Source organism: Cygnus olor (assembly GCF_009769625.2).
Source record: "Cygnus olor isolate bCygOlo1 chromosome W unlocalized genomic scaffold, bCygOlo1.pri.v2 SUPER_W2, whole genome shotgun sequence".
Classification (NCBI taxonomy): domain Eukaryota; kingdom Metazoa; phylum Chordata; class Aves; order Anseriformes; family Anatidae; genus Cygnus; species Cygnus olor.
In genome coordinates, this window is record NW_024429073.1 from 464,146 (window position 1) to 536,234 (window position 72,089).

General features: G+C 42.3%; 1 protein-coding gene across 2 annotated transcripts; it reads left to right on the forward strand.

Moving 5' to 3' along the window:
* Positions 1-9,179: 9,179 nt before the first annotated feature.
* LOC121062919 (secretory carrier-associated membrane protein 1-like) lies at positions 9,180-59,613 on the forward strand. 2 transcript variants are annotated; one of them, XM_040543221.1, is made up of 9 exons: positions 9,481-9,568; positions 26,866-27,033; positions 28,051-28,149; positions 28,414-28,525; positions 33,562-33,690; positions 43,502-43,661; positions 46,731-46,832; positions 48,029-48,146; positions 55,892-59,613. In XM_040543221.1, the coding sequence occupies exons 3-9, from the start codon at positions 28,105-28,107 to the stop codon at positions 56,054-56,056; spliced, it is 831 nt and encodes a 276-aa protein (XP_040399155.1). In that variant the 5' UTR covers positions 9,481-9,568; positions 26,866-27,033; positions 28,051-28,104; the 3' UTR covers positions 56,057-59,613. The 2 variants fall into 2 exon arrangements, with proteins under 2 accessions (XP_040399154.1, XP_040399155.1); XM_040543220.1 differs by lacking the exon at positions 26,866-27,033 and having other exon boundaries at positions 9,180-9,568.
* The last annotated feature ends 12,476 nt before the right edge of the window (positions 59,614-72,089 follow it).

The window sequence follows — 72,089 nt, forward strand, 5'->3', positions numbered from 1 at the left end:
CTGTGGAGAGGGGACCATGCAGGAGCAGGTGACCTGGCAGGAGCTGCTAGCCCATGGGGGACCCAGGTTGGAGCAGTTTGCTCCTGAGGGATGGACCCCGTGGTACGGACCCATATCTGGAGCAGTTCTTGAAAAGCTGCTGCCTGTGGGAAGCCCACGCAGGATCAGTTCAGGAAGGACTGCATCCCGTGGGAGGGACCCCACACTGGAGCAGGGGAAGAGAGTGACCGTGAAGGAGCAGCGGAGATGAAGCGCTATAGACTGACCGCAACCCCCATTCCCCCGTTCCCCTGCGCCGCTCGGGGGGAGGAGGTGGAAGAGGGTGCATGGGGGGAAGGTGTTTTTAGTTTCTTTCCTTTGTTTCTCACATCTCTAGCTTGTTAGTAATAGGCAATAAATCTTACTATCTCCCTACTCTGAGCCTGTTTTGCCCGTGAATATAATTGTTGAGTGATCTCCCCATCCTTATCTCAACCCCTGAGCCCTTTGCATCATATTTTTTCCCCCTTTCCCTTTGAGGAGGGGGAGTGAGAGAGCGGTCATGGTGGAGGTCAGTTGCCCACCTCAGTAAAACCACCACGGTCCTTTTTGGCCACAGGCCGGAATGGAAGAAGGAGGAGAGATTGTTGGCTATTATAAATTCAGAATAGGGGAGTCAGTGGTTCTCAGAAAGCTAGCCCCACTGAAGCCCTTGATAAATATAGTGGTGAGACCTAATGAAGAATAAGTTGAATTTTTAGTAGATACTGGGGCAGCTGGCCTTCGCTGGGGCTGGCCTTCGCTTCGGGCTGGCTTCTTCACTGGCCCGTAGAGTAACAGGGCTTAAATTAACTAATGAAACCCTAAAGGTGACAGGGGTAGAAGGGAATGGGGTAACAGTGCCACTTTTTTGGGGACACCAATCTGAGACTAGGGGATAAAATGATCCCTGGACAATTGTTGTGTGAACCCGAGGCAGGGACTAACATGTTGGGGAGGGATTTGATGATGAAATTGGGTATTCAAATACTAAGTTTTCAGACTGGAATAACAGTGTCAGTGAAGTTATTGACAGAAGATGATGAAAAAGAGAGAAACTTCGTAGTGTGGGTCAAGGAAGGAAATGGAGGAAGGATTAATATCACTACCCTGAAGATAGATATGCAGGAAGGATATGAGCCAATAAGGCAGAAGCAATACCCCATGTCACCTGAGGGACAAATTGGTCTTAAATCAGTGATAAAAGGGCTGATTAAAGATGGATTATTGGAGCCATGCATGTCTCCCTTTAATACTCCTATCCCACCAGTAAGGAAGGCTGATGGTTCTTACTGACCATAAAGGATCTAAGAAAGGTTAATGAGATAGTGTGGAAGCGGCATCCTGTGGTTCCAAATCCATACACTCTGATGAGCAAGAACCCACATGAGCATAATTGGTTTAGTGTGATAGATTTAAAAGATGCCTTTTGGGCCTGTCCATTGGACCCTGCAAGCAGACATGTTTGCCTTCGAGTGGAAAGACCCTGAAACAGGGTGGAAGCAGCAATACACATGGACAGTTTTACCTCAGGGGTTTACAGTCACTGAATTTATTTGGGCAAGTTCTAGAGCAGATTTTGGGGCAATTCCAAACTCCAGAGGGGGTGTTACTGTTATAATATGTGGATGATCTTTTATTGTCAGGGCAGGAGAAAACAGTTGTGAAGGAAGGCACTAACAAGCTATTCAACTTTCTGGGAAACAAGGCTTGAGAGTATTGAAAACTAAATTACAAAATGTGGAAAGAGAAATCAAGTATTTAGGGCGTCTAGTGTCTGAGGGAAAATGAAGAATGAATCCAGAGAGGATTCAGGGAATTGTTGAGCTACCCCTACCCAAACCTAAGAGTAGAATGTGTTTTTGCAGTGGAAAATTCCACTAACCTTGTATATTCAAAAGTGATTGTGCAGGCATAACAGTGGCATAATAGTGGGGAGTATGTTAAGCAGATAAGGGGAAGGTCCCGCTGTCCCAAAATAAGGAGGATAGCTAAGAAAAACAAGATGAGCAGTACGAAATCAGTCAAAACAAAAAATCATGGGCCCTCTTCACAATCCCCTCAATCATGGGGAGATGAGAAGGAAAAGCAGAGAGCGAAATTAATGGTCTTCACAGTGGACCAGGTAGTGAGGCAGAGGGATGGAAACAGAGGAAGAAAACTTTCAGGGGAAGTCGGGCCCAGGATGGAAGGGAGAGGAAGAGAGACAAAGGAATTGGTCAACATGATGTCAACATGATGTCAGATGGTACGGAATACCCCTTTGGCCAGTTTGGGTCAGCTGTCCTGGGTCTGTCCCCTCCCAGCTCCTGCTGAACCCCCAGCCTGCCTGCTGGCAGGACAGTGTGAGAAGCTGAAAAGTCCTTGGCTTGGTGTAAGCACTGCTCTGCAACAATTAAAACATCAGTGTGTTATCAACATTATTCTCATCCTAAATCCCAAACACAGCACCATACCAGCTACTAGGAGGAAAATTAACTCTATCCTAGCTGAAACCAGGACATCTTCCCAGGCCACATGTCCCTGCTTCCACTGCCTGTGCATTTCCGTCTTGCACCTCAGTTTGACCAGCATTTCCTTGTTCGTTCATCCCGGTTGTCTGCCCTCCCTGCCTGCTTTTTTATGCAGGGGGATGGAGAGTTCTTGTGCTCTAAGGAAAATATCCTTTAAGTGTTTCCAGCTCTGCTCAGCTCCTTTGTCCCTAAGGACAGTGCTCCAGGGGATCTCATCTACTAGGTGTTTAAATAGCTTGAAGTTAAAAGCTATTTATTATTAAAATTAAAAGCTATTTAGTTATTAAAGATATTAAATAGCTTTAATATCTGAGAGGAATGTTTCAACTGCCTGGAATATACACCCCCAAATTAACAGTACTTAAGTAGTTTCTGTGGCTTTTTTTTTTTTTTTGGGGGGGGGGGCACTTTAGGTTTTAAATTAATCGTTAGAAATCTTTCATTAGTGTACTTATGAGTATGCTCTCCCTACAAATGCTGCTAGCATGTGAAGTATTTCTAACCAGAATGTACAGTATTCAGAAGACAAACAAAAGATAGGTACTGTTACTTGAAACACAATTGAATGATTTTTTCCTTAAAGTAGCATTTCCTATTGATGACTTGCCATACATGGAAACTGGACTGCTGTACCTACATACACAGTCCTGAACATGCTTTGCTGGCTGAACTTTGCTTCCAGAAAACTGGAAAAAAATGCAGAAACTTTAGTGTTTATTCTAGAGTATTGGTATCCTTGATGGGCATTCAGTGATTGTGAAATAATCCTGCCTATGACTTATGAAGATGCACACCTGTTATTAATGATTGTGGGAAATGCCTTCCTGCTATGTGCGAGTCATGTTTCTGTAGTCCATTTTTTAATGCATGATTATGTGTAAACCAAGGGTTTTGTCATATGATGAATTTATTTTCTGCTGTGCTTCTGGATTACTCTTTATAACTTGTTTCTTGTTGACTTCAAATATTTTTGATGAATCTAAGTCTGAGATTGATAAATCTCGAATCTCTGAGATACTTTGTTGACATTGATTCTGAATTTGGAAGATTAAGACAAATTTTAGGATCTTAATAGTAGATGACATGGGAATTAAGAGGATATTTAGGAATATGTAAGACTGGATTTTATTTAAGACTGGGTCTTATTTAAGTCTATATATAAAGAATCTCAGTTCTGTCTGCTTTCTGGTGGCTAAAAAAGCACTATAGAAGTAAGAGAAATACCTGTATTCCATCTTCTTTCCTTGTGTGTTTTTTTTTCCCTCTTCTATCGCTTCTTTTCATCTTTGAGAACTATCTTTTTCTCTTAAAACAGCTGTATAACTGGAAGTAAACCGACTATAAACTTCTGATCTTTTAAAGAAGGGCATCCCTTGCCAGATTTAATTCCAAATGGTTCTTAGCCTTCCTTGTTGCATCCCTGCATACTCTGACAGTGTTCTTATATTCCTCTCAAATGTCCTATCCCTTTTTCCACATTCCATATACCTCCTTCTTCTGTTTGAGTTTTGCCAAAAGCTCCTTGCTCATCCATGCAGGTCTCCTGCCCACCTTTACTTGATGTTTTACACATAGGGATACATCGATCTTGAGCTTGGAGGAACTGATGCTTGAATAGCAACCATCTCTCTTGAACCCCCCTTCCTTCTAGGGCACTAACCCATGGGATTCCTCCAAGTAGGTCCCTGAAGAGGCCAAAGTTTGCTCTTCTGAAATCCAGGGTTGCGATCCTACTTTATTGCCCTGCTTCCTCCATGCAGGATCTTGAACTTCACCATCTACTTCACAGTCACTGCAGCCAAGGCTGCCGCCAACCTTTATGTCTCCAACCAGTCCTTTTTTGTTTGTTAGTTACAAGGTCCAGCAGCACACCTCTCCTCGTTGGCTCATCCATCACCTGTGTCAAAAAGTTGTCATCAATGCTTTGCAGGAACCTCCTGGACTGTTTGTGCCTAGCTGTGTTGTCTTTCCAGCAGATGTCAGGGTGGTTGAAGCTCCCAATGAGAACCAGGGCCTGTGATAGTGAGGCTACTTCCAGCTGTCTATAGGTCTCGGCGACTTCCTCTTCCTGATCAGGTGACCTGTAGTAAACACCCACAACAGTTAGCCTGCCCCTTTATCCTTACCCATAAGCCCTTGACTCGCTTGTCATCCACCCCGAGGCAGAGCTCCATACATTCCAGTTGCTTTCTCACATAAAGAGCAACTCCACCACCTCACCTTCCTAGCCCATCTTTCCTAAAAAGCACGTAGTCATCCATGACAGCATTCCAGTCATACGAGCTATCCCACCATGGTTCTGTAATTGCAATGAGATCAAAGCCTTGCAAACGCACACAGATCTCTAATTCTTCTTGGTTATTCCCCATGCTATGTGCACTGGTGTACAGGCACTTCAGAGAGGTATTCAAGCATACCAATATCCCAGGAGGGGTGCAAGAAGACTCCCCCCCATAGTCACGTCTTGTAGATACTTCCTTGACTGCATGCACTTGCTAGAGGTATCGCCACTTGAGCCTTGTTTTGCTGCCTGGGTGGTCTCTGTAACTCTCTCCTTCCCACACCTTTCCTAGTTTAAAGCCCTTTTTACCAGCTTGGCTAGCCTGCGACTGAAGGTGCTCTTCCCCCTCCTCTGATAGATGGACACCATCAGCCCCCAGAAGACCAGGTCTCTCAAAGCAAGTCCCATGGTCTAAGTAGCCAAACCCCTGGCTGTGGCACCAGCCCTGTAACCTCCTTGTGCACCCCAATCCTCCTTGCTAGCAGGGCAGCACAAAAAGCAGAGAAGTCCTTGAGTCTGTGTAAGCACTGCTGTGCAACAACTAAAAACATCAGTGTGTTATCACCACTATTTTCATCAAAAATCCAGAGCACAGCATTATGTGAGCCTCTATGAAGGAAATTAACTCTATCCCAGCCAAAAACATGACAGGGATGCGGGAGTTGAATGCATCCTCCACAAGTTTGCTGATGATACTAAACTGGGAGGTGATGTTGACTCCCTGGAGGGACAAGAGACTTTGCAGAGGGATCTAGATAGACTGGAGCATTGGACAATCAGCAATAGCATGAAATTCAACAAAGGAAAACGATGGGTTCTGCACTTGGGACAGAGCAATGCTGGACACAGATACAGACTGGGAGACGAGCAGCCATGCGGAAATGGATCTTGGGGTCGACAGTAAGCTTAACATGAGTCAGTAGTGTGCCCTGGCAGCCAAGAGAGCAAACCCCATTTTGGGATGCATTAAATACAGCATAGCCAGCCAGCCAATCAAAAGAGGTGATTCTCCCACTATATTTAGTGCTGGTGCAGCCTCACCTTGAATATTGTGTACAGCTCTGGTCTCCACAATATAAAAGGATGTTAAGGTCATTGAAAGTGTCCAGAGGAGGACAACAAAGCTGATAAAAGGGCTGGAAGGCACGTCCTATGAGGAGAGTCTAAGGACACTTGGGTTGTCTAGTCTGGAGAAGAGAAGGCTGAGGCAACTTCATTACTCTCTACAACTTCCTGAGGAGGGGAAGTGGAGAGGGAGGTGCTAATCTCCTCTCCCTGGTAACCAATGATAGGACATGCAGGAATGGCACAAAGCTGCACCAGGGAGATTCAGACTAGATATAAGGAAAAATTTCTTTACTGTTGTCCTGGTTTCAGCTAGGACAGAGTTAATTTTCCTCCTAGTAGCTGGCAGGGTGCTATGTTTTGGATTAGGATGAGAAGATCGCTGATAACATGCTGATGTTTTAATTGTTGTAGAGCAGTGCTTACACCAAGCCAAGGACTTTTCAGCTTCTCGCTCTGTCCTGCTAGCGAGCAGGCTAGGGATGCAGCAGGAGCTGGGAGGGGACAGAGCCAGGACAGCTGACCCAAAGTGGCCAAAGGGGTATTCCATACCATCTGAGGTCATGCTGAACAATATATAGGGGTGGCTAGCCGGGGTGGGGGGGGCCGGCTGCTCGGGGATAGGCTGGGCATCGGTCAACGGGTGGTGAGCAATTGCATTGCGCATCACTTGTTTCGTACACATTATTAGTAGTAGTACTATTATCATTATTATTATTATTTTCTTTTCTTTTCTGTCCTAATAAACTGTCTCTATCTCAACCCACAGGCTTCATTTTCTCGTTTCTCTCCCCCATCCCAGAGAGGGAGGGGGGAGGGTGAGCGAACGGCTGTGTGGTGCTTAGCTGCGGGCCGGGTTAGACCACAACAACTGTGAGGGCAGTCAAACACTGGAATAGAGGCATTGGAATAACACCCTCAATAATACACTTTAACTTATGGTTAGCCCTGAAGAGGTCAGGCAGTTGGACTTGATGCTCTTTGTAGGTCCCTTCCAACTGAACTATTCTATTCTGAGCTGTATCTTGTACCAGAATTAGAAATATTTTATTGTAAGTTCTTCTTACATTTTTTTTCAAAGTTTTTCTTCTTATTATTTTAAGTAATTCTTATTTAACACTAAAAAATTAAATTCTAGGTTTTGGAAAGAAAGGTGTAGAGAGGACTTGAGGGGGGCATCCTTGGCTAATCAGTTATCTTTTCTAATTCTGAAACTCTTTTGGAAGATGAGGAAAATCATTGAAATGTCTATTATATAACCCTTAGCATCAAATGATGACCATTTACACCATCCATGTTGTTTATGTAGAGTATAAACTAAGCAATTAGCTAGAAGCAAATATTCTCATTTTCTATTAGCTGGCAGTCCTATTAGCTGACAGTCAGTTGGTATCTCCCAAAGTTAACACTTTCAGTAGCAAATGATGCACTGTCAAAGTTCTATCATTTGATTGTAAAATGCTTATTATCATTTCCAAAAATGTGCTAATGCAGTTTCATTATTGCCTTGAAAGTCATATGAGATGATATATTATTCTCCTTTAACTGTGCACAAATTATGATCAGAGAAAGGTTGCTATGTCCATGATTTGAAGCGCTAGTAGACACGCAGGAAAAGATGCTCCTTTCAGTCAAACATTCACTCATTCTTCATGCATGCATGCATTCATTCACGTTCGGTTGAAAGAAGAGGAAATATACAGTTGTCGATGCCCACAGCTTTTGAACTATCAACATGTATCATTGAGCTATAATATATTGAGCCACGGGTGAATATTAGAAAGCAACATAATTTAATTTTCTGTCACCATAGGCGAGCTATATGAATGACTAATACTGTAATGTACTTTTGTTGATTGTACAACAGCTGCCTTTGTGTTTTTGAAGTATGAAGTATTTTATACTTCATAGTATTTTATGAAGTATTTTATACTTCATAGCAACAAAAAAGTCAAAAGTGCTTTGTTCTTTAGAAACTATGCTTCTATAATTTGTTCCATTTGCATTTGCATTTCATCTTATATGTGACAGTCTTTCACAAATAATTGAGAAACTTCCATATAAATTGCATTAACTGCCTTATGGCATTTATTGCTTTCTTTACCGATCCGTGCAAAATCAATTCTCTTACATGTGTACGATTTTGCTTGACTTGTTGATAGAACACTACTATCATAATAACTGCCAACATCAGGATCAGTAATGCTATATGTAGAGCCATTAAAATACATGTTAACGCTCTGAGACAGTCTTTAATAAACCCTAGATATTGTGTCCCATAGTTAGCTTATTATTATTACACAGGAAAAAAATCATATTTGAATACCAAAAAGTTGAAAGAAATTTCTGTTAAATTGGCCTTTTAGTTAAACTACAGACTAACCTGTCTCAAACTTCTCTTTTTGGATTTAAATAACTTCTTTAGAAAGCATGTAAAGATTGATTCACTGTTTTTAAGTGCTGCATCAATGTAGACTGTTATTGTTTGATATCAAGTATACAGGATTTCAGGTTTTAATAATAGCTCTGAACCAAAAATTCAGTGCTTCAAACAGTTGTTCCCGTTTACTTGCATCATTCTGACTGGGTTCCTTGGTCTTCAAACTGCAGCGTCAGTATTTCTGATGAAGTATTTGAAAAGTCTTTCAACAGTTCCCTGAAACTCTCATCCAGTATGTCCCGAGTACAAAGCCAGATTGACTCTTCCTCCAGTTCTACCGTTATCATTTTGAACCCCCCCCTCTGCTAATCTTCACAATTTCTTAAACCACATCAGCATCACAGCTTATCATTGCACAGAAAAATTTATAAGCTACTTGATGAGTTTGGTTGAACGTTTCCAAGCAGCTCTTTTAATGCATCGACCAAAGGAAGGAGGATTTTGTGACTGTGTTTCAAAGCTGTACCCTATGTACAGCCCTTGTTGAACCCCTATGTAAGACACCTCCTCCCTTGGGGTACCATCCACACGGTACTGAGTAACCCTAAAAGATGGTTACCAAATAGGAGCTCTCCTGGCCGAGCCGGCAGCGACCGTGTCTGGCCAGGGGAGTGGACGCGAAGCCCGGGACTGGAGGAGCTTTGCGGGAAGGCAAGTGTCTGCAGCGCTCGACGGTCCCAGCCCAAGGCTCGGACAAGAGCGGGCGGCTCAGAGCTGCCGAGCGAGTGCTGTTCTTTGAGATGAGACCTGTTCTTTGAGATGAGACAGCCTGCGCCCGCCGTGACCGTCAATAACGTACGCACGCCCTTCCCCACCTGCCGCACTGAGCCTACTGGTTCCTAACAGTTAGCCCCCTCCTCCACCTCCCGCTCGCTCGCTGAGCCCACTCTCCTCGCTCTCTACCACGGGAATGGGCTCTTCTAACCCTACCACCACCTACCCGCCCCAGGAACAGGTGCTCCCTTTCCCTTCCGGGGATGTCTTATCCTCACTGTCACTTCCGGGGCAGCCATTTTGGGAGGCTGACGCTTACTTACTGGCGGTTTTGGGGGGGGGGGGGGGGGGGGGGGGGCTTGGGCTCGAGCTGTAGCAGCTGGTAATAGTAGTAAGAGGTAGCCTGCGAGTTGGTGAGTGGAAGGGGGTGCGGTGCTGTAGGTGAAGAACCATCCCCACTCGATGATCGCAGCCCTCGCCATGTCAGATTTCGATAACAATCCCTTTGCTGACCCGGACCTCAACAACCCCTTCAAGGTGAGGTTGGGAGTGGGGAGGGGGTGGTGGCTAGAGGGTGTAGCCAGCGGAGGGATGGGATGTAAGCCTTTTTCGGTGCCGTGGCTCTGTGCGTCCTGGAGGAGGGGGCTTGGTCCTAGTGGCGTCGCTTCAGGGGGGGCTTTTCCCTGCTGTAAAAGGTGGGAAAGGGCCAGCGCTGTGGGTTAGGGATGGCCTTAGGGAGGCTGTCTCGCTGAGGGACAGGCTGTAAGATGCTGAGCGGCAGCTCCAGAGGGGCCTACGTTTTGTAGTGTTTGGGACATGATGGTTATAGGGGACCTTATAGGACGGGCAGCCTTCTTAGGAGCTGTAGAAATGGACGTAATTATTTCACAAGTTCAGGCTTCTGTGTTTTGTTTTCTCTTCTGCTACTAAAATAATACAAATCTGTGTTTCAAGGGCATTCTTATTATAAAAAAAAAATAGTGGTAACTTAGCGTATATATACATGTATATAATATTGCAGTATTTTTTTCTTCTGTTTGGCTGACCCAAATAGTTCAGTGAATTTACCCCACCCTTTTTTCTTTCTCATCTCCTCTCAATCCTGTCCAGCCATTGAGGCCCAGCCTGGTTTCCAGGAACCTGGGGTCTCTGCCCAGGTTAGGGAACGCTGCTGCCAGTTTCTCCTTTTCAGGTCCAACCAACAGCAAAGGTGAGCATGTATCCCAGAGACAGGATACTGGCATGACTGGTCACCCAGGCTGCCCCAGCTAAGGGCTGCCTTTAACAGCACTTAAGCACATGGCTCGCCTAAAATAGACACAGGTAGAAGTTAACTAGTGAAGACACGTGCAGCATTTTCTACTTTCACAAGTGCACACGTTTGTGGATCCTTCAAATACTTGGCATGGCCTCTCTGTCTGTCCATGTGGTTTCATATTGTTAACTAATTAAGCTCCACAACACTACTCTTTCACTTCCCATCCTCCTTTGTGGAGGGGGATGGAGGAGAAGAAAAATATGATTTGTGTGTGGGGGGGTGTGTGTTACAGCTTGAGATAAAGATAATTAAAGAAAAAAACAAGCAGAGTCCATGCAGAAGCAAAGAGAGAGAAAACAATTATTCTCTACTTCCTATCAGCAAGTAATGTTTGGCCACATCTTGAGAAGCAGAGCCTTAATATGCTGTGGTGGTTTTACCCTGCTGGGTAGCTCAATTCCACCATAGCTGTTCTCTCACTTCCCCTACTCAAAGGAAAATCATCTGTTTTCCTTTTGGTTGATCTGTAATCATCTGTTGATTCACTAGATGATTGTTATACAGGGAGCAGATTGGCCTGCCTTATTCATCTTCAGTGTCTCTCCTGGTGCGAAAGGCCCTTCTTTTCCAGTCTGCAGAGCTGTGAAGTGGTTCTGGAAGGGAGCTTCAGGGGAAGACTCTTCCTCCTGCTGGTCCTTGCTGTTGTTTTCATTCTTCTGTGTTATTGGCCTCCCTCCCATCTGTATGTGCCAGTGAGGGAGTTCTTGGCTGTGGGTCCACTGCAGACAGTGCTTGGAATCAGCTAACTCCTTCTCAGTCTCCCTGATGTTACACAGCCTTCTTGCTGCCTCCTGTAGCACAGCCACCTGGTGCAGGAGGTCCTCCACCTGGGCACACCTTTTACAGGCAGGTCTGCCACCTGCCCCAGGAGGAAGATCTAGATGCTTCCTGCAGTCTGAGGTCTGTACTGCAGCCCCTCCCTTCATCAGCTTTGTTGGTGTGGAGGCATTGGTCATCGCTGGGGGAGATGGTGCAGACCCCTCAGCCTCAACTTGCAGTCTCTGCTCTCAGAAAGGTGCCTGCCATCCTACCTTAAGGGTCAGGTAGGATGAGTGTCTTCGACCTGTGTAGATAGTTGCAGAACAGTGCCCGGTTGTTGGGTTGTGTACTCCAAATCTCCCACTCAGCCAGTGGAATGGCCCTCTGTGGTGGTTTTACTCGGGTGGATGGCCGAGCTCTACCACAACCGCTCTCTCACTCCCCCTCCCCAAAGAGGAACAGGGAGAAAATACGATGAAAAGGGCTCAAGGGTTGAGATAAGGACAGGGAGATCGCACAGTAATTATCGTGACGGGCAAAACAGACTCAGAGTAGGGAGATAGTAAGATTTATTGCTTATTACTAACAAGCTAGAGAAGTGAGAAACAAAGGAAAGAAACCAAAAGCACCTTCCCCCCCCCCCCCCCCCCCCCCCCCCCATGCACCCTCTTCCACCTCCTCCCCCCGAGCGGCGCGGGGGAATGGGGGTTATGGTCAGTCTATAGTGCTTCTTCGCCGCCGCTCCTTCTCGGTTGCTCTCGTCCCCTGTGCTGTGGGGTCCCTTCCACGGGATGCAGTCCTTGGTGAACTGATCAGGCATGGGCTTCCCACAGGCAGCAGCTCTTCAAGAACTGTTCCAGATATGGGTCCGTACCACAGGGTCCATCCCTCAGGAGCAAACTGCTCCAACCTGGATCCCCCGATGGGCAGCAGCTCCTGCCAGGTCACCTCCTCCTGCGTGGTCTCCTCTCCACGGTCTACAGGTCTGGCCCAGAATCTGCTCTGGCAGGGGTCTTCCACAGGCTGCAGTCTCCATTGGTGCAGGTCCACCTGTTCCACCGTGGCCTCCTCCACGGGCTACAGTGTGGAACCCTGCTCCACCATGGTACTCCATGGGCTGCAGGGGGACAGCCTGCTTCGCCATGGGCCTCTCCACAGGCCGTAGGGGACTTCTGCTCTGGTGCCTGGAGCACCTCTCCCCCTCCTTCTTCACTGACCTTGGTGCCTGCAAGGCTATTTCTCACTCCTCCCACTCTCCCAGCTGCTGTGTAGCAGTGGTTTTTTTTTTTCCCTGTCTTAAATATGCTCTCACAGAGGCACAAACAACATCACTTACTGGCTCAGCTCTGGCCAGCAGTGGGGCCCTTATCTAACATGGGGCAGCTTTTGGATTCTTCTCACAGAAGCCCCCCCCTATGGCCCCCTGCTACCAAAACCTTCCCACGTAAACCCACTACACCCTCCTTGGAAGAGGTGCCCATCCTGCACACCCTCCCACAAGAACTGGAATACCACACCCTGTTTACCAATCCTGGTAAGGCTGGGCTGTCTTTTGTATGTGTGTGTAGTAGCTGCCGCTACTCCTGGCCCCATCCATGCCTCGCCAGCTGCTCGGAGAGCTGCCGGCTCCTGACTGGTCTCTGCGCTCCCCTGGGGTTTCCCTGGATCAGGAGACCTCCCGTACTCTGTAATCCCGTACTCTGTGATCCCTTGCCCTTCTGCAGAACGTGCCTGTACTGGAGCTGATCGCATTGGCGAGATAATGAAAGCCTTACTGAGGCTTTTAGCTGAAGGGGTGGATAAGAAAGGGGGCACTATGATTGTGTCTTGCTAACATTTTAACTTCATTTTCGTTTGTTTCTTTGCAAATGCTTGGCAGAATCATGGACCAAGCATATATTTTGGATAAAACATATAGGTGAGCCTGCATTGCTTTTTAAACATTTCTCAGTTTATTAGTAAACAGATGGAATACTTAATCTCATGTTGCACTTTTCACATAAATGTTCACGTGAATTTAATACCAAATATGTTATTTTACCGACTGCCTTTTCATAGCATTTCTACAGTGCTCCAAGAGATGCCTTTCCACAAAAATGGGAACAGTACTGTTAGTTGCCAAATATTTCTCAAATGTTAAGTGCATCTCATAGCTATAACCTTGCAGAAAGTATACAGCTTCTTTATTCTCTTACTATAAATAGTGAAAATTAAAGAAGATATATTTTACAATGCAATTACACTTTTGAATCAAAATTTTGTATACTTAAAATTTCGCTCTGTTCTGTATCACATCTGGGTTCTACTGTATCACATCTGTATCACATCTGGGTTCTTCAAGTTTTCACTGATTGCAAATCTGGATTTTCTTCTGATTTATACAGCATGAAAACACTAAGAAAATTTCAGTTATAGTGGTAATGTGTATTAAAAATAGAAATGGACTTGATGATTCTTATGGGTCCCTTCCAACTCGAGATATTCTATGATTCTGTGAAATGGTATTTCATGGTCCAGTCTCTTCTGGTTTTGGTGAGGTATGTGCATATGAACATCTTGCTCTTTATAACTTGCTATTTGTAAGATTTATATTTATGTTTCGGTTAGCCCTGAAGTGGTCAGGCAGCTGGACATGACGATCTTTGTAGGTCCCTTCCAGCTGAACTACTCTATTCTGTAATAAATTTCTATGAATCCAAGAACATACTTACCTATACATTTTTTAAAATCTAAAAACATAGCAGAGTTTTCCATTCTTTGGAAGCTGGGCTAGCTAAGTTTGGAAGGCAGAAGACCAATAAATATGGAAACCTTTTATTACTATTTTCACAAAGTCATATTTTGCAGCACATCCAGACTTCACAGTGCCACTATCAAATGTTTTAAACATCCTGTAGAATGTTACATTTGTATGGTGTGGCGGATATCTGTTTCTAAAGGAATGGAGTTGCACACCCACTAACGTTGTTGGGAATCTTAATTCTTTCCTTTGCTATTTATTTCTCTGGAGGGAATTGGAAAGAAGGGGCAGGGGCAGAGAAATGTACTCACTAAGAAAAGTGTTGAAGACAGATTTCTAAGGATAAGTAGTATTTGACAGGCATGTTGGAATAACTACTTGGACAAAAATTGAAAGAGCATTTTCTCACTTATAAAAAACCCTCACAGAACTGCTCCATATGTGAAACTGCTTGTTAACTAGTTCTTCCTTAATTAAGAATTTAAGAACTTCTCTCAAGTGACCCAGCAAGTTCCAGCTGTGCTGACAACATGACACTGGAAGCAAAGATGCCAGGCAAGGGGGGATAGTGCTGGAAGCCTGGGCTGGACAAAGGAGTGTCTGGGCTGATCAACCGCTCACCTGCCCCTGATTTTTGCAGGGGGGGCTGAGGACAGGGACAGCTAAGTGTTCCACTCCAGAGGGAATCCTGGTGCTCAGGTAGCATGTATGACCCTGGGATGGTGTAGTGGGTTTACGAGGCAAGGTTTTGGTAGCAGGGGGGTCATGGGGTAGATTCTGTGAGAAAAATCCAGAAGCTGCCCCATGATAGATAAGGGCCCTGCTGCTGGCCAGAGCCAGGCCAATAAGCAGTGTTGTTTGTGCCTCTGTGAGAGCATATTTAAGTAAGGAAAAAAAAAAAATGATGGGAACAGCAGCTGGGAGAGAGAGAGGAGGATTCTGGGCTGGACCTGTAGCCTGTGGAGAGGGGACCATGCAGGAGCAGGTGACCTGGCAGGAGCTGCTAGCCCATGGGGGACCCAGGTTGGAGCAGTTTGCTCCTGAGGGATGGACCCCGTGGTACGGACCCATATCTGGAACAGTTCTTGAAGAGCTGCTGCCTGTGGGAAGCCCACGCAGGATCAGTTCAGGAAGGACTGCATCCCATGGGAGGGACCCCACACTGGAGCAGGGGAAGAGAGTGACCGTGAAGGAGCAGCGGAGACGAAGCGCTATAGACTGACCACAACCCCCATTCCCCTGTTCCCCTGCACCGCTCGGGGGGAGGAGGTGGAAGAGGGCAGATGGGTAAGGTTTTTGGTTTCTTTCCATTGTTTCTCATATCTCTAGCTTGTTAGTAATAGGTAATAAATCTTACTATCTCTCTAATCTGAGTCTATTTTGCCCGTTACGATAATTGTTGAGTGATCTCCCCATCCTTATCTCAACCCCTGAGCCCTTTGCATCATATTTTTTCCCCCTTTCCCTTTGAGGAGGGGGAGTGAGAGAGCAGCTGAGGTGGAGCTCGGCAGCCCACACGAGTAAAACCTCCACAGATGGAAAAAGGATGACCAAAAAGATGTACCCTCACTGTCACTTCAGTATCAAAACCAGAGTATTCATTGTTAAAGTAACATGTTCATCAATGCTTAGCAATCATAATGCAGTAATATAATCATTGAGTTATTTTAACAGGGTGGTACCATGTTTCAAAGAGAACTTCTTTACACTATTCAGATCATACACCTTCTGGTGACTTTTTTAATTGAGCTTAGTGAAAATGACATCTCCTATATTGACCCAGACATACCTATTGAATGCTAATCAAAAAAAAAAAAAAAAAGGGGGAAGGCGGGAAAGAGGTCAGGGTTTTCAAGGCAAATGTGTTTTGAGAACTAAAATAATAGTTTACTTATATCTTTTGCTGGTTGATTACAGTACTTAAACCATGCTGCTAGTCTGTAGAAATTTATAGTTTAGGATATTGATAGTATACGAGTAGCAGAAATGAAGAATTAATTTTCCATTTATAAATGGCCATGAGATTTTTCAAAAGGTAACATTTACTGCTTTGTAGTATGTGGTTATGAGCTGTACTCCAGTACTTCTACTGGTCAGAGAGGTTTATATTTATTTCAGGGTTTTATTCCAGATCCATAAATTAGTCTTTACTAAAGGACTTCATTTGCATTGATTCACACCATCTTAAGAATACATACATGCATGCCCCTACAATCTTCTCTTTTGAGCATACGATATTTGGCTGAAGCAGAGCGCTCTGCATGCACTACAGCTTTACCACACAGTAATAATTATACCACACAATATTTGAAATGTTTTGGCAACCCAATTTAATAGATCTGCACTAAGTATGTACCCTTCATCACTTTATTCCACATAAATGTCAACAATGGAACACATAACAATGGAACATAAATGTCTCTGCTTCATCTGCAATGCTTATAGAAAGACTCTGAAACAAGAACAATATCCTTGCCACAAGATTAATTTTTGGCCAATCTCTTTCCCCAACACCTCAGATCTCTGTTTACTGAAATGATGATTTGACGTTTGCAACCTCTAGGTTATTCTGAGCTTTGAATTTTCTAGTACTTTGTAGAGCTTGCTGCATGCTTGTGCTCAAGTATTTCAAAGTCAGAGATATGTCCTTGACTTTAGCACAATTACAGTTAGTAGTTCAGATTTTGTGTCATTGTCTTTAAAGCCAAGCATTTTTCTCAAGTCCTTAATTTCCTTAGCTATTCATTTTTACATAATGTTAATGTTTATCAGTATACAAAGCTGATGCAATTTTTAATTATCATCTACAGAAAAGGCTACATGGTCAAGAAAGGCAACGGATAGGAATGGTGATTAATGGACACTCGTCTAATTCTGCAGTTTAATTCAAAGGCTACTTTTGAAACTTTAGAAAAAGCAGTTACTTAAATGGGGCCAAGGGGATGTGATCCTTATAAGAACTTTCTTATCTATGAATTCAAGAATTTCTGTGTATATGAAAAACTTTTAATTTGGCACTAGGGAGTACAAATATTACAAAATACATTTTATCTGACTTTTGGCTTTTAGTCACTAACGCTATCTTATACATATGTAGGTATAGGTGTAGATAACGACAGATAAAACTATTGTGAAATTCACTCAGAGTTCACTCACATTTCCCTATGAATTTCATGTTTCTTTGGAAAACCTAGCATGTCAAGATTGTTTTAACATTCCAGTGTTGAAACATCTAAAGTAATTAGGCTTTTATTATAAGTAATGCATTTCGTTAGGGAATATCACATTTTTTTTGGTTAACTATATTACCAATTAAAAACCAAGAGATGCTCCTGAACAACTTGAAATTTTTGAGCTAATAATGCAATTTTACTTCCCTTCTATGAAATGCTTCAGACATCCAGATGTTTTTTCAAAGACACAGAAGATATGTAGTTTTTCCACCACTTTTGATATGTTTCCATTGGCTTGGTTCAGTCACTGAACTAACTTTTGGTGACTCTGTTAACATTTTAAAGATTATAATTATACCACTTTGTTCCACAACAGGTCGGGGACCAGGGGCAGAATAAAATGACAGCTCATCTTCCCCTGTTGTATTTATTTCCAGAAGTTAGATGTAGTAATATACTTGCTTGGACCCTTTGTTTCGCCCTTGCCCTCCTCCCCTTTGCTTCGCCCTTTCCTTCCCCCTTTTTGAAATGAACCTGTCCTAAGAAGGAATCAGTACAAAATGGAATTGATGTTGAAATCCTTTCTTCCTTATCTGTAGTGTTTTAAAGAAAAAAAAAATTTGTTTTAAAAGCATGCACTGAGCAACTGTTATTAGAAAACAGAGAGCAATTACTGCATTTTTACAATAAAATATCCTTCTTTTCTATTTGACTTTAAATCTGAAGAGGTGCAAGTTTAACAAACATTTTGTTTGTTTCTTTTTCTTCAGAGGAAGCCTAATTGCCATGCTGAAATCTGTCATTTTTTAGTTCTGCCAAGATGTTTTTCCTTTTAAGGATATGTTATGAATGTCAAAGACTAAATTCAAAGGAAAGTTATTTTTATTTTTTTATTTTATATGAACCCTTGTGCAATAAATGTCTCTCATTTCATACCATGCTGTCTCTACAACTATGTGTGTGAGTAGCTATCAGAAGCTCTTTTCTGTGTCAATCCCCACTGCTTGCTCTGTCCCCTCCCTTTTCATGAATGCCTTTTTATTTAAATACACAAATAAGATGCACAGGATTTTTAAAAAGTCAGTCCTTAAATGTATGTACTTTCCTAAATCTTAAAGCCTACATACTACTCTCATGAGAACATAAACTCTTTCTCCAAAAAGGAGAACACAAACTCCATGTTATATATGCCAATCACAGATAGACTAGCATCTGATTTTTTGTTGCTGTTGGTTTTGTTTACAAAAAGGATGGTTTACAGAGATTCCAGAAAGCTGCTGTTATGGATTATTTTATAAAGGGATGCTATACAATAAAACACATACCCTCTGTTTTAGCTCATGTGCCTACTACATGTGATAGGCCATTGTTTCTTGTTCTGTCATTGCCCTAAAAAAATCTCTGAAATAAATTTTAAGGGAAGAAAAACAGGAAGAAACCTACATGCCACTGAAAAAAGGTAGTCCTACCCAAGCTGGATATATCTGGTTACATTACTTATGGTTTACTGTCACCTCTGCTTCTTCCAGTCTCTGACATTTCTGGGAATTATTCCTTTTTCTTCTTTATATAAAAAACAGACATCAACACATAAGAATTATGCCTATCCAAATTAAACCAAAACCTGCCCTGTTTTCCTTCAATACTGTGTGTTTCCTATTTAATTTTTAAATCATACAGATATGAGTCCTTCTGTCACCTTCACTTCATGTCTGCTATTGCAGCCTTCAGAACATGTCTGCTACACCATATCTCCTCAGTAGCGTGGTAGTCCACAAGAATATATTCACCAGCTGATCCTACAATGTTAACTTGGATTTATCTTTTTTTTTAAAATATATTTGAGATTCAGCTTCAGACTGCCTTAAATTTCCCTCACTGTCTACAGCTGAGTTTCTGTGTTTGCATTTAAGCATTGTAATATTACTGTGGAGTATAGATTTGAGTCAGCTCAAACACAAGGGTACTTTTCCAACAGCTCTGTTCTCTTAGTAAGAGCTAACAGTAGAGGGGTTTGGATGGCAAGAAGCTTGATGCTCTGACTGCTGCGTATGCAGCAGTTCACTTCTCCATCCTGTTTGCCTGTGGGGATGCCTATGGATTGATCTCTTTGGAAGAGCTGGCCTTCTGTTTATAATATCAGACTTTACTGATATTGCCAGCCAGAAACAGCTGCCATCAAAGCACTACTTCACTGCCAGGACACCATTCAGCACTGCAAAAGCAATACATACATCATTTTTGCTTTCGCTTGAGCAGTGACTGCAGTAGCAGAAGCATGGATCCTTGCCTGGTGACAGCTACATGTGACCTGATGCAGCTGTATCAAGACTGTCTGAGCCACCTTCTTCATTAATAGTCACATACAGGACGAATAGGTATATGCAGATGGAATTACAGCAGACCAGGCTACTCCAAGCATAGAAATTATCAATATATTATTGGGATTTGTGTGACGGTTAGCAACTACTTGTACCTGTGCATGAGAATCAGGAAAGTCAAACTGTGGGGGATGCCCTGTAAGCTATTTTATATGAAAACTCACATTCGTTGTTCTGCAAAACTGTGTATAGTTGAATTGAAACAAAGAAAACAGAATTCCCCCCACCTTTTGTTTTCAGTCTCTTTTTTTCCTTGTCTTATTTGTTCCAGAACAGAGCTCCTGATATTTGAGGACCACAGTTTTTAATCACTCACTACCTGACCATTGTGAGAAAAATCTCAAATAATTTTCTTCAGACAGGATCTTCTGGGAAGCTATTTTATTTGCGATTGCAATGGCGGGCGTCCTGCCAATTAGGAGTGCATTTTAGTAAACATATCATAACCTTTTATTCCCTATTACCCGATGCCTGATCACCTCCCCTGTTTCCTCATTGGCTGAGTACTACAGGTTCACAAGCTACTCGACACTCCTCTATACCATGTATGTACAATTTTTCTTTTTTTCAACCCTTTAATTTCTCCTTTCTTATGTTTTGAGAACTTGTGATCTTTGTTTTACTGTTCCCACAGTGCTCATCCTGTTTTTCTCAAGCTTCTACCTTATTTTGGAACGGTGAGGCCTTCTACTGTCCACTTATCTACTTAGCATTTCTCCTTGTTATGACTACACAGCTATCTTTGAACACAGAAAATTAGTTCTCTACTGCAAAAACACAACTTAGTTTCTCAGAATTCCCCCCTCTTCTTTTCTTACTCCTGTTGTTGTTTTTGCACCTCTTCACATACTGCACTCTTGAGTTTTTCCAACATTAAGGCACAATATTCTTCTTCGGATGTCACGGGGGATGACAGATATACAATGCCATTATTATTACAATACCAACAAATAGTTGTTTGAGCCAATTCTATTCAGGTAATCATGAAATTAGTTTCTCCCAAATGTTTCTAAATCCCCAGGAATTTTCATCTTGAGCTACTCTACGTAGGATCTTGTGTTTTTTTTTTCCCCAAATATTTTTGAGATCAGTCAAATTCATCCCATTTGATCTACATATATGCAGCAACTAATAATAATTGCAGTGCATGCTCCTCCTTATGAGGTTATTAATACATCTAATACTATTCGATCCTAGAATGCTGTTTGTGCAAACTTATCTAACTTATTTTCTAGTTCTTCAATTATAGCTGAGATATTTACAATAGCTTTTACTAATTCACTCACCCTTGTGAGAAACAAAGTTGTGTTTTTGCAGTAGAGAACTAATTTTCTGTGTTCAAAGATAGCTGTGTAGTCATAACAAGGAGAAATGCTAAGTAGATAAGTGGACAGTAGAAGGCCTCACCGTTCCAAAACAAGGTAGAAGCTTGAGAAAAACAGGATGAGCACTGTGGGAACAGTAAAACAAAGATCACAAGTTCTCAAAACATAAGAAAGGAGAAATTAAAGGGTTGGAAAAAAAGAAAAATTGTACATACGTGGTATAGAGGAGCGTCGAGTAGCTTGTGAACCTGTAGTACTCAGCCAATGAGGAAACAGGGGAGGTGATCAGGCGTCAGGTAATAGGGAATAAAAGGTTATGATTTGTTTACTAAAATGTGCTCCTAATTGGCAGGACACCCTGTGGTGGTTTTACCATGCTAGGCAGCTGAACACCACAACCACTCTCTCACTCCCCCTCCTTAGATGAGGAGGGGAAGAAGTAAAGGAAAGAACAACTCACGGGTTGAGATAAGGATAATTTAATTAAAGGGAAAAAATAATTATTAAGGAAAGAGTATTATTAATCAAACAATTTAACTAAACAATTTAATTAAACAATTAACAATTTAACTAAAGGGGAAAAAGGAAAGGGGAAAAGGGAGGGGGAAAGGAAGAAACAAAACAGAACAAATAAAGGCTATGTGGAAGTGCAGAGGAAAGAAATTACTCTCTACTTCCCACAAATGAGCGATGCTTGACCACATCCTGGGAAGCAGGGCCTCGACGCACGTAGCCGGTGTTCGGGAGGGGGACAGACGTTTTCACAACGAGAGCCCACCACTCCCCCTTTCTTCCTTTTTCCACCTTTTATTGCTGAGTGTGACATCATATGGTATGGAATATCCCTTTGGTTGGTTTAGGTCAGCTGCCCTGGTGATGTTTCTTTTCTCACATCTTTGCCCACCCCTAGGGGAGTTAGAGAGAGTCCTGATGCTGTGCCAGCACTGCTCAGCAGCAGACACAACACTGGTGTGACACCATTGCTGTTTTAGCTACGAGTGCAGAGCACAGCACTGTGTGGGCTGCTGCAGGGAAAGTTAACATCCCAGCCCGACCCAGTACACACCCGCCACTGCAATCGCAAATAAAATAGTTTCACAGAAGATCCTGTCTGAAGAAAATTATTTGAGATTTTTCTCACACACCTAACCAAGGTAAAAACCACCTTGCAAAACTGTGAAATGCTAGAGAATTTTACTAGAGGATTATCTGGAGTCTGCTTAATTCTGCGTGTGGTCTCAAGGGGTTTTGGCTTTGTGGGTCTTCAATAATAGTTACATTTGGAATTATTGCCTCCAGGGTGCAAGCTCCCTTCCATCCTAGGGGCAACACCTTCCTGGCCACATAGCCAGTACCACTCCTTGCCATTCGGGACAGGCCATCCGGTTACAGGATTCTCGTTTGTATCTGGTGTGCATTATGTATATTAGCATTCCCGTGGCTACCATATTCGGTACAGTATGGATTATTCCCTACTTCATGGATAATATTTCCACACCCAGGGTCAGTACTATTGCCCCCTGAGTTTTCTATCAATGTTGTTTAAAAGGCACCTTTGATAACACAGTATATTGTAGCCAGGATTGTGTGTAGGGAGCTCAACTTCAAAATCTATTCCTTCCCGGGACTGAGTATGATCTGTCATTTTTAGAAATCTAGAGAATCCAGACACAGTTGCTGCTGGAAATAGCAATCAGGGACAAGGCCTCTTCAGTCTTTCTAGGCATCTGGGTGCAAATCCAACAGTTATTTCGAGACAGAACTCGAGAGATGTTCTGGATTAATTGGAAATGCTGATTTTTCCCTCCATCCTATCACTAATCCATTGAGAATAGGTATTACTAAGATAATCTTAAAATACATCATTTCTCTCTCTATATATATACCCCTATAATAATTAAGAAATAATAATTTTGAAAGACAATAAAAATCACAAACTAATAAGGATTCTTCTGGTGGGGATTAAATACCCCCCCATCTCCCACTTCCAGGGAGTGTTCCCTGGAAACGCTCCAATTCTGTGTAATTCAATCTCTTTTACTCGTTAATTCGTTAAGAATTCTTCTAAGGAGAAGTTAAAGGTTTACAATAGATAGTTTTAACAGTTTTAACCTTAGAAGTCTTTGTTAATGCAGTCTCTCAGGTATCAGGGTTAACTGATGCTTTTACCCAGGTATGAGTCCACCCTTTCTCAGCCGTTCTTCCTGTCGTCTCAGTAGTCAGGAGCACTTGGAACAGTCCGTCCCACTCAGGTTGAAGTTTCAGTTCTCTCCATGTTCCCATCAGATCCCAATCTCCTGCTTGGAATGGATGGATCAGGACTTCCAAGGGTGGGGTTTGAGCTAACAGTCCACGGATCCTGAGAGATGACAGAGGACGACAACCCGAGTATATAGTTCTTAAGAAAAGCATCTTTTGTCTCAAATTGAGGTAATTCATTCCCTTTGTCCATGTACAGCAATCCAAATAATATTTCATATGGTGAAACTCCCACATCTTTTCTTGGTGCAGTTTGAATTCGGAGAAGTGCCAAAGGTCAGCACTTTGTTTGGGGAAGCCGAGTTTCCAGAACTTAGTCAATTGCTTCTTTACTGTCTGATCCGCTTCACCCTTCCAGAAGGGGAAGGATGCCAAGGAGTGTGAAATTTCCACTTAATTCCTGGAGGCCACATTAGCCCTTGCAATATTTCTGACATGAAGTGAGTTCCTTGATCAGAGTCAGTATTTTCACCAATTCCATACCTGGGAGTTATTTGTTCTAGAATTACTTTAGTTACTATGTTCGCAGTAGCAGATACTGAAGGGAAAGCTTCCACCCACCCTGACAAACGATCGACCAAGACTAAGAAGTATTTAAATCTACCTACTGTATGGAGTTCTCTAAAATCTACCTGTACATTTTGGAAGCTTTGAATTCCTGGTTTTCGCCCCTCTTTGGGCTGACTGCAGATAATTTTCCTATTTACCTTTTGACATACTACACAACTCCTGCATACTTGTTCAGCCGGAGTATATATGTTCCTACACATACATATTTCCATAGCACAGCGTCACATATTACTTGAATTCCCCAATGACCCTCTTGATGTAAAACAGTTAATATTTGCCTCATTAGTGCTTTATTCAGCAATTATCTCCCATCAGGGAGTATCCATTTTCCTTCAGACTTCGTGGCTCCTGATTCCTTAAAAACCTCTTCCTCTTAAAACTTTTTAGTTCTTTTTAGTTTTGGGTAGGGGTAGCTCAACAGTTCCCTGAATCCTCTCTGGATTTATTCTTCATTTTCCCTCAGACACTAGATGCCCTAAATACTTGACTTCTCTTTCTACGGATTTTAATTTATTTTCCAATCCTTTCAAGCCCTGTTTTCCCAGAAAGTCGAATAGCTTGTTAGTGGCTTCCTTCACAACTGTTTTCTTCTGTCCTGACAATAAAAGATCATCCACATATTGTAACAGTAACACCTCCACAGGAGGTTGGAATTGCTCCAAAATCTGTTCTAGAACTTGCCCAAATAAATCGGTGGCCCTGTAAACCCCTGAGGTAAAACTGTCCATCTGTATTGCTGCTTCCGCCCCATTCAGAGTCTTTCCACTCAAAGGCAAATATATCTTTGCTCCCAGGGTCTGAGAGCACTTCATTAATAACACCGTTATTCCAGTCTAACAATTTAATATTTGAATGCCCAATTTCATTATCAAATCCTTTCCCACCAAGTTAATCCCTGCCTCGGGTGCATACAATAATTGCCCAGTGATCATTCTATCCCTAGTCTCAGCTTGGTGTCCCCAAGAAGTGGCACTGTTATCCCAGTCCCTTCTACCCCCATCACATTTAGGGTTTCATTAGTTAATTTAAGCCCTGATACTTTACAGGCCAGCAATGACCTAGCTGCCCCAGTGTACTGGGTTTACCTGGCAAGGTTCTGGTAGCAGGGAGGGGGAGGGGAGAGGGCTGCAGGGGTGGCTTCTCTGAGAAGAATCCAGCAGCTGCCCCATGTTAGATAAGGGCCAGTTTCAGCTGGCTCCAAAGGGGCCCACCGCTGCCCAGAGCCAAGCCATGAGCAATGCAGTTTAAATCTCTATGAGTGCACATCCAAGAAAAGGAAAACAAACAAACAAAAAACAAACTTGCTGCACAACAGCAGCTGGGAAAGCGAGGAGTGAGAAACCTTCCTGCAGACACCAAGGTCAGTGCAGAAGGAGGGGGAGGAGGCACTCCAGGTGCCTGAGTCAAAGCCCCCCCCGTGGCCCACAGAGAGGCCCATGGTGGAGCAGGTCTCCACGCTGCAGCCCGTGGAGAGGAGCCCATGCAGGAGCATGTGATCAGGGCGGGGTCCCCAGGGGGTCCCAAGCTGGACCAATCTGCTCCTGACGAATAGACCCCGTAGCACACACCCACAGCTGGAGCAGCTCCCAAAGAGCCGCTGCCCATGGAAAAACCCACACAGGACCAGCCCAGGAAAGTCGGCACTCCGCGGGAGGGACCCCACACCAGAGCAGAAAAGAGAGCGACTGAAGGAGCAGTGGAAACAAAGTACCACGGACTGACTGCAGCCCCCACTCCCGGCCCACTCGCGCCATCCAGGGCAGGGAAGAGGTGAAAGAGAGTGGATGGGGAAATGTGCTCCCAGCTTGTTTCTTTGTTTCTCACTGCTCCAGCCTGTCAGCAATAGGTATTAAATTTTATTAATCTTCCTATGCTAAGTCTGTTTTGCCCATAATGATAATTGTAGAGTGATCCTGACTGAGGTACACTTTTCATTTATCAGGGAACTAACTTTCTGACAAGCCCCGATTCCCCTATTCTGAATTTATAACAGCATTCTCTCCTCCTTCTTCCACTCCTGATACTCCTATTTGAAGTGACTGGCCTGGCCACACTTAAAACATCTTCTCAAGGCCTGTCCCTGCTAGGATTTAGGCTGCAACACAGGTAGTTTCCTTGCCTGCCATTCCCCTCCTAAACCTTCTTCTCCAGAGAATAACATACTCAAGACTGACATTCCCCCTCCAGAATACAAATTAGACCTTAGAAACGGATTTGACTGTTCTGCCAGTCCTATAGGGCCCTCAATTAAAGACTTTGTTTCTTAAAAAAAAAAAAAAACACCAAAAAAAAACACAGCTTCTTAAAACTCCTAACCTCTCTGCTGGTACAGGGGGGAGTTCACATAATGTATTTGTCCTTGTCCCACTGGAACATCCCTAAGAGGATACATAGTTAGTGTTAGTACTGTTAGTATCAGGGAAGGTGAAATTCCCAATATCTCTTCTACATTGTTCTAATTCTTGCCAGAGCCTAGAGTGCGCTCCTTCTCCAGGGACAGTGTCAATTGCAGTCCCTGTCTCCCTTCCTGGAGCAGCTGCCACTGCTTCCGGTGCAATATTAGGATTATAGGGAGCATAACTTGATTCCTCCTCCGAAAAAGGAGTCTTATTGTTTACATATAAATTTCAAGCCTGAATTTTCATCAGACCCATATTTTGGCCAAAATACTGAAGTTCCTTTTATTGGCTTTTTAGGCCAGACAATTACACAATATCTAACCATTTTTATTTATTTTTTTATCCCTAGTTTTTGGGTTGTTTTACCAAATTCTTATTATTCTCCCCAAAGGACTATCTTTAGGCACAGTCCCTGGGTCTCCACCCCCACCCTCCTGACTCTTGGAACCCTTAATCCCCATCTCTTCCTGAGGTGCTGCTGTGGACTTTACCACCCACAGGGTACCACACACCTTCACCTAGGATTAGGACAGAGGTGGGGTGTACTGCTGAACACCTCACTTCACCGTGCTCGGGGTACCGTACACCTAAGGGCCCAAACCCCTGAGACTCTCTTTCACTCGTCTCTCTTTCACTTCATCCGTCTCTGGCTGCGCCCCTTGCTGGAATACAGAACCATGGATCGGGACTTCACACTTGCTTTGCACTAAAAGTACGTCTCATTCACACTCCACACAAGAGTCTCCTCAAACCCACCCTGACGCAATATACGGTAAAGTTTCCCTTACCTCGGTCTGTGCATGGACTTCCCGGTCCGTGTTATCAGCAATTATCCCTGTACCTGTGCTGTGTCTGTGCTGTGTCTGTGGTGTGTCTGTGATGTGTCAGTGCTGGCCTCCCTTCTCCCCAGTCCTTTGCAGAACCTGTCTTCAGATTAACAGTCTTGGTCCTTTGTCGGCCATACCGAGACAACCCACCACCCCCGACGGGACCACTGAAATCAGCAGGGTGCACCTTCCTGTCTGTGGTGGCAAGAACTCTCTGGTAGGCGACAAGATCCCGGACAAGCCGCCAAATTGTGAGAAAAATCTCAAATAATTTTCTTCAGACAGGACCTTTTGTGAAGCTATTTTATTCGCGATTGCAATGGCGGGTGTCCTGCAAGCAGGAGCACACAGTAAAAGTTTATCATAACTTTATATATTCCCTATTACCCGACACCTGATCACCTCCCCTGTTTCCTCATTGGCTGAGTACTACAGGTTCACAAGCTATTCAACGCTCCTCTATACCATATATGTACAATTTTATTTGACCAACCATTAATTTCTCCTTTTCCTTTTTTTTCCTTCTTCTCTCATGACTAGAGGGCCCGTGATTTTTTTTTTTTTACTGATTTCGTACTGCTCATCCTGTTTTTCTTAGCTATCCTCCTTATTTTGGGACAGTGGGACCTTCCCCTTATCTGCTTAACATACTCCCCACTGCTGTGCTGCACAATCACTTTTGAATATGCAAGGTTAGTGGAATTTTCCACTGCAAAAACACATTCTACATCAAAAACACAACTTTGTTTCTCACAACTGCAGTAAATAAATACTGGTGGAACAGTTAAGAAATAGATTATGTATCCTGAAATTGAGAATTTAATCCAGTATATTGTTTCTCTAGTTAACCAGGTGATATAAGCCTTTAAGTAGAAAGCTCTGGAAAACATTACTAATAAAACACATAATATTTGAGAATATGAGTAGGTCAGTTAAATCCTGCAGTAACTTAAACAGTAACTGTTCTTATCCGTATTCATTTCTGAACAAAATTAAGATTCTATTTACTTTCTATTGATCCACAAAATTCCTTGTGTGTTTATGGCAAGTAGTGCATTATAAAAACAACCAAGGAGAACACTGCATCATAGGATATAGTTATCTTATTTTTCCTAAAGGTTGTAAATATTGCAGGCAGCATATTAGATTTTCAGTTTATCAGTAACACTTTTTTTTTTTAAAACAACTGGATTAGTTCTTATATACTTAATGAAAAGATGTTTATTAGAATAGGAGACTGTTTCCCAATAACTGTCTCGTTTTCTTAGCCTCCTTCAGGAAATGTGAAAATACCTGATGTACCCAGTATTCAGACAGCAATAATGAAACCAACGGAAGAACCAACTGCTTATGCACAAATTGCAAAGGTTTGTGTATAACTTTCAGGCACTAGAATGCTTTTAATTATAATTACACACTTCTTGAATAGTCTTTTATAAATAAGTGTTGCTTTCCTAATGATTTATGAAAATTAATACTGCCTTTTAGTAATCACTTATTTCATGAATTCATGCAATAGTAGGTCGGTCTTCATCCATAACTGGAGATGCTTAATTATAGAAAATAGACTTGGAATATTTATTTTTTGTTTGTATTTTTTATCAATCTCTAACAATGCTTGTTTTGTTCAGGAGCATGCTTTGGCCCAGGCAGAACTGTTAAAGCGTCAAGAAGAACTGGAAAGAAAAGCAGCTGAACTAGATCGCAGAGAAAGGGAAATGCAGAGTCTCAATCAGCAGAGGGGTATGCATGAAAAAAGTACTTTTTAAAATTGCAGAAGTTTCACATTTTCTCAGAAACTGTTTTAGTTTTACAGTGACATTGTAAAGCAGATCAAAGAGGGTTTTTTATAATCTCTTCGAAGAGAAAAATGTATCTCCTTTAGAACAGTGCATACAGTGAATAAAAACTGTCCTGTGCAAATTTTCACAGCAAAAATATTTAAATGCGGCATTATTACATATTGTACTCTACTATCAGCTATTTTTATTCCGGGTTAATATCCAAGTAATACTATTGAATAGAAATGGAACATTTTGGGAAGAATTAAATGTAACTTCATAAATAACATCTCCGATTTATCTGCTGTCAGTATTGCTGTAGAAGAACTTTCCTGTTCTGAAATATTGGAACATACAGAGGTACAATTCCAGATTGCATAACTGTTTAGTGATTCAAAAACCTCATGGAATTTTCTATCAGTCATATAGTAGGGGATTTGGGAGTGAGGAATTGGTATTCTTCTAAGGAAAAGAATCATGGTCCCTTCATTAAACCATTTTTATTTTCTTTGTATTATTTTTTCCAGTCTCTTTATTAAATCTTTGTACCTATTCTCCAAGATTATGATTTTTTGGTGATTTTTTTCATTTCCTTTTCCATATATCACCCTTCACCTAATTTCACTAATTTATATTGATGGTCTGGATTGATTACTTGTCTCTTCCAGGCTTTACTGACAGTTTAATTACTTTCATCTATATCTTAGGGACTATAACTCTGATACCCAATACATGTTTCAGAATATTTTTAAATGGTATTTGCTCTGTTATTAAGTTCCAGTTGTTCACATCAAAGGGCTTGAAGAGTGTATGAAGAATCTAAAGGATTCTTTAGGAAGGCTGAACAGAGAAGAGAGAGCTCTTAAAGCTTTAAAGAGGATGTTAGGTTTTTACCAAATGACCGTGTAAAAGATGCTGCAAATCGGGAATTGTATGTTGTGACTGAGGAGAACAATATTCTTTTCCTTTTGATTTTTTTTTTCTTTTGCACAGTCATTTAAACTCCTTTCAAAACACTGTAGAAGCATATTGATCACAGGGCAAGGTCTTTTGCAATAGTACTCTAGTTATTTGCATTCATGTTATGATACTGGCTGCACACCTAGGACACTGTCATCGTATGCAACTGACCACAGTGCAAAGATCTCAAAGCTTGTGGGTCTGCTCAGCTCAGTGCCTTTAGTTCTCTCTGTTCAGGTCCCGTGCAGTATTGCACTTGAGCTGATTAGTGTGCTGCTTCCTATTTCATCTAGTTCATTTGGGCATGTCTGAAAAATACTAAGACTGTCTTTCAGTTTTAGTTGAAAATTTTGAAACCTGTTCCACCAAGGTAGAAAAGCACATCAAATACTACTCTCAAGTAATAACCTGAATTACTATATCTGAATTTTTCTGTGACTATCTTGAAGCTTGCAACCCTGAGAAAAATAACTGTATACTGTAGAATAAAGATCTGAGTTGTTATCAGATATTTTTCATATAGTAAAATGAAAAGTACTTTTTAATATGGATGGGCATATCACTTGATTGCCTTTTGTATGCTCCCTCTAAACCCCCAGCTCTGAAAGAACTGGTAAAAATGTTCAGTTGAAGAGGCATAAAACTCAACAAATACTCAGTGTTTTGGACCTGTTTGGTCAGAACTGTCAGCTTCATTTTGTCTGGGTAAAGAAATAATTAACTAATGCAAGTATGTAAGGTTTGCAAGTTTTCTTAACAGGTGACCTGCTAGTAAAGCTATGTTTGAAGATAGAAATTGCAAGCAAACACTTATCAGAATTTCAAATAATTTTGCCTTTATGTTAGTCTCTAGTCAGCTCCACTTTTGCAATATGGTGGTAAACATATCTATTGCATCCAGCATTTTAAATGCTATGATATAGGTTTGTTGTAGTTATCTCATCTGAATCTCTGAATCTGTACTTGATATGGCTTACATTCGTCAGAATGTATACTCTAGCCTGTGAGTAGATCAGCATACAGGAAATCTTTGGTGTCTGATACTCTGCTGTCTTTTGTTGTATTCTCACTCTGTCCCACAATTTATATCAAAATATATTGATACTGTAGAGCATCTTCTGGTATTGTAGGCACAGACACACAGACACAGACACAGATTTCTAGGTTGGAAGAGACCTCAAGATCATCTAGTCCAACCTCCGACCTAACACTAAGTACTCCAATAAACAATATCGCTAAGCTCTACATCTAAACGTCTTTTAAAGACCTCCAGGGATGGTGACTCCACCACCTCCCTGGGCAGCCCGTTCCAATGCTTAATAACCCTTTCGGTAAAGAAGTACTTCCTAACATCCAACCTAAAACTCCCCTGTCGCAACTTTAGCCCATTCCCCCTCGTCCTGTCACCAGGCACGTGGGAGAACAGACCAACCCCCACCTCTCTACAGCCTCCTTTAAGGTAACTGTAGAGAGCGATAAGGTCGCCCCTGAGCCTCCTCTTCTCCAGGCTGAACAACCCCAGCTTCCTCAGCCGCTCCTCGTAAGACTTGTTCTCCAGACCCCTCACCAGCTTGGTTGCCCTTCTCTGGACTCGCTCGAGCACCTCCATGTCCTTCCTGTAGCGAGGGGCCCAAAAGTGAACACAGTACTCAAGGTGCGGCCTCACCAGAGCCGAGTACAGGGGGACAATCACTTCCCTAGACCTGCTGGCCACACTGCTTCTTATACAGGCCAGGATGCTGTTGGCCTTCTTGGCCGCCTGAGCACACTGCTGGCTCATATTCAGCCGACTATCAACCAATACTCCCAGGTCCTTCTCTGCCAGGCAGCTTTCCAGCCACTCATCTCCCAGCCTGTAGCTCTGCTTGGGGTTGTTGCGCCCCAGGTGCAGGACCCGGCACTTGGCCTTGTTGAACTTCATACAGTTGACCTCAGCCCATCGCTCCAGCCTATCCAGATCCTCCTGCAGAGCCTTCCTGCCCTCGAGCAGATCGACACACGCACTTAGCTTGGTGTCATCTGCAAACTTACTGAGGGTGCACTGGACTCCCTCATCCAGATCATCGATAAAGATATTAAAGAGGACCGGCCCCAGTACCGAGCCCTGGGGGACACCACTAGTGACCAGCCTCCAACCAGATTTGACTCCATTCACCACAACTCTCTGGGCCCGGCTATCCAGCCAGTTTCTAACCCAGCGAAGTGTACGCCAGTCCAAGCCCCGAGCAGCCAGTTTCTTGAGGAGAATGTTGTGGGAAACGGTGTCAAAAGCCTTACTGAGGTCAAGGTAAACCACATCCACAGCCTTCCCCTCATCCACCAAGCGCGTCACTTTGTCATAGAAGGAGATCAGGTTCGTCAAGCAGGACCTGCCTTTCATAAACCCATGCTGACTGGGCCTGATCGCCTGCTTGCCCTGCAAGTGCCGCGTGATGACCCTCAAGATAATCTGCTCCATGAGCTTTCCTGGCACTGAGGTCAAACTGACAGGCCTATAGTTCCCCGGGTCTGCCCTCCGGCCCTTCTTATAGATGGGCGTCACATTGGCTAGCCGCCAGTCAACTGGGACCTCCCCCGATAGCCAGGACTGCCGATAAATGATGGAAAGCGGCTCGGCCAGCTCCTCCGCCAGTTCTTTCAGTACCCTCGGGTGCATCCCATCCGGCCCCATCGACTTGCGCACATCCAAGCTCCGTAGCAGGTCGCCAACCATTTCCTCATGAATAGCGAAGGCCACATCCTGCTCCCCATCCCCTTCCACCAGCTCAGGGCACTGGGTATCCAGAGAACAACCGGTATTGCCGCTAAAGACTGAGGCAAAGGCGGCATTAAGCACCTCAGCCTTTTCCTCATCCTTAGTAACTAGGTTTCCCCTCGCATCCAGTAAAGGATGGAGATTCTCCTTAGTCCTCCGTTTCGCGTTGATATATTTGTAAAAGGATTTTTTGTTGTCTTTAATGGCAGTAGCCAGGTTGAGCTCCAGATGAGCTTTGGCCTTTCTAATTTTCTCCCTGCACAGCCTCGCTACATCCTTGTAGTCCTCCTCAGTGGCCTGCCCTTTTTTCCAAAGATTATAAACCCTCTTTTTTCTGCTAAGCACAAGCCGCAACTCTCTGTTGAGCCAGGCCGGTCTTCTTCCACACCAGCTCGTCTTTGGGCACGTGGGGACAGACCGCTCCTGTGCCGTTAAGATTTCCTTCTTGAGGAGCGCCCAGCCTTCCTGGACTCCTCTGCCCTTCAGAACCGCCTCCCAAGGGACTCGGCCAACCAGCGTCCTGAGCAGCTCAAAGTCAGCCCTCCAGAAGTCCAATACAGCAGTTTTACTGGTCCCCTTCCTGGCCTCGCCAAGAATAGAGAACTCTACCATTTCGTGGTCACTCTGCCCAAGACAGCTTCCGACCACCACATCTCCCACCAGTCCTTCTCTGTTTGTGAAGAGAAGTAGTTTGTAGAGAAGAAGATTGTAGTTGAGACCATTTTAATAATTGCCTTTCTTTAGGCTTACAGTCTTTTAAGCAAAGCTTTGACTGTAAACTATATTGGGAACTAGTTCAAAGAGTTAGAGATATCCAGGTGTTACAAATATCAGGATTCCGAGGATGGAGAATGCCTTTCAACCCCCAGTCTTTGTGTTCCACAAAGTGAGCATATGAGTATGGTGGGAAATGTGCATTTAAAAGTCAAGGAACTCTGAGAAACTGATTTTCTGCGCAAATCTGACTGTTTTGTCAAAACTCTTTTCTTATTACTTTATAGGAACCATCAGATGCCTGCTTAGTCTTTTGCATAGCTATTGTACTTTCCTTGATCTGTCTGCATTTCATCATATTTTATTTCTGAAGTTTGTGTGAGTATTGCTGATAAAACTCTTGGGTCTTGGTAGCCCAAGTTATCCATATGCTTGTGAAACTTATGTACATAAAACAATTTGAACAAGCCCAGATGCGTATCTCTTTCTAGTATACAGATGTTAAAACTGTATTATAAAGCTGGTGGGGTTTTGTTTGTTGTTGTTGTTGTTGTTTTTATGATTTGCAGGTAGAAAAAATAACTGGCCGCCTCTTCCTGAGAATTTTCCAGTGGGTCCATGTTTCTACCAGGACTTTTCTGTAGACATTCCTGTAGAATTCCAGAAGACAGTAAAGATTATGTACTATTTGTGGATGTGTAAGTACTTTTTTAAAGAAAAAGCAAAGTGCCTATTCAAACTTGAAACATGCCTGATAATTTGGCTTTTGCAACATCTGCAATGAAATATTTTAAAATCCGGAAGTTAAATGTTAAAGTGAAATCTTTTCGTTAGCTTCAATTTTCAAAGTACTTTATTATTTCATAGAAACTTCCATGGAAAAAAAGGGGAAGGATTACCCTAAAGCAGTTTGGTTATAGTATATTGCAGTTTTCTATTTTAAATATCCCTGTTGTTGTAAAATGAGCTTTGACACTTTATTACCTTAGGAATAATTTTACCATTTTTAAAATCAGCTTATATATTAAGAAATATAATTCACTATCAGTGTTAATAGACTTACGAATTTTAAAAGTGTAATATCCATGTCTTAATATGCATAGCTTTAGTTTAGTGTAGAGTATAATATAGACTTACTTAATATCATTTTAGTTTGTTAAAAAAATAGCATAAAGGAAATTAGCTGAACAATCAGTCCATGTTGGAACTATCCCTTGTACACCGAGCATGCTCTAAACAGTCTTTGGGAGGTTAGTTTTGCCTTCATTCAGGTGCTGTGTTTTGATTGGAGAAATGCTGGATGAATCAATTGTACAAATGCCATGAGGTTTGTTTCTTCTGTCTTGTCTTGTGTGATGAGTGCCTAAGAAGTACCTTCAGACTGAGGAAATTCCAAAGATTTAGGTGCTTTGATGCCATTAATATATTTTTAGCATACTAAGGGGATGTGAATTTCAGAACTTTTCTGTATTTTTCTCTAGGTTACAGATTTAGCAAATGTGTATAATTTTACCTGTTAATCTGGTAATTTTATTATTGATTGAAACAAGGAAGCAGTGACATAGCATTTCAAAATAAATACAAATTTTGCTCTCATAATAAACTGACAGATTTTCTTCTAGGTAGACTGAGATTTTAACTAAGTCCTCTTGCTTTTTCTTTAGCTTTCATACTCTCTGATTTAGGATTACTCAGGAAGGAAGGAAGCAGGCATAATAAAGGAAAAGAAAGACAAAATCTATTTCAGGCTAAAAAAAATGGTTGAGTACAGAACTCTGTGCCTTCAGGCTGGCTGTTGAATCAGTCCTTGTGATTCTTCTTTCCCAGGAATGTATCTACGTGATATGGCTCATACTTCATTAGAGTGGTTATGCTTCCTCAGTGGAGGCACTCATTAACACAGCAAACTAACCTGCTTCTGCTTGCTGTTGTACTTCTATTTTATTTCCTCTTCCAAATCCTCCTAGGTCTTGTAAGGCTTAGGGGTCTGTGAACATAATCACGTTTGGATAAATCTAGTATCAGCTGCTCAGGACTTTGTAAAGTAGGTTAGTTTTCCTGGCCCTTTTTAGCAGCCCTGAGAACTTCATTTTTTGTGTTGCCTTGGTTAGTAGCAATTTCAGTATCTTTATTCTTGGCCTTTATTGTTTCTGAAGAAACTTTTAAAAATCTTTTTCACATCTATATGCACTTTATCTCATGAGAACAGAAGTCTGCTTTTATCTCTATTCCTGTAATTCATCCATATTTTCTCTTTCTATCAGAGTTCAGAGTTGTCTGATTCCAGAAGCAATGGCTTCTGTCAGTTGCCAGTGGAGCTTTTCTGTATTATCTTTGATGATTTAGTGGCTTGCAGATAGAATGGCAGTTTTCCTAGCTCTGTGAAAGTGGGCACCAATTTTTAGGACTTCATATGCTGTTACTAGTGAAATGTCTCATGTCTCTTTACCTTTATCTGAGAGCAAACATTTTTTTCGCTCAATAGCCTCTGTTTCCAAGTTGGTTTCCCCACAGGCTGATAGCACATGCAAAATGAGTAGTACTGATTTTCAAAGAATATTTCTTATTTGAAGTTACAAACTGAAGAGATGCTTAATCTGATGGAAAGATTGTGTGTCATTTGGGTTTCTTACTTTGTGTAGTTTGTGAATGTTTACAATGATTCCTGGGAAAAAGTGCATTCCTTTTCTCATGTATTCTAAAGAGGACTTTGGTTTTTCAAGAATACCATCAATAAAATACTACTGAAATGAAATTTATTACAAATACCTATTTTCACTTCAGTCCCAAATGGGACTGCAAAATAATCATCTCAGTAATAAAGATGCCAAATAGACAGCAACAGTGCTACTTGTGATCTTTATTTAGAATTCATTTATAAACATTAATTGATGATAAAGCATATTTAATTAAGACAGGGAATGTATATCTAAGTAGGATTCTTCTATACAAGGAAGTTTACAGTAATAAAAATGAGCCTGAATATTCATTAACCTGATATAATTTACCATTTTTTACACTTATTGTAGGATGAATGCCATTTTTCTTTTCTTTTTTCTCTTCTCTTCTCTTCTCTTCTCTTCTCTTCTCTTCTCTTCTCTTCTCTTCTCTTCTCTTCTCTTCTCTTCTCTTCTCTTCTCTTTCTCTTCTCTTCCTCTTCTCTTCTCTTCTCTTCTCTTCTCTTCTCTTCTCTTCTCTTCTCTTCTCTTCTCTTCTCCTCTCCTCTCCTCTCCTCTCCTCTCCTCTCCTCTCCTCTCCTCTCCTCTCCTTTCTCCTCTCCTCGAATCTCCTCTCCTCTCCTCTCCTCCCCTCTCCTCTCCTCTCCTCTCCTCTCCTCTCCTCTCCTCTCCTCTCCTCTCCTCTCCTCTCCTCTCCTCACCTGCTTCCACAGCTAAACTAGGAAATGGCTTTCTTAGATCACTTCATGCTGAGTACTGTATTGGTATAGCTGTGCAAGTTCATTGAAGTTATTCTCATATAGACATCGCATGACACAGAATTCTACCGAAGCCTTAGGTCATTTCAGCCCTCAGGTGGTCACTATCTTCTAATAATTTGTATCACAGTTGAATGTGAAGAATTTTGTCTAAGGTTAAACAGCTATTTAAGAATACCACCCAGAGGTCTGCCCAAAGGCAGGATGGTTATGGGTGGCAAGGTATGTGGGAGGATATGGGCAGGTATCCATCATGGTTGTCAAAGAATCACGTAGTCATAGAATCATAGAATGGCTTGGGACGGAAGGGACCTTAAAGATTATTTAGTTCCAACCCCCCTGCCATGGGCAGGGACACCTCCCACTAGATCAGCTCAAAGCCCCATCCAAACTGGCCTGAAACACTTCCAGGGATGGGGCACCCACAACCTCTCTGGGCAACCTGTTCCAGTGCCTCACCACCCTCTGAGTGAAGAGTTTCCTCCTAACCTCTAAGCTAAATCTCCCCTCTTTTAGTTTAAAACCGTTCCTCCTTGTCCTGTCATTATCCTACTGAGCAAAGAATCGCTCTCCACCTTTTTTAAGCCCCCTTTAGGTATTGAAAAGCTGCAATGAGGTCTCCTTGGAGCCTTCTCTTCTTCAGGCTGAACATCCCCAGCTCTCAGCCTTTCTTCATAGTAGAGGTGCTCCAGCCCTTTGATCACCTTCATGGCCCTCCTCTGGACTCATTGTAATATGTCTATGTCCTTCTTGTGCTGGGGGCCCCAGACCTGGATCACAGAATAACACAATCACAGAATGTTAGGTATTGGAAGGGATCTTGAAAGATCATCTAGTCCAATCCCCCTGCTGGTGCAGGAACACCTAAATCACGTCACACAGGAACACGTCCAGGCGGGTTTTGAAAGTCTCCAGAGAAGGAGACGCCACAACCCCCCTGGGCAGCCTGTTCCAGTGTTCTGTCACCCTCACCGTAAAAAAGTTTTTTCTCATATTTAAGTGGAACCTCCTATGTTCCAGCTTGCACCCATTGCCCCTTGTCCTATCATTGGATGTCACCAAGAAGAGCCTGGCTCCATCCTCCTGACACTCACCCTTTACATATTTATAAACATTAATAAGGTCACCCCTCAGTCTCCTCTTCTCCAAGCTAGAGACCAAGCTCCCTCAGCCTTTCCTTGTAAGGGAGATGCTCCACTCCCTTAATCATCCTTGTTGCTCTGTGCTGGACTCTCTCAAGGAGTTCCCTGTCCTTCTTGAACTGAGGGGCCCAGAACTGGACGCAATATTCTAGATGCGGTCTCACTAGGGCAGAGTAGAGGGGGAGGAGAACCTCTCTCGACCTACTAACCACACCCCTTCTGATATACCCCAGGATGCCATTGGCCTTCTTGGCCACAAGGGCACAGTGCTGGCTCATGGTCATCCGGCTGTCCGCCAGGACCCCCAGGTCCCTCTCCCCTTCACTGCTTTCCAGCAGGGCAGTCCCCAACTTATACTGGTGCCTGGAGTTGTTCTTGCCCAGATGCAGGACTCTACACTTGCCCTTATTATATTTCATTAAGTTTCTCCCCGCCCAATTCTCCAACTTGTCGAGGTCGCACTGGATGGCAGCACAGCCTTTCGGCATGTCAGCCACTCCTCCCAGTTTATTGTCATCAGCAAACTTGCTGACGACGCACTCCATTCCCTCATCCAAGTCATTGATGAATATATTAAACAACACTGATCCCAGTACCAACCCTTGAGGGACTCCACTAGATACAGGACTCCAACTCGACTCCATCCCATTAACCACAACTCTCTGGCTTCTTTCCTTCAGCCAGTTTACAGTCCACCTCACTACCCGATCATCCAGACCACTTTCCCAGTTTAGCTGCGAGGATGCTGTGGGAGACGGTGTCAAGGGCTTTACTGAAATCAAGATAGACCACATCCACTGCCTTTCCATCATCTATCCACCTGGTTATATCCTCATAAAAGGCTATCAGGTTGGTCAAGTACGACTTCCCCTTGGTGAAGCCATGTTGACTGCCCCTAATGACCCTTTTATCTTTGATATGACTGGAGACAACGCCAAGGATAAATTGTTTCATCACCTTACCAGGGATGGAGGTGAGGCTGACCGGTCTATAGTTACCCGGGTCCTCTTTCTTGCCCTTTTTGAGGACCGGATTGACATTTGCTTTCCTCCAGTCCTCAGGCACCTCTCCTGATGCCCATGACTTACCAAAGATGATGGAGAGTGGCCTAGCAATGACTTCCGCCAGCTCCCTCAGCACGCGCGGATGCATCCCATCAGGACCCATGGACTTATGGATGTCCAGCTTGCTTAATTGGTCCTTAACCCAGCCCTCATCAACCAAGGCAAACTCCTCCTTTATTCCGACTTCCTCTGCGGCCTCAGGGGTATGGGGCTCCTCAGGAGAGCCTCCAGCATTATAGACAGAGACAAAGAAGGCATTCAGTAACTCTGCCTTCTCTTTATCTTCTGTCACCAGGGCACCCACCTCATTCATTAGTGGGCCTACATTGCCTCTAGTGTTAGTTTTATCTGCAATGTATTTGAAGAAGCCCTTTCTGTTGTCCTTGATCCCTCTTGCAAGGTTTAATTCTAGGGAGGCCTTAGCTTTCCTAGTTGCCTCCCTACATTCTCTGACAACAGCTTTATATTCCTCCTAAGTGACCAGCCCCTCCTTCCATGATCTGTAGACTCTCCTCTTCCACTTGAGTTTGCCCAGCAATTCCCTGTTTAACCATGCAGGTCTCCTGGCTCCCTTTCCTGACTTCCTACCTGTTGGGATGCTCTGTTCTTGAGCTTGGAAGAAGCAGTCCTTGAACGCTAACCAGCTATCTTGGGCTCCTTTTCCTTCAAGTACCTTGTCCCATGGGATTTCCCCTAGCAAATGCCTGAAAAGGCCAAAGTCGCCCCTACTGAAGTCCAGGGTTGCAATTCTGCTCGGTACTCTGTTCCTGCCACACGAGATCCTAAACTCCACCATCTCATGGTCGTTGCAACCAAGGCTGCCCTCAACCTTCACCACTTCAACCAGCCCCTCCTTGTTAGTGAGGACAAGATCCAGCAGCGCTCCTCTTCTAGTTGGCACATCCACCATTTGCATCAGGAAGTTATCATGAACACATCGCAGTACATCATCGTGTGGAGCAACAAAGCAGAGGAAGCAGTTGATAAAGTGAAGAGAATAATCCAAATTCTTCTGAAGGCTGGTTTTGCCATAAAATAAGATATGGTCAAAGGACCTTCACAGGAGATCCAGTTTTTAGGAATAAAATAGCAAGATGAATGTTGTCAGATCCCAATGGATGTGATCAACTATGGATCACATCCATATGGATGGAACAGCTATGTCTCCACCAACTAGCAAAACAGAAACACAAGCTTTTTTATGTGTCATGGGTTTTTGGAGATTGCACGTTCCAAATAACAGTCTGATTGTAACCCCACTCTATCAAGTGACCCGGAAGAAGCACAATTTCAAATGGGGCTCTAAGCAAGAACAAGCCTTTGAAGAAATAAAATGGGAGATAGTTCATGCAGTATCCCTTGGGCCAGTCTGGGCAGGACAAGAGGTAAAAAATGTGCTCTATGCTACAGCCAGGGAGAAAGGCCCCACCTGGACCCTCTGGCAGAAAGCACCAAGGGAGACTCAAGGTCAACCCTTAGTGTTTTGGAGTTGAGGATACAGAGGATCTGAGGCTCGCTATACTCCAACTGGAAAAAGAGATATTGGCAGCATATGAAGGGACGCCATTGCACAAATTATGCATGACTGTGAAACATGCGCCACAGTCAAGCAAGCCAGGGAGTTAAAGCCTCTTTGGTATGAAGAATAAATTTTGATGGCTCTGAGCAAAGTACAGTGGTGATGGAAGCAGAGCTGGCTTCAGCATGCAACAATCCAACACCACTCACCATCTCTCCTGCCCCGAAGGACTGTTATGACAGATGGAGCCCAAAGTCATGGACTGAAGAAACTCAATGTACACTTTAAAGGGATGGCCCATAGACTAAGAATGATATCTGTCTGTATATATCAAAAGACAGGAAGGGTGGTGGTGATTAATTAGGATGTATTGGAAAGTGTGGGACCTGAGCATGACATAAATGGTATGGAATAAGGGTGAATATTGTCCTGGTTTAAGCTGGGATAGAGGTAATTTTATTCATAGTGGCTGGGATGATGCTGTGTTTTGGGTTTAGGAGGAAAATAATGTTGATAACACACTGATGTTTTAGTTGCTGCTGAGCAGTGCTTGCACTAAGCCAAGGACTTTTCAGCTTCTAATACTGCCCTGCTAGTGAGGAGGCTGGGGATGCACAAGAAGCTGGGAGGGGACAGAACCAGGACAGCTGACCCAAACTGACCGATGAAATATTCTCCATCCTTATGATGTCATGCTGAACAATAAAACTCGGGTAGTTGGCTGGGGGAATGGCTACCGTTGCTCAGGGACTGGCTGGGCTTCGGTCAGTGGGTCGTAAGCAATCGTGTTGTGCATTTATTTTATTTTATTTTATTTTATTTTATTTTATTTTTATAATTGTTTTCTTACTGTTCTTATTAAACTGTCTTTCTCTCAGCTTACGAGTTCTCTCACTTTTACCTTTTTTTCGATTCTCTCCCTTATCCCACTGAGGGGGGAGAGTGAGTGAATGGCTGTGTGGTACTTGGCTGCCTGATGGGTTTAAACCACAACACATTGTTTTAACCCTCTTTGGTTTTTGCCCAACAGAGTAGGATCTGGGGGTGCTGGTTGACAGCTGGCTGAATGCGAGCCATCACTGTGCCCAGGTAGTCAAGAATGCCAATGGCATCCTGGCCTGCATCAGAAATAGTGTGGCCAGCAGGACTAGGGAAGTGATTGTCCCCTTGTACGAGGCACTGGTGAGACCGCACCTAGAATACTGTGTTCGGTTTTGGGCCCCCTCAAGAAGCATACCTGAATGATATTGAGTTGTTCAATCTTGTGCAGAGAAGAGCAACAAAGCTGGTGAAGGGACTAGAAAACAAGAGTTATGAGGAGTGGCTGAGGGAACTGGGGTTTGTTTAGTCTGGAGAAGAGGAAGCTGAGGGGTGTCCTCATCACTCTCTACAACTACATGAAAGGAGGTTGCAGAGAGGAGGGTGTTGGTCTCTTTTCTCAGTTGACAAGTGATAGGACATGAGGAAACAGACTCAAGTTGTGCCAGGGGAGGTTTAGATTGTACATTAAGAAGTATTTCTTCATGGAGAAGGTGATTAAGCATCAGAACATGCTGTCCAGGCCCCATCCCTGGAGGTATTTAAGAGATGTGGACGTGGCACTAAGGGACATGGTTTAGTGATGGGACTTGGTAGGTCAGGTTGATAGTTGGACTTGATCTTGAAGGTCTTTTCCAACCTAGATGATTATATGATTCTGCACAGATCATATTCTTTTAAAACTTGTCCTGTTATTTTAATTACAAGTACAAAAAATAAAATTTATCTGAAAGTTCAAAATCCACCAGAAGGTAGACATTTCTAGTAATCAAGGGTGTCTCCCTGTTTTCCAGCATTGACTAGAAAAAGAAAGAATACCACTTAGTAAACTTTCTCATATTAATCAAAAGAAGATAGGAATTTGGATTTCTATCCTTTGTTGTACTTCATTATACATATATACAAAAATTCTCAAGTGAGTTGCTTTGCTAACCTCTTGGAACAGTGTTAAGATATACAAATGCATTAAATGTTCTTTATTTAAAAGTATGACATTTTCTATTTCTATTGACTCTTACAGGTAAATAGAATTTGTCTGAGGAAAATGTGTTTTGAGTTCCTTCAGCCCTTCATGCAATGATGTCAGCATTTTGATATAAGATTTTTTTCCACTAAGTTGATTTAGGGCTTATTTAAGTCCTAGTTAAGAGGCAAACAAAGAGCTATGAACAGTCTTTTTTTTTTTTTCAGTATCTTTATATACTTGCCATTTCTTCTGTTAATCTTACCTTCCAGTAGAATGACTAAAATGTTTCTCTGGACTTAAATAAACATTGCTGCATGGAACTGCTTTTGCACTCATTTATAAATACTATACTTTATTATGGTCCACAAAGACAGAAAACGTCCTTTGAGACACTGGGTATTGCTAAACAGAGACAGAAAGTGTCTGGCAGAACTGTTGTGCCCAGGTAGCATGAAAGTAGTAGTTGTAATATTTCTTACTACCACTGTATTTTTTTTTTTATATTACAAGAGCTAAATATATTTGAAATAAACTGTCAAGTCATGTTGCCAATACATTTCCTTTAGTAGAAATTAAATAGTTAACCTGTAACGTGGTTTGCCAAAGAGGAAAGGCCAGTATTAAGCTAAGAACTGAGCACCAAAAATGTTATGAGAAATATTTCAATATACAATATATATTCAAGGATCTAGAACAACAACTGACAAATTTTGTTTTACTGAGAAGCATTTTACTATGTAGGCTTTTTTGCTTTATTACGTGTAAGACAGATTTTGGTTAAAAGGGTCTTTTTTTTGAATATTCTTGTTTCAAATCGGAACAATGTACAATGCTAAATTTATCATGTATTTTATATCATTTATAAGCTTTTCTCTAAAAAATATCCAATAGTTACATATTGCAATATTAAGGCTGACAGTCCTGCATATATTTAGTTGCCTGACTGTAAGAGAAAATAAACAACCAGCATATTAAAAAAAATGTAAATAGCTATTCAGTAATTACTGTAGAAGAAATATCAATTACTGCAGCCGTAGAAACCTCTTTTTTCATTATTTGTTTTTCTTTGAAAATGTTTTATTTTTATGACTTTTTTTTTCTTCACCACATACCTGATGCTACTTGAATTTTCTTGTTCAGTACTTTTACTTGGGAATACTGGCTTTACCTGAAAGTTAGAAAACTGTATAAAAATCAGCTTATTGCAGAGAGAGAATATTGATTTATTGTCAGTATTCTTATGTTTTGTTTAAAAATGCTCATTTTGGCTATTACTTTAACAGTTTTAATAATTTCTTGTATAAATTAATTAAATTAAGACTTTTTTGATTTTGCTTCTACAGTCCATACAGTGACACTGTTTCTTAATATCTTTGGATGTTTGGCCTGGTTTTACATTGATGCTACGCGAGGGGTCGATTTTGGATTGAGTATCCTCTGGTTCTTGCTTTTTACGCCGTGTTCTTTTGTCTGCTGGTACAGACCACTTTATGGAGCTTTCAGGTAACAATTTCAGCTTGACTTAGGATATTTAAAATAACCAAAACCACATTACACTTGTTGAAATGCATTAACAGTCCAGAATTTACTTAATTATCATTATGATAAACCTTTAATATACTTTCATTAGAAACAAGTAGTATGTTTGCCATTAATTCAACTGTATATCTGAATCATAGCGATAGTTAGGAATATCATGGAATATCCTTTAAAATATTTATAGATTCTACCATTGACACAATATTTGTAGAAAGTATTTAACTTTTGTATAGGGCTGATAACTTTAAGAAAAATTCTCATTAAATCTCTATCCCTTTACAAGAAGAATCTGAGCAGGTTAATAGTTAAGGGTGTCTTAAATTTTTGGCTTCCTGAATGAACTTCATGAAACTGTACACCTTGCAGTGTCTGCAATTGTAGAAGACTGCCATTGTTAAGAATGAGTAGAGCAGGTATACAGTAATCAAACTTCAGTATTTTTCCTAGCTTTTAGCAATCTGGATTTTGCAGACTTTGCAAGCTTAAGGTGTAGTATCTTCGTGTTTAAAAATAGAATGGTTGGTTTGCACGTAAAGTTGAATATTTTTGTGAAAATCAGCATTTAGAGATTTTTAATTTCTGTACTCTTACAGTATTTCTTGATTTTTACATTGAAATGAATCATGATATTCTTAGTTTAAATACATTAATTTTTGTAGAGAAAGATTGATAGCCATAAATTGCATTTGTGCATAATTTTAGACTGAATTAGATGTTTCTTTTTGCTAACTAAGGGGATATTGCCATACCTACACATCTTTGAGGAATCATATATTTTAACTTGCATTTGCTCATACAGTAAATTCTTATACCCTTAAGGCTAAAAAATATTTTTCGTTTACAACTTTAACTTCTGTTCATGACTTGCGTTACAATGTGGGTGCAAATTGAGATCAACTGAAAATACAGAGAATTGTCAGCATTTTAAAATGGTAGCTTACATTAACTGATTACATCTTACATACTCTTTCTTAGTAGTGTTGTTTTTATTCCTGATTTAGTGGAGGAGTTCATAGTGTCATTACCCATAGGTTTGTGGCCAGTGCAACTCGCCAATAAGCACAGAGTCAGAATTCACACAAAGGTCTTTTAATTAAATTATTAATTATATAATTCTGCAGAATCAGGTGCTTTGCAATCTTTCACAAAGGAAGCACACCCCTGATTTGAATCACTGTTATTTATGTACAGCTAACTTGTGCAATTATCTCTCTGGCTACTTTCGATTGGTTGTTTTAGCTTGCCTAACTTATCTCTATTGAGTCTGTGTATTACAGAGGACCAGCAGGACGGACAGACACCCCCACCAAATCCAACATTTCCATACATTAGCATTATGATGGGTGTGGTTTAAATATGCTAATGACCCTTAATGAGCAAAAGTTTAACATGGGTCAGTCTGGAATCTTCCTTCAGCTGTTTTTCTCCTTGTTTTTTTAGCTTTCATCCCTTATCTCCCTTGCTTCTGCTAGTTCAAGGTTATCAGTCTTCCTGTTTTCTTCAAGGTTTCCTTGTTTCCTTCAGCTGAAGAGTGTAGTGTAACATTATCTTTCACAGTTTTAGATCCAGGAAATCCTGCATCAGTAATGTCTAGTATATAGCCTTTCTTAGCAAATAGTGATTGTTTGGAAAAGGAAAACTGCTACTTACATTTTCAACTTTCCTTCAGTTGCTCAGCTGAAGATGAAACAGTTATTGAATTGAACTAGTTAAATAAATAGAAATGAACAAACTGCCTTCTGCAAAAAATTGCAATTACTGGCAAAATCTGGTTCCATGTTCTTAATCTGTGACTTAATTGATCTTTACTTTCTTTAGAACTTTGGTAGCAAGCATATCATGTGATCATTAGTTTTGATAGTAGTAAGTTGAGGTCTTTGTTGAGATTTTGCCTATATATTTATATTTGTTTTCTTGACAGGCTTTTAACACTTTCAGTCTTTGTCAGTCTGGCATTTTAGTATTTTGAACAACAAACATATTTTGTATATTTTGCTTTTAAACAACAGCTTCTTCAGTATTGTGATCTGTGTTATGTTTCAGTAAATCCATATTAGATTTTATTTCCTTTTTGTGCTGTTTTGGCTGAGATAGAGTTAATTTTCTTCATAGTAGCTTGTATGGTGCTATGTTATGGATTTATAATGAAAATAATGTGGATAACACACAGATGTTTTAGTTGGTGCTGAGTAGTGCTTACGCTGAGTCAAGTTCTTTTCTATTTCTCAAGCTGCCTGCTAGCAAGTAGGCTTGGGAGTGCACGAGAAGCTGGGAGGGGACAGAATCGGGACAGCTGACTCAAACTGACCAAAGGGATATTCCATACCATATGACAACATGTTGAACAATAAAACTGGGGCGGGAGGGGGGGTCATTGCTTGGAGACTGGCCTGGATGCTGTTTGGCTGGTGGTGAGCAATTCCGTTGTGCATCACTTGTTTGTTTTCCTTTGGTTGTGGTTTTTTTTTCTTCTTTTTTTTAAATTTTTTTTCTCTTTCTTATTAAACTGTCTTTATCTCAACACATGAGTTTTGTAACTTTTGCTCTTCTGTTTCTCTTCCCCACATACAGCTGGGGGGGGTGGGGGAGAAGTGAGTGACCAGCTGTGTGGTGCTTTGCTGCTTACTGGGTTTAAACCACAGCAATCACTTTGACAAGTAAAAGCTTTTCTTTCCATACTGCCAGTGCTGTAAACTTCAGCCTGAAAGAGGAGCATTCTTTATGCACTGTAGCAAAACCTCTACGTTTAGTCTAAGAGGCCCTGAACAGAACATTAAGGAATAGTATCTTGCTGCTATTCCCACCTCTGTTAGAGATGCAGGAGACAAAAATACTGTATTAAAGAAGAATCTCTTGTAAATAAACATTCTCCAAAACCACAGAATTACTGCCTGAAATTTCAAGTCACCATCAAGAAATAAAAACATTTTTCCTCTAGTTAATGCAAGAAAAAAAAAATAGATTGGTACTATAGTCTTTGTCAAAATACATTTATTTCCTGGCTGCTTTAATCTTTTTTTTCCCTTCTTTCAGGAGTGACAGTTCATTCAGGTTCTTTGTGTTCTTCTTTGTATATATCTGTCAGTTTGCTGTACATGTACTTCAAGCTGCAGGATTTCAAAGATGGGGAAACTGGTGAGTATTCTCTTTTCTGTAGCATTGTACTGTCTGTAAGACAAAAACAAAATCAACAAAATAAAAGTAATTAAAATCATGGCTGTAGTAGTCAGCTGATACCATGGAGACCTATGACTGGCAGTACTATATCTGGGTACTGACATTTTGTTGCTAACCTCCAAATGTACATAGGGCAGACAAAATGGAATTGGAGTGTAAGGAAAAAGCACATTTTATTATTTCTTCTCTCTAATTCAATTTTTTCATTTTTTGTAGATACTTTGATTGACATGAAAAAAATAAAGTAATTTTAGAGGGCCGACTCTCCAAGTATGTGGAATGTGCTTTTAAGGATACTTGGGAAAGGGGTATGAAAAGTAGCCAGATAATCAGAAGATGCTAATTGCAATTTGGATTTTGGAGATTTGTGGTAGAGTACAGTTGGACGTAGAAAATATCAAAGCAATTTAAAACAGATGCAGGAAAATCATAAGGTTATTTTTAGAAACTTTTTGCCCTTTTCATTGGGAGAATCATTTCCGTCTTAATGTTTTAGTTTTCTTAAGGCAACCTGTTTTTTGTGATTTCAAGTATGATGTACGTTTTGTTGGTGTTTCAATTTTGAAGAATGGGGAAATGTTTAAAATAGAAACTGATAAAGCCATCTTTTCTATTAGTTAATCTCAGACTATCCTTTCTACTTTAAAAAAATGTATTATATTAAACCCAATTGAGAAAGTATATGTGAGAAAGTATGTGTGGATACAATTAAATGAGTCTTCCCGCACAGAAGCTGCATGTGTATGGCATGTTTTATTTTTAAAGAAGTTAGAAGCTAACTTTTTAGGGACATTTTATCTTCCACAAAAACATGTACTCTTTAATTAGTCTGAAATGACATGACCAAAAAAAAAGTTGTTGAGCAACTCTAATTTCTCTCTTAATTTCTTCTCAACTCTGCTCAAGAAAAATCATCTTATATTTGCTAGTTTTCCTTATAGTTTCACTGCATGCACTGGGAAAATAGAAACTAAGCTTTTAAAAAATATTATAGAACAGGAATATGCTCATTTGTAATTTTCATGAATTTTTCTTCAAAAATATTCAAAGTTGAGCAAAACCAGGAGGTTATAAATCTTCCCTTGATGTAGATACCTGTGTTTTAATGGTTCCTGTGCTGTGCCAATAAAATTTATCTTTTCTTTTTCCTTCAGTGGGTGGATTTCATCTCTTACTGGTCTTAATAAGAGTATCCCCGTTGGCATTATGATGATAATTATAGCTGCACTTTTCACAGCATCTGCTGTGATCTCATTAGTTATGTTTAAAAAGGTAAGTTACTTGTTACGCTCTTCTATTTCCTATGTTTGATATGGATTTTGCTTTCCTACTTGAGAGAGGAAGTCTCTCACAAAGTAATGGGGATTATTTATATTCTTGGGAGTCTGCCTTATATATTAACAATTGTGCTTCTATAGTACTTTCTTGCTTATACTGTCATGGAATTATGAAAAACTGTTTTTACAATATACTTATTTTCTGCAAACTAGAATAGAATAGTATAGTTCAGTTGGAAGGGTACCTACAAAGACCATCAAGTCCAACTGCCTGACCTCTTCAGAGCTAACCAAAAGCTAAAGTGTATTATTAAGGTCATTATCCAAATGCCTCTTTAACACTGACAGAAATGGGGTATCAACCATCTCTCTAAGAAGCCTGTTCCAGTGTTTGACCACCTTCACAGTAAAGATTTTTTTCCTAATGTCCAGTCTGAACCTCCCCTAGCGCAGCTTTGTGCCATTCCCACGAATTATATCATTGTTTACCAAGGAGAAGAGAATGACACCTCCCTCTCCGTTCCCCCTCTTCAGGAAGTTGTATAGAGTAATGAGGTTGCCTCTTAGCCTCCTTTTCTCCAGACTAGACAAAGCAAATGTCCTCAGCTTCTCATCACAAGACATGCCTTCCAGCCTTTTTACCAGCTTTGTCGCCCTCCTCTGGACACTTTCAACGACCTTAACATCCTTTTTATATTGTGGAGATCAGAACTGCATGCAATATTCAAGGTGAGGCTGTACAAACGCTAAATATAGTGGGAGAATGACCTCTTGACCAGCTGTCTGTGCTGTGTTTAATGCATCCAAAAATGGGGTTTGCGCTCTTGGCTGCCAGGGCACACTGCTGACTCATGTTAAGCCTACTGTTGACCAGCACCCCAAGGTCCATTTCCACATGGCTGCTCTCTAGCCGCTTGTCTCCCAGTCTGTACCTGTGTCCAGCATTAGTCCACCCCAGGTGCTGAACCAGTCATTTTTCTTCGTTGAATTTCATGCTGTTGCTGATTGTCCAATGCTCCAATCTATCTAGATCCCTCTGCAATGTCTCTTGTCCCTCCAGGGAGTCAACATCACCTCCCCGTTTAGTATCATCAGCAAACTTGCTGAGGATACATTCCAGTGCATCCAGACAGTTGATAAAAATATTGAACAGGACTGGCCCTAGAATTGAGCCCTGGGGAACACCGCTAGTGACTGGCCGCCAGCCAGATGTAGCCCCATTCACTACAACCCTTTGAGCCCTACCATTCAGCAAGTTCATCACCCAGTATTGCATGTACCTGTTTTTCTCACAGCTGGACAATTCGTCCAGAAGGATTCTGTGAGGGACAATATCAAAGACCTTGCTAAAATCCAGAAAGATTACATACAACACCTTCCCTTCATCAACTAAGCAGGTGACCTTATGTGGTGGTTTTACCCTGCTGGGCAGCCAAACTCCACTACAACTGCTCTCTCACTCCCCCTCCTCCTCCTCAGAAGAGGGGGAGAAGAAAGTATGCTAGCAAAAAAAACCCACAACCTCATGAGTTGAGATAAGGATAATTTAATTAAAGGGGAAAGAAAGAGGGGAAAAAAAAAAAGCAAAGGTTGCGTGGAAGCACAGAAGGAAGAAAAAAGAAATTATTCTCTACTTCCCATCAACAAACGATGTTCGGCCACGTCCTGGGAAGCAGGGCCTCAAAATGCGTAACGGTTGTTTGGGAGGACAGCCCCCTCCCCCATGAGAGTCCCCCATTTTTATTGCTGAGTGTGACATCATGTGGTATGGAATATCCCTTTGGTCGGTTTAGGTCAGCTGCCCTGGTGATGTCCCCTCCCCATCACTTGCCCACCCCCAGCCTGCTTGCTCTTGGGGGCCTGGAGGGAGTCCTGATGCGGTGCCAGTATTATGCAACAATAGACACAACACTGGTGTGATACCAGTGCTGTTCCAGCTACGAGTGCAGAGTACAGCACAGTGTGGGCTGCTGCAGGGAAAGTTAACTCCATCCCAGCCAGACCCAGCACAGTGGCATCCCTCCCGAGATGTCCTGATGTTTCATGGGCCCATCGAGCTGCGAACAGCTCACCCTTATATCCCCAATCCAGGTCCATGTGAGCCAATTCAATTTTTGAAGCCCGATCCACTTCTTCAGTATTGTGATGTTCTTCGGTGGCCTTTGGTGATGTTCTACAGGGACTTTATCCCCTTCTACAGTACATAACAGGTTTGATTGGGCAGGTCCGGCTCGGTTGGCAGATCCCCTAGTATTGACTAACCAGGTAGCTTTTGCTAAATGTGTATCCCAATGTTTGAATGTCCCAGCACCCATTGCCTTGAGTGTAGTCTTTAACAGTCCATTGTATCGCTCAACATTCCTGGAGGCTGGTGCATGATAGGGGATGTGATACACCCACTCAATAACATGTTCTTTGGCCCAAGTGTCTATAAGGTTGTTTCGGAAATGAGTCCCACTGTTTCACTCAATTCTTTCTGGGGTGCCATGTCGCCATAGGACTTGCTTTTCAAGGCCCAGGATAGTGTTCTGGGCAGTGGCATGGGGCACAGGATATGTTTCCAGCCATCCGGTGGTTGCTTCCACCATTGTAAGTACGTGGCGCTTGCCGTTGCGGGTTTGAGGGAGTGTGATGTAATCAATCTGCCAGGCCTCTCCATATTTATCAGCCATCATCCATATTTATTCAGCCATCGTCCTCCATACCAAAGAGGCTTTGACCATTTGGCTTGCTTGATTGCAGCGCATGTTTCCCAATCATGAATAACCTGTGCTATACTGTCCATGGTCAGGTCCACCCCTCGATCTGTATGTTGCATCTCTGCCTTGATGGCCCGAGGTGTCATGGGCCCATCGGGCTATAAATAATTCACCTTTATGTTGCCATTCCAGGTCCACCTGAGCCACTTAAGTCTTAGCAGCATGATCCACCTGCTGGTTGTTTCAATAATCTTCAGTGGCCTGATTCTTGGGCACATGAGCATCTACATAGCATACTTTTAGAACAAGGTTCTCTACCCGGGCAGCAATGTCTTGCCACAGTGCAGCAGCCCAGATGGGTTTACCCCTGTGCTGCCAGTTGTTCTGCTTCCATTGCTGCAACCACCCCCACAGGGTATTTGCTACAATCCATGAATCAGTACAGAGACAGAGAACCTCCGATGCTTTCTCACAATACGAGAGGATGTGGTGGTTTTACCGTGCTAGGCAGCTGAACACCACAACCGCTCTCTCACTCCCCCTCCTTAGATGAGGAGGGGAAGAAGTAAAGGAAAGAACAGTTCATGGGTTGAGATAAGGATGTTTTAATTAAAGGGAAAAAAAGAAATGATTATTAAGGAAAGATTATTATTAATTAAACAATTTAACTGAAGGGAAAAAAAAAGGGAAAGGGGAAAAGGGAGGGGGAAAGGAAGAAAAAAAACAAAACAAGTAAAGGCTATGTGGAAGTGCAGAGGAAAGAAATTACTCTCTACTTCCCACAAATGAGCGATGCTTGACCACATCCTTGAAGCAGGGCCTCGATGCACGTAGCCGGTGTTTGGGAGGACAGACGTTTTTGCAACAAGAGCCCACCCCTCCCCCTTTCTTCCTTTTTCCACCTTTTATTGCTGAGTGTGACATCATATGGTATGGAATATCCCTTTGGTTGGTTTAGGTCAGCTGCCCTGGTGATGTTCCTTTCTCACATTTTTGCCCACCCCTAGGGGAGTTAGAGAGAGTCCTGATGCTGTGCCAGCACTGCTCAGCAGCAGACACAACACTGGTGTGATACCACTGCTGTTCTAGTTACAAGTGCAGAGCACAGCACTCTATGGGCTGCTGCAGGGAAAGTTAACATCCCAGCCAGACCCAGTACAGAGGACCCATAAGTGAACAGGGCATATTGCTTCTCATCTTCTGGTAGCTTGGTATACAGTGGGGCTTCTTCAGCACGGGCCACCTCCTCCTCTGGTGATATCCCAAAATATTTGCCTTCTGGCCAGTCCACAATCACTTCCAGGATTCCTGGGCTACTGGCGTTTCCTATTCGAGCCCGCTGAGTAATCAGTGCAACCCACTTGCTCCATGTAGCATCAGTTGCATGATGTGTAGAGGGGACCCTTCCTTTGAACATCCAGCCCAATACCAGCAGTCGGGGTGCCAGGAGGAGCTGTGCTTCAGTACCAGCCACTTCCAAAGCAGATTGAACTCCTTCATACACTGCCAAGATCTCTTTTTCGGTTGGCGTGTAGCAGGCCTCGGATCCTCTGTATCCCTGATTCCAAAACCCTAGGGGTCGACCTCGAGTTTCCCCAGGCTCTTTCTGCCAGAGGCTCCTTCGAGAGACCGGGCAAGGTAGACAGCTTTTTAATGTCCTCTGTCTATAAAGCAGCTATGCTAAAAGCCCACCAGTACCCTTTTCTGTCCTTGAAATATCCTCTCCTGAGATAGTCCATGCCAAGGATGCACGGAGCATCCGGGCCAGCCACAATATTTGCCACAAACACCCAGCAACTTCCATGTCTTAACGACTGGAGAACAAGCAGTCCCAGGCAACAAGGCTCTCCTGAATCACCCTTCTTTGTTCCTTCTAAACACTTTACATTCCTCCTGGCCTCATCGTTAAAAGTCTGATGTTATCACTAACCATGGGGCTTGTCGACCCCCATGGCCACACTCCCACAAGGACCCCCAAGTCCTTCTCTGCAGGGCTGCTCTTAAATTCTTCTTCTCACAGTCTACATAAATACCTGAGATTGCCCCAGTCCAAGTGCAAAACCTTGCGCTTGGCCTTGTTGAACCTCATTAGGTTCTCATGGGCCCACTTCTCCAGCCTGTCCAGGTCCCTCTGGATGGCATCCCTTCCCTCTATTCTATCAACTGCACCGCTCAACTTGGTGTCATCTGCAAGCTTGCTGAGGGTGCACTCAATTCCGTCGTCTGTCATTGATAAACATGTTGAAGAGCAAAACAGTTTACTGTTGGGATCCCCCCGTCACCCCATAAATACTGCCCCTATAAATTCTATATATTTTTTTTTTTAAATTAAAAAATTAAAAAAAAAAAAAATATTTAAAAATTTAAAAAATTTAAAGGGGCAGAATAAATTCTGCCCCTTTATAGCTTGATGGCATTACAGTACACTGTGCACCTGTGTCTACTAAAGTTATACTTCTGTGTGTCTGACGTGCCAGGCCATCTAATCCACTCAGTCCAATAAACCCGATTGTCCCTTTCCTCCCCCTGGCTGGAGGCAGAGCCCGTCTAATCCTGGTCATAATATTTATTACTGTGTCTTGGGGACTGCCCACTGGAGATTGGAGCAGCAAGTTTTTCAGACCCCCCCCCCCCCGTGTTTTGTGACTGTTTTTCCTTGCAACTCACGTACCAGTGCCTCTAGGGTTGAGGTATATTTTCCATCCCATTTTCTCATGTCCTCTCCATGGACACGTAGGTAAAACCACAGGGTGGCATGGGAAAGCAACCCACTGTATCTTCTTCCTTGAACAGAAGGACAGTTAATCCTGATAGCTGAGAGACTGGTTCGTAAAGGTGGGGAGGAAGATAAATTCTCTCTAAGTTGGTGGACCTCTTCAGAAAGTTTCTCCAAAGTATTCTCTTTTAGTTGGTGGAACTACTGAGAAAGTTTTTCCACAGCCAAGACACAGGCCTGTAGGAAAGAGGAGAGACTTCATACTGCCAGAGTTGTTTAGTCAATTCATCCACCGTGGGTTCCTCACAGTCTTTCCAGGTCATTACTGCCAATGGGCTGGCATATGATGATGGTGCACTCCATACAAATGTCTCCTACATGGGTCATGTACACTTGACTTCATTTGGATCTGTGGATATCTGTTCATTGTCTAGGTCCCTATAAATCACCTCCCGTACGGCTAATTCCCTCAGGTACTGGATTCCCTTCTCCATGGTGGTCCACTTGCCTGGTAGACATACAAGTTCTTCCTTGAAGGAATACCTTTCCTTCACAGCTGACAGGAGACGCCTCCAGAGGCTGAAGTGTGCTGAAGAGTGCTCCATTTCCAATTGTTTTGTCAATGCCTGCGTCCCTAGAAAGGGATACCAGCCTCCTGGCTTCCCTGCCCTCTAATTCCAGACTATTTGCTCCGCTGTTCCAGCACCAGAGTAGCCAGGTGACAAGGTGCTCACCTGGACGATGACTGAAATCTTTTCACATATTTCATAGCTCACGCTGGTATAGACCTCAGGTAGTTATTGAAGCTCTTATGATATCTTCCTCTTCATCTTCCCATTCGTCTGATGGTCCAGCGATTTCAGAGTAGCCTATCTCATCTTCTTCTTCCTCCCCAGTCTGAGTAGGAGTTCCTCTGCTTTCTAAACAACCTGACTCATCCATTGCTTCATCTTGGATACAGGGGCAACTGACTCTGGTAGTCTGTTTCCCTGGCCTAGCCTTGGGGCCTGTCACACAAGTTGGAGCAGCTGCAGAGCCCATCACAGTGGTTGGAACAGCCGCAGGACCCATTGCAGGAGTTGGAACAGCCGCAGGGCCTGTCGCAGGGGTTGGAATGACCGCTTGACCCATCACAAGGGTTGGGGTAGCTGCCAGGGTTGGAGCAGCTGCAGGGTCTGTCATAGGGCTTGGAGTGGTCACTGGGGCTGGAGTAGCCGCAGGGTCCGTCGTAGGGCTTGGAGTGGCCAGTGGGTTTGGAGTGGCCGCAGGACTTAGGGTGGCCACAGGATCTGTCACTGGGGTTATAGTGGCGTCAATTGCAGCTCCGTAAGCATAGGACAAGCCCCAGCACGTTGCAGTGATTTGTATATCTGTTGTGGTTTAACCCAGCCAGCAGCTAAGCACCACACAGCCCACCCTACCCCCTCCTTCTCTGGGATGGGGGAGAGAATCAGAAAAATATCAAAGCCTGTGGGTTGAGATAAAGACAGTTTATTAGGACAGAAAAGAAAGGAAAATAATAAAAATAATGATAATAGTACTACTAATAACAATGTGTACAAAACAAGTGATGCACAATGCAGTTGCTCACCACCCGCTGACCAATGCCCAGCCTATTCCCGAAAAGAGGTCCTCCCACCCCAACCAGCCCCCCCATATTAATTGTTCCACATGACATCAGATGATATGGAATGCCTTTTTGGCCAGTTTGGGTCAGCTGTCCTGGTTCTGTCCCCTCCCAGCTCCTGCTGCACCCCTAGCCTGCCCGCTTGCAGGACAGAGTGAGAAGCTGAAAAGTCCTTGGCTTAGTGTAAGCACTGCTCTGCACCAATTAAAACATCAGTGTGTTATCAACATTATTCTCATCCTAAATCCCAAACACAGCACCATACCACCTATTAGGAGGAAAATTAACTCCATCCTAGTCGAAACCAGGACAATATGTACACCAGGTTGTATACAAATTGAGACAGAAGACACTTTTGCAAGCTGTGTTATGCTAAGGATGCAGCCTGTTTGTGTGTTTAAATATGTTGTTTCAGGCAGTAGGTCCAGCACACATTTTAGTAAAGACCTATGAGATCCCTGTGAAATTGCAAAGTTACAGGTATTGCTACAGTCAAACTGTGTTTGCATCAGGGCAATCAAAAGTTGTAGGATTTGTGGAAAAGAAGTCTGTTTACTCATTTCTGGATCCTCCCAAACATATAAGCAAGCCAGATTTCCCCACCATGCAGTTCTGCTTTGTGTTTGAGACTTTGCTATTACTCTACCAAGATATGGAAGGCTAAGCACACTTTTTTCACTGCTTTCCCACCTCCCTAGGTACATGGTCTCTACCGCACAACTGGTGCTAGTTTCGAGAAAGCACAGCAAGAGTTTGCAACAGGAATGATGTCCAATAAAACTGTACAAACTGCTGCAGCCAACGCCGCCTCAGCAGCAGCAACCAGTGCAGCTCAAAATGCATTCAAGGGTAACCAAATGTAGAGAAATATAACAAGTGATTATGTTTCTCTTTTGTTGTACTTAATTTTCCAGTCAATTATATTCCCTAAAAACTTAGATCAAAATACACACAGCATATCTGTCTCTTCTTAAAAGATAGCCACTCTTTGCCCTGTTGCATTCTAGAATATAAAACTTTCCATATTTTATGGAGGATAAATAATTTAAACAGTTGGCCTGAGAATGAATTGTGGTATTTAATAATCAAGTAAATATAGTAGGAATTTGGAATTTTTTTAGTGGTTCACTACAGTATTATTTTAAACTTCAGGAAAGCACTTCGGATCAATTATTTTTGTTTCTAAGAACTGATTTCCCTATTTCTACTATAAGAAGTGGGGTAGACTGAGAGATGTAGCAAGTTAGGTTTGGCTAATGCTTTTGATATATACCTGTAAGTTTGCATGAATACTGTTATCTGATCATGTTTAAATAGTGTTTTGGTCCAGAATTTCCCTGTGCCATTTTATAATTATAACGTTTGTTTGCATCTCTTTTCATGGAGCATTTTCTACATGGGAGAAATGACCAGGTCTCTGAAATAGAGTGTATAATGCAGTGTACAGTTTAAGGAAGTTGAAACTGATGGTTTCAATCACAGAGCTAAATGAGTATAGATTTGCTATTTTTAATTTCAGTATTCATGTCTTGGGGTCATAATTTTTCTGAAAAAGAAACCAATATTGACCTTGAGAACACTGGTTTCTTGCCCCCCTACCCTCTCTTACATGAAGTGGTATTTTTATTGTGTTTGGGATTTTTGTTTTTTTAAGTGCAGATTTGTGTTTAACGATGGTACTAAATCTCTAGCTTTGTCAGTCACTCTGTTTACTGCTTGTCCAAAAATCTAAATATACAGTATTTAATTTTTAACAGGAATATTGTCTAAAATCAAGCTTTTTAAGCAGTGACATTTAACAGATACTTGAATTCATTTTAATGTAACTCAGCCAGCTCTGTGATTTAGTTTAAGCTGGAAAAAAAGCTTTTAAAGTATTTTGAATTGAAGAAGTAAGAAATCTTCATCTTTCACACATTTAAATTTTAATTTATTGATCTGGAGGCCTAAGAGGTTAAATTGGTGATGTGGAACTGAACAATCCATAATGGTACATACCATCATAATATTCTAGAATTTAATCTGGTTTTACTATATAAAGTGATGTTTCTCTCCTTTCAAGGCTATTTGATATTCTTGGATTGACTTGTGAGTCTTATGCATAATACTTGGGCTGTTTTTTTAAACTCTATTTTAGAAAATGAAAACAGGAAGGACCACATCCCACAACCTGTAGAAATATACACTATAGCTGAAATGAATTCAGTTCTTAAGGTGAATCATGTTTAGTAAGACTGAGTCATAAACTTCTGAGAACCCTCTGCATCATGAAGTTAAAAGCAATTTAAATATTCTATGTAATAGGAGCTCTAAAATTTTACACTAGTGGACGTGGTAGCATTAAACTTAAATTTGTGTGGAATGTTACTAAAAGCTTTTCAGACAAAAGTCACAAATTTCTGTTTAGATCAGGCATCACATTTCTAGCAGCTGTATATCAAGATTTTTCCTTTCAGAGTTTCTTTAAATTAACTTTGGGGTTGTATCTAGGAACTGTACTTTTGAATCTAAATTTAAGCAATTCTCTTTGATATCTCTTGGATATGAATCCCAGGACATCATCCTTGCAATTAAATTTAAGATGAAGATTGCATAACATTACCAGATTATATTATAGAAAAAATATTAGAGAAAAAAAAACTGAATTTGGCAGGTAGTTGTTTTTTTTCCAAATGTTTAAATGTTCTTTGAGAAAACACAGCTAATATTCAATGTATAGGTAGCACTGATTTGTAGTGTCATGTGTTGAATACACAGATTTAAACCTTATAAGTGATATTCAAGATTTTTGTTTAAACCAGAAATCTCTGACAATTTGCAGCCCAAAAGTGAGTGAGAAATTTAGTTTTGACAACAAAAAGCTGATGTTTGTTAAAATATTTTATACCTGACTAAAACTAGGTTTTATAGTCTCTTATTAATTAGTCAGAGTATGGTGCCCACTTAAGTTGTCATTTTGTAGTATTGTGGCAAACTGAGTACAAAGTATGAAGTTTAAACACTGGAATGTCATTGATCTGTAATTTAGGAGTTGGTTTTATTTATCTGAGGGATGTTTGCATTTTTTATAAATTACTAACAATGCTCTACAATCATGGTGAATGTCATGGTTCTGTACAAATTCACTTCTGTCCCTCCGTTGCATGTCTGAGTAGTTCAAAAGTTATGTATATTTATTGTATTAACACAGTGTCAGAGAATTAAAAAAAATACTTTTTTTTCCTGGATGCTTGCTCTGTATAGTTTTAAACAATATAAGGATTTTTCTTTTAAAGGTCAGGATAACACGCAGGGTGGCTGATCTATGGAAAAGTCTCACTTGGTTTTTATAATTCTGTATAAAAATGCTGCAGTTCTGCTGAAATGGGAAAGTAAAATGTCCACTATCAAAATAATGCATTAGGGTCATAAGAATTACTCAAATATTAAGAAGAAAATTCTTAAACGCTTGCAGCCCACTTGATTGTGCTATAAAGTTAGAGGGCTAAAATCTAAATAAGTTCTGTCATTACTGAATGAAATTCTTCAGGTATTAAGTGAATCTTAAAATATTATTGAAAGTAAAATGAAGTTATTGAAAACAGCATTGGTTTGGTACTGTTTATTTTCCTAATTTCTGCCTATTGACTTGACACTGCTGTGTCAATTGTGTCACTTTGTATCCTGTTGTATCACTGCTGTCTTGCTTTTTCTTTTTTTTAGCCACTATCAATCTGTTGATTTTTTTTTCATGTAATATCAACTGTAATGCCTGCTCTCTAGTGCTGAATTTATTACCAGGTTTTCTTTGAACAGAAAAATGAGTTCAACTAGACCACTGTGGTGTAGTTAACGTTTGCAAACGCACACAATACAGAGAATACTATTCTGAGATATAGTTGGGATTAGTTTGGGAGATAGCAGATGTGTGTTTTTGAAGACACTGGCACATACATACATGCATCATTTAGTAGTGAAATTCTTCATCAACTTGATCTACTTCTTTGTAATTTGCATATCTAGTGTGGTAGTGGCAACAGACTGAAGGAGCAGTTTTTGAACTTTATCGTACTGCACAACTGTGCTTACCATTTACAAGAATAATCATGTTTTATGATTAGAATTACTACATAATTTAAGTGCTGTTGTGGGGAGATGATAATTCCTCTAGTTTGCTCAGGCTAGTTTACCTCAGGAATTTGAAAGCGCTAAGTTGGGAAACCAAACACACGCAGAAAAGAGCAGCTCAGAATGTCATCTATTTGAAGATACTGTATATTCAAAGAAAGGGCATACATTTGCAAACAAGCTTTCAATGAATCACAGGAGCAAGACTACTTTATATTCCTGTCCCCCTGACATTAATAATATGTATTCACTTTCTCATTGCATCACTATTCTAAACCTAGCTAGAGCTGGGGGAAGAAGTTACTAGAACACAGAAATCTATAGTAATTCACACATTTTAAGAATGAAACTCTACATTTCCTATTTCCATTAACCTCTTTGAAAAAAGGAGACAATGTTTTTAGCTATACAAATAAGTACTTGGAAAATTTTCAGTAGTATTTTGTATTCATAGAATAACTGATATATATATATATATATATGTGCACATATACACACCTGCTTTGAAATCCATAAAGGTGACTAATGTGGTGATGCATTCAGTAGTACCTATCCCATAATTTGGTCTGTAGATTTCTAAGTAACAAGGAAACTGTTCCAAGTTTTCACCAAGAGATACTTCTTGGAGGTTTAAACACTTGCAAAAGCTTAATTAAATTAATGCAATTAATTACATGTAAATTTAACTAATGGACCTTATCAACAATCAAACAAAACGGATGTCCTGATTTTTCTTTAAACTACTGTGGTGGCTTTACCCCACTGGGCAGCTAAACTCCACTACAACTGCTCTTTCACTCCCCCTACTCAAAGAAAAGGGGGAGAAAATACAATGGAAAGAGCTTAAAGGTTGAGATAAGGACAGGGAAATCACTCAACAGTTATCATCAAGCAAAATAGACTCATTATAGGGAGATTAATATGATTTATTGCCTATCACTAGCAGACTAGAACAGTGAGAAACTAAAAGCAAAATAAAAACACCTTCCCCCTCATCCACCCTCTTCTACATCCTCCCCCCAAGCTGCACAGGGGAAGGGGGGTTGCAGTCAGTCCATAACGTTTGATCTCTGCTGCTCCTTCAGGGTCACTCTCTTCCCCTGCTCCAACGTGGGGTCCCTCCCACAGGATGCAGCCCTTCCCAAACTGATCCTGCGTGGACTTCCCACAGACAGCAGCTCTTCAAGAACTATTCCAATACAGGTCCGTACCACGGGGTCCATCCTTCAGGAGGAAACTGCTCCAACATGGGTCCCTCATGGATGGCAACTCCCACCAGATCACCTGCTCCTGTGTGCGCTCCTCTCCACAGCCTACAGGTTTGGCATGGAATCTGCTCCTGCGTGGTCTCCTCCACAGGCTGTAGCATGGAAATCTGCTACACCATGGGCTGCAGGGGGACAGCCTGCTCCACCATGGTCCTCTCTATGGGCCACAGGGGAACTTCTGCTCTGGCACCTGGAACACCTCCTGCCCTCCTTCTTCAGTGACCTTGGTGTCTGCAGGGCTGTTTCTCACTCCTATCTCTCCCAGGTGCTGTTGCCCACCACTTTTTTCACTTTCTTAAATATGCTCTCACAGAGGCACGAATAACATCATTTATTGGCTTGGCTCTGGCCAGTGATGGGTCCCTTTTAGAGCCAGCTGGAGCTGGCTCTCATATAACATAGAACAGCTTCTTGACTCTTCTCACAGTGGCTACCCCTGCAGGCCTCCCACTACCAAGTCCTTGCAATGTAAATGCAATACAACTACCTAAATCCTTACTCCTGGTTCTGCCATAAATTTGCTTAGAGAACAACATATAATCTCTTTTTAGTGTTCTTTAAGTTGCATATGAAAAGTAGTATACATTGTGGCAAATACCATCCAAGAAGTCTGTGTGATTAAGCAGTTTTTTGTTTTATAACCTTCTCTAGCCCCTCCTCAAAAAGGAACTGCAGTGCTTTAGTTGCAAAATGAAAAATGTCAAACGTATTTAATTAGAAAGTCTCTTTAATGCAACTGTATTGTATAATGCATAGCTAGAATTTCAGATCACATACTTTTTGATCAGTAAGTAGTAATTGTTTAAGTCAGTTGGTATCTAAAACATTAACAAAATCACAGGACTGGGCTCTTAAATGCTATTAAAGCCAACTTGCTCTGGCTCAACATACTTAATATGTTTGAATTAATGTAGTCACACTCCCATTACAATTTGGAAACTCACATTTTAATTGAAATTTAAATTAAAAAATAGCACATTAGGTACATCATTCATGCTAACAAATGTACATAGTGGTGACTCAAGAACAGAAAAACAGTACCACCATGTTTCAAAATCTAGCCTAGCTGGAATGCCACAGCCTCTTTTTCTGTACAAAGTGGCTGTGGTGTATACATTGCTGCCATGCTCTGCTTTTCTTGGGCTCTGTCCTTTTCTTGTGGTAGGCACCAGTGCCCACTGCTTTCAAGGTAGTCATGAACTCTTCTCTGTTTACCACTAGGAAGTGAGATACTCTGATGTGGGATAACAATGCAAAAATGAAATGATTTGACTGAAATTTATTGAAGTAGATAGAAATGTGATATAGGTAAACAAGAAATAACTCAGTAGCAATGTTTTTTACAGTGCCATATTAGAAATAAAGCACATTAAGAAACCTTGCTGAGACTTTTCAACTTTTAGACTGTGTATTGCTAGAGATATATACAGCTTCACATCATGTTATTGCACATATCACACAACTTTGCATGTGTGTGTTTTTTTATATATATATATATATATATAAATATGCTACTTTTATTTAAAGGTCTATAGCACTTTACAGACTATAAGTTTACAAATGCAATCAAACCACAGATGTTTGAAGAATTCTTCAATACCACAAAAAACAAACAAGCAAACAAACAAAAAACAACAGTTAAAGTGAACTAAGACTCCACATCAAAATCTTCTAGATGCTATGCAGTGAGTTTACATTAAGAAGCAGTTAGGCACTGCAGCCCCCCCTCATAAAATAAATTATCTTTAAGCTGATTTTTTTGTTTTTTGAAAATATCTTTGAAAACTAACAATGAGGTGAATGTCAGGAATAACTTAAAACAGCTATCAATTTTCATGAGTGCACCCTACATCGGTAAACCTTATCCAGGAAAAACAAACAAACAATACAATTATAATAGATGCCATCTTATCACTTGCTAGAAAAACAGAACCCTGAGGAAAAAAAAAACAAAACATAAAACAAAAGAAAACAAAAAAAAACTTTTTTTTTCCTGTATTTCTTCCCAGCCTCTTATATCTGTGTTGTGTGATGAACACGGATATTGCAAATTAGTTCATAGAATCACAGAATGCTTTGAGTTGGAAGTGACCTTAAAGATTATCTAGTTCCAACCCTCTTGCCATGGGCAGGGATACCTCCCACTAGACCAGGATGCTCAACGCCCCATCCAACCTGGCCTTGAACACCTCCAGGGATGGGGCATACAAAACTTACCTGGGCAACCTGTTCCAGTGCCTCACCACCATCACAGTGAAGAATTTCTTCCTAATATCTAAACTAAATGTCCCCTCTTTTACTTTAAAGCCATTACTCCTTGTCCTATCACTAAAATCCCTGATAAAGAGTTCCCTCCCCAGCTTTCCTGTAGTCCCCCTTTAGGTATTGGAAGGCTGCTATAATGTCCCCCTGGAGCCTTCTCTTCTCCAGGCTGAACAACCCCAGCTCCCTCAGCCTGTCTTCATAGGACAGGTGCTCCAGCCCTCTAATCATCCTCGTGGCCCTCCTCTGGACTCGTTCTAATAGGTCTATGTCCTTCTTGTGCTGGGGGCCCCAGAGCTGAATGCAGTATTCCAAGTGGGGTCTCATGAGAGCAGAGAGAGAGAATCACCTTCCTGGAGTTGCTGGCCACACTTTTTGATGCAGCCCAGGATACGGTTGGCTTTCTGGGCTGCAAGCACACATTGTCTGCTCATGTTGAGCTTCTCATCAATCAACACCTCCAGGTCCTTCTCCTCAGAGCTAGTCTCAAGCCATTCTCCACCCAGCCTGTATTTGTGCTTGGGATTGCCCTGACCCAAAAGCAGGACCTTGCACTTGGCCTTGTTGAACCTCATGAGTTTTGCGCAGGCCCACCTCAAGCTTGTGTAGGTCCCTTTGGATTGTATCCCTTCCTTCTGTTGTGTCAATTGCACCACTCAGCTTAGTGTCATCTACAAACATGCTGAGGGTGCACTCGACCCCACTGTCCATGTCACCGACAAAGATGTTAAACAGTGCCAGTCCCAATACTGACCACTCAGGAACACCATTCATTGCTGATCTCCACTTGGACACTGAGCTGTTGACCGCAACTCTTTGAGTGTGACCATCCAGCCAATTCCTTACCCACTAAGTCGTCCATCCATCAAATCCATGTCTCTTCAATTTGGAGACAAGGATGTCATGCAGGACACTGTCAAACTCCTTGCACAAATCCAGGTAGATGATGTAAATTGCTCTTCCCCTATCCACCAATGCTGTAACCCCATCACAGAAGGCCACCAGATTTGTCAGGCATGATCTGTCCTTCGTGAAGCCATGTTGGCTGTCACCACTCACGTCCTTATTTTCCATGTGCCTTAGCATAGTTTCCAGGAGGATCTGTTCCATGATCTTGCCAGGCACAGAGGTGAGACTGACTGTCCAGTAGTTCCCAGGGTCTTTCCTTTTTCCCTTTTTAAAAATGGGTGTTATGTTTCCCCTTTTCCAGTCAGCGGGAACTTCACTGGACTGCACTGACTTCTCAAATGTGATGGTTAGTGGCTTAGCAACTTCATCTGCCAGTTACCTCAGGACCCTGGGATGCGTCTCATCAGGTGCCGTGGACTTGTGCACCTTCATGTTCCTTAGATGGTGTCAAACATGATCTCCTACAATGGGTAGTTCTTCATTCTCCCAGTCTTTGCCTTTGCCTTCTAGGGCATGTTCTATGTGGCTAGAGCTCTTGCTGGTGAAGACTGAGGAAAAAATGTCATTTAGTACCTCAGCCTTCTTCATATTCCAGGTAACCAGGTTTCCTGTTTCCTTCCAGAGAGGGCCCACATTTTTCCTAGTCTTCCTTTTATCACTGACCTATAGGTATATACATACCTATAGAAGCCTTTCTTGTTCCCCTTGATGTCCCTGGCCAAATTTAATTCTAACAGGGCTTTAGCTTTCTTAACCTGATGTGGTGGTTTTACCGTGCTAGGCAGCTGAACACCACAACCGCTCTCTCACTCCCCCTCCTTAGAAGAGGAGGGGAAGAAGTAAAGGAAAGAACAACTCACGGGTTGAGATAAGGATAATTTAATTAAAGGGAAAAATAATTATTAAGAAAAGATTATTATTAATTAAACAATTTAACTAAACAATTTAACTAAACAATTAACAATTTAACTAAAGGGGAAAAAAGGGAAAGGGGAAAAGGGAGGGGGAAAGGGAAAAAACAGAACAAAACAAAACAAAACAAGTAAAGGCTGTGTGGAAGTGCAGAGGAAAGAAATTACTCTCTACTTCCCACAAATGAGCGATGCTTGACCACATCCTGGGAAGCAGGGCCTCGACGCACGTAGCCGGTGTTCGGGAGGAGGACAGACGTTTTCACAATGAGAGCCCCACCCCTCCCCTCTTCCTCCTTTTTCCACCTTTTATTGCTGAGTGTGACATCATATGGTATGGAATATCCCTTTGGTTGGTTTAGGTTAGCTGCCCTGGTGATGTTCCTTTCTCACGTTTTGCCCACCCCCTAGGAGAGAGGGGGTTAGAGAGAGTCCTGATGCTGTGCCAGCACTGCTCAGCAGCAGACACAACACTGGTGTGACACCATTGCTGTTTTAGCTACGAGTGCAGAGCACAGCACTGTGTGGGCTGCTGCAGGGAAAGTTAACATCCCAGCCAGACCCAGTACACTTGATCCCTGGCTGCTCAGACTATTTCACTATATTCCTCCCAGGCTATCTGTCCTTGCTTCCACCATCTGTAGGCCTCCTTTTTCTGCTTGATTTTGTCCAGGATCTCCTTGTTCATCCATGCAGGCCTCCTGGTGTTTTTGCCTATTTGATTGTGTTGTGGCGGAGCAAGTTGATAACATACCAGTAACAAGCAGAAAAACTTGCACCTCTTGGTTACAAACGCAAACAATAGCAAAACATGTAAATGAAAACACTTTGTATTTAAAAACCCAATATTTAAAAATTTTAAGTGTTCTGTAGATCATAGCAGAGGTGGGCTAATAATATATATTAAAGTTGTTCATTTTTTACTTCCAAGAAAAAAAAAAAAAAGAAAAATGAAAAACAGACCGACCGTATGACTAATCAAGTATTTCAAGCCAAAGCATTTGCCACACTAATATCATGTCAAGACTTGTTGGCTGTAGCCAGCATTGGCATTGGATTGCTACCTGCCTAAGAAAAGCTAAAACTGTAAATGTAGCTTGTAGTTAATTTTTAGCCAAGTTGCATGCTACTCTTATTCTCACTAGCCCCTCTTGTCCAATTACACAGTCCGCAGAAGCACAGCTGAGGTAGTGCCCCAGCCTCTGTTATATGCAGTCCAGTAGAGGGCTCAGGAGGAACACCAGAGGGATGTTTTGTATCACCTTGCAGCTGTGCTGGATTTAAAATACAAGCAACATGCATGCCCTTCAGCGGGTATGTTTGTGTGTCTAGGAAAAAAGAAAAATACAGGCGTGGACAGGACATGCTGACTGATTTTCGGCCTCCGATACTATTTGTCCTAGTCGTTTTGATTTGTTAAACTAAATCTTGCTTTGTGCAGATAGTTGGCATAAATGATTCCAGACCATAACTTTTTTTTTCAAATTAAATATTTAAAAGAAAAGTGAATTACCTGTTTTAAAATCTAGAATACAGTGGAAGTGGGTTGAAGAATCAGGCAAATGCAATAAGAGGATTAAATTAAAACAATCCCCTTTTAATATCAGCAGAAGTTGATCTTAGTTTTTGAACAGCTACTCAAAGATCGCCTCCATATCGATCTGGCACATGGCTTAAACATGCACTGGGTGTAGATGTGCACAGGCTGGGAGCTAGGCCTGCTTTGCTCCATAGATTGGCTGGAACGAGGTGGTGTCTGTGCTGCACTGAAGGGGTGCTCCAACACCCAAGGTCAAGGCTAGCCCTGGGCTTATGATAGTGGCTGCTGAACAAGCAACAAAGCTGGTGAAGGGACTAGAAAACAAGTTATGAGGAGCAGCTGAGGGAACTAGGGCTATTTCTTCTGGAGAAGAGAAGGCTGAGGGAAGACCTTATCACTCTTTACAACTACCTGAAAGGAGGTTGCTGTGAGGAAGGTGTCAGTCCCTTTTCTGAGTTGACAAGTGATAGGACGTGAGGAAACAGTTTCAAGTTGTACCAAGGGAGGTTTAGATTGGACCTTCATGAAGAATTTCTTCACGGAGAGGGTGGTCAAGCATTGGAATGGGCTGCCCAGGGAGGTGGTGAAGTCCCCATCCCTGGAGATATTTAAGAGATGTGTGGACATGGCACCAAAGGACATGGTTTAGTGATGAGACTTGGTAGGTCAGGTTGATGGTTGGACTTGATGATCTTGAAGGTCATTTCCAACCTAGATGATTATATGATTCTACCATGCTACTAAAGTCCTGACATCTGATTTTCATTGGGCTCCCAGTATCCACCACACTGCCTGGCAACTCTGCAGAGTCCTAGCTAGGCATCCTATTTGTTTTTATGACCTTGTTTTCAGTACTTTGCTTATGCAGATGTCCTCTTTGGGAAGAAGTGCCTCTTCCTCATGTAGCCCAGCTCATTATAGCCCAGTCCCAAAGCCACAGTATTGTCCTGGCTAGTAAGACTGGGCTGCTTGGAAGAAATGCAGCTCAGTTCAGTTTATTATGACAAGGCATCCCCAGTTCAACCAGTTGTTATCGTGAGTGCAGAGAGAAAGGCAGCCTGAATTCCTGTGTTTCACTCCACTCATCTATATTCTGTTCCTGCCTGAATGTCTTCTGAATGACTGCTAGAAAGAGATGTGTTTCAGGAAGGAGTCACAAAGGCTGGGTGGAATTTCCACTTTCCCTATTTGATATTCTCTGCTTTATATATCACTTTTAACAGGGGGAATTGGAATTAGTACTATAAGTGCAAAGTAATAATTTTTAATATGTTTTGTGGCAGTGTAAAACATGACTATGTTGTTCTAGGTCTGAGTGCAGCTTGTTTTCATTCATGTGTGTCATATCTCCTAGTAGGTCTGCATTCACTGTTGTGCCTGTTGCAGCTCACCTGTTGTGCCTGTTGCAGCTCACCTGTTGTCCTGGTTTCAGCTGTGTTGGAAAGTGTGGGACCTGAGCATGATGTAAATGGTACGGAATAAAGGGTGGATATTATCCTGGATTCAGTTGGGATAGAGTTAATTTTCAGATTCTTGAAAAGCTGGTAAAATGTTTGAAAAAGGTATGCTTTCATGCTGGCAATTGGAAAGAGACACGAATCACTGCAATGTGCCAGGGCTTGGCCTATGCCTACCAAACCACACTAAACGCTACTCCAAACCTTGTGACAGGCCCTGTGGCTACTCCAACCCCTGCAACAAACAATGTGGACACTCAAACCACTGTGACGGGTCCTGTGGCTACAACAACTCCATTAACAGGTACTGTAGCTACTCCAATCCCTGTAACAGGCACTGCAGCTGGATGAAAGAACCAACCTGTGCTGGTATCAACCACCCCTATACACGAGAGGAAACAATGGATGCAAAAGTCATCTCATTTAGTAAGGAAAGAAACTCCTACTAAGAAGGGGAAGAAGGAAGAAGATGAGGCAGGTTACTCCAAAGCAGGGCCATCACGAGAACAGAAGGAAGAAGAGGAAAGCTCATAAATACGGCAGTAACCACCCAATCCCTATCCCTGAGTGAGCTGTGAGATATGCAAAAAGATTTCAGCCATCGTCCATGCGAGCACATTGTCACCTGGCTGCTCAGATGCTGGGATGATGGTGCTACTAGCCTGGAATTAGAGGGCAGGGAAGCCAAGCAGATGGGATCCCTTGCTAGGGAAAAGGCTATTGACAAAACAATTGGAAAAGTTGCACAAATCTTCACCCTCTGGAGGCATCTCCTGTCAGGTGTGAAGGAAAGGTATCCCTTCAAGGAAGATCTTGTATGTCAACCAAGCAAGTGGATCACCATGGAGAGAGGAATCCGGTACCTGAGGGAATTAGCCGTACGGGAGGTGATTTATAGGGACCTAGACAACGAACAGCTATCCAAAGATCCAGATGAAGTCAAGTGCACAAGACCCATGTGGCGGAAGTTTGTATGGAGTGCACCATCATCGTACAGCAACTCACTGGCAGTAATGACCTGGAAAGACGGAGAGGAACACAAGGTGGATGAATTGGCTGGCCAGCTCTGGCAATATGAAGGAAGACTCTCTTCCTCCCTACAGGCCTGCGTCTTGGCTGTGGATAAACAAAGATCCAGCAACTTAAAGAGAATATATCTTTCTCTCCACCCGTACAAACCAGTATCTCAGCTATTAGGAGTAAGTGTTCCTCTGCTGAAGAGAGAGGATATAGTAAGCACACACCACGTGCCACCCTGTGCTTTTACCCACGTAACCATGGAGGGGGCATGAGAAAGCGGGATCTGAGTTGCAAAGAAAAACAGTCACAAAAGGGGGTTCAACCAGGAAAATGTCTGCTCCAGTTTCCAGTGGGAAGTTCTACAGACTGAGAAAGGCTGATACAGAAGGGCTGATATTCTGATCTTAACAAAGGGGCCTCTGATTTGTATTTACAAGAAGTGAGTAATGAATACTATAATCAGGACTAGAGGGGCCCTGCCTCTAGCCAGGGGGAGGAAAGGGATAATAGGGTTTATTGGACTGTGTGGATCCAATGGCCTGGCACATCAGACCCACAGGAGTATAAGGCTCTAGTGGACACCAGTGCACAGTGTACCATGATGCCATCAAGCTATAAAGGAGCAAAACACATCTGTATTTCTGGAGCGACAGGGGGATCCCAGCAGTTAACTGTATTGGAGGCTGAAGTGAGCCTAACTGGGAATGAGTGGCAAAATCTCCCCATTGTCACTAGCCCAGAGGCTCCATGCATCCTTGACAAGGGGATGCATGGGTACTTGAAATACCCTCAAGAGAGGGTATTTAAGGAACCGAAAGGGTGCTGGTGGGCTTTTGGTAGAGTTGCTTTGGAGATGGAGACGGTCAAACAGCTGTCTACCTTGCCAAGTCTCTCAGAGGACACTTCTGTTTTGGAGTTGCTGAGGGTCGAAAAGCAACAGGAGATGATTGCTACCACAATGGAGCACTGGTGGCAATATCGCACCAGCCGAGACTCCCTGATCCCCATCCATAAGCTGGTTCATTGACTATAGAGCCAAGGAGTGATCAGCTAGACTCACCCTTTAATAGTCCCATATGGCCAGTGTGGAAGTCTAATGGTGAGTGCAGGCTAACAGTGGACTATCGTGGCCTGAAAGAAGTCACGCCACCGCTGAGTGCTGCGGTGCCAGACATGCTAGAACCCCAATATGAACTGGAATCAAAGGCAGCTAAGTGGTATACCACAATTGATATCGCTAATGCATTTTTCTCCATCCCTCTAGCAGCAGAGTGCAGGCCACAGTTTGCTTTTACTTGGAGGGGTGTCCAATACACCTAGAATTGGTTGCCCCAGGGGTGGAAACAGAGCCCCACCATTTGCCATGGACGGATCCAGTCTGCACTGGAACAAGGGGGAGCTCCTGAACACCTGCAGTACACTGATGACAACATCGTGTGAGGCAACAAAACAGAGGAAGTATTTGATAAAATGAAGAGAATAATCCAAATCCTTCTGAAAGCTGCTTTTGCCGTAAAACAAAATAAGGTCAAAGGGCCTGCCCAGGATATCCATTTTTAGGAATAAAATGGAAGATGCAAGTTGTCAGATCCCAATGGATGTGACCAACAAAATAACAGCTATGTCTCCACCAACTAGCAAAAATCAAGCATAAGGTTTCTTAGGTGTCTTGGGTTTTTGGAGAATGCATGTTACAAATTACAAACTGATTGTAAGCCCTCTCTATCAAGTGACCCAGAAGAATCATGGTTTCAAACAGGGCCCCAAGCAACAACAAGCATTTGAACAAATAAAATGGGAGATAGTTCATGCAGTAGCCCTTGGACCAGTCCGAACAGGACCAGATGTAAAGAATGTACTCTATGCTAGAGCTAGGGAGAAAGGCCCCATTTGCAACCTCTGGCAGAAAAAGCCCTAGGGTTTGGGAGTTGGGAATACAGAGGATCCGAGGCTCGCTATACTAATCTACTAAAAGAAATTGGCAGCATATGAAGGGGTTTGAGCTGCTTCGGAAGTGGTTGGTACTGAAGCAGAGCTCCTCCTGGCACCCCGACTGCCAGTGCTGAGCTGGATGTTCAAAGGAAGTGTCACCTCTACACATCATGCAACTGATGCAGGTTAAGGGAGGTGATTTTCTCTCTACTCTGCTCTTGTGAGACCCCACCTAGAGTAGCACATTCAGCTCTTGGGTCCCCAGAACAAAAAGTACATGGACCTATTAGAACGAGTCCAGAGGAGGGCCACGAGGATGATTAGAGGGCTGGAGCACCTGTCCTATGAAGACAGGCTGAGGGAGCTGGGGTTGTTCAGCCTGGAGAAGAGAAGGCTCCAGGGGGACATTATAGCAGCCTTCCAATACCTAAAGGGGGACTACAGGAAAGCTGGGGAGGGAACTCTTTATCAGGGATTTTAGTGATAGGACAAGGAGTAATGGCTTTAAAGTAAAAGAGGGGACATTTAGTTTAGATATTAGGAAGAAATTCTTCACTGTGATGGTGGTGAGGCACTGGAACAGGTTGCCCAGGTAAGTTTTGTATGCCCCATCCCTGGAGGTGTTCAAGGCCAGGTTGGATGGGGCGTTGAGCATCCTGGTCTAGTGGGAGGCATCCCTGCCTATGGCAAGGGGGTTGGAACTAGATAATCTTTAAGGTCCCTTCCAACCCAAACCATTCTTTGATTCTATGGTTCTATGCTACGTGGAATAAGTAGATCACACTGATCACACAGTGGACTTGAGTAGGAAACATGAGTCGCCCAGGAATCTTGGAAGTGATCATGGACTGGCCAGAAGGCAGGGATTTCAGAGTATCACCAAAGGAGGAGGTGACATGTACTGAAGAGACCCCAGTGTATAATAAACTACCAGAAAATGAAAATCAATATGTCTTGGTCACTGATGGGTCCTGTCGTATTTTGGGAAAACTGTGGAGATGGAAGGCTGCTGTATGGAGTCCTACATGACGAGTTGCAGAAGCTGCTGAGGGAGAAGGTGAATCGAGTCAGTTTGCAGAAGTGAAAGCCATCCAGCTGGCTTTAGATATTGCTGAACGAGAAAAGTGGCCAGATCTCTATTCTGATTCATGGATGGTAGCAAATGCCCTGTGGGGGTAGTTACAGTAATGGAAGCAGAGCAACTGGCAGTGCAGAGGTAAACCCATATGCGCTGCTGCATTGTGACAAGATATTGATGCCTCTTGGGCTCTCAGAGTTGATGGGTTTTATGGAACAAGACTAAAGCACTGACTGTGGTATAACTCATGGTGCTCCCGTGGGAGGGTGACTTGCCTTTTTGCTTTACCGTCCCTCTCTGTGACACGGAGATGTGACTTAATAAGCATGTTCTAAAAGTGGACTTGTTAAGTGCTTTTACGCAGTCTTGAAAGTAAACAATTTATGTCCTTTTATCCTCAGTTAATATTAAA

What these genes read in the sequence shown, in the direction of transcription:
- LOC121062919 (XM_040543220.1), top strand. Translation starts at nt 9,494, where the DNA reads ATGATCGCAGCCCTCGCCATGTCAGATTTCGATAACAATCCCTTTGCT. An exon ending in ACCTCAACAACCCCTTCAAG is followed by an intron (nt 9,569 to 28,050) that starts GTGAGGTTGGGA and finishes TCGTTTTCTTAG; the next exon opens with CCTCCTTCAGGAAATGTGAA. An exon ending in GAGTCTCAATCAGCAGAGGG is followed by an intron (nt 28,526 to 33,561) that starts GTATGCATGAAA and finishes TATGATTTGCAG; the next exon opens with GTAGAAAAAATAACTGGCCG.